General features: G+C 40.6%; 1 long non-coding RNA gene across 1 annotated transcript; it reads left to right on the top strand.

Moving 5' to 3' along the window:
• Window positions 1-21,847: 21,847 nt before the first annotated feature.
• On the top strand, window positions 21,848-69,453 carry LOC140202211 (uncharacterized). Its single transcript, XR_011887037.1, has 3 exons — window positions 21,848-21,944; window positions 58,414-58,543; window positions 69,396-69,453. It is a non-coding gene; the product is annotated as an uncharacterized lncRNA (long non-coding RNA).
• Window positions 69,454-72,089: the final 2,636 nt, after the last annotated feature.

The raw sequence follows: 72,089 nt of genomic DNA, 5'->3' as shown, positions 1-72,089 counted from the left end.
GGAGTATTGTGTGCAGTTTTGGTCCCCTAATCTGAGGAAAGACATCCTTGCCATAGAGGGAGTACAAAGAAGGTTCACCAGATTGATTCCTGGGATGGCAGGACTTTCATATGAAGAAAGACTGGATGAACTGGGCTTGTACTCGTTGGAATTTAGAAGATTGAGGGGGGATCTGATTGAAACGTATAAGATCCTAAAGGGATTGGACAGGCTAAATGCAGGAAGATTGTTCCTGATGTTGGGGAAGTCCAGAACGAGGGGTCACAGTTTGAGGATAGAGGGGAAGCCTTTTAGGACCGAGATTAGGAAAAACTTCTTCACACAGAGAGTGGTGAATCTGTGGAATTCTCTGCCACAGGAAACAGTTGAGGCTAGTTCATTGGCTATATCTAAGAGGGAGTTAGATATGGCCCTTGTGGCTACGGGGGTCAGGGGGTATGGAGGGAAGGCTGGGGCGGTGTTCTGAGTTGGATGATCAGCCATGATCATAATAAATGGCGGTGCAGGCTCGAAGGGCCGAATGGCCTACTCCTGCACCTATTTTCTATGTTTCTATAATAGCAAGAATGTTTCTACAATAGCAAGAATGTCCTTCCTCAAATTTGGAGACCAAAACTGCACACAGTACTCCAGGTGTGGTCTCACCAGGCCCCTGTACAGCTGCAGAAGGACGTCTTTGCTCTTATACTCAATTCCCCTTGTTATGAAGGCCAGCATGCCATTAGCTTTCTTCACAGCCCGCTGTAATTGCATGCTTGCTTTCAGTGACTGATGTACAAGAACACCTAGATCTTGTTGTACTTCCCCTTTTCCTAACTTGACTCCATTTAGATAATAATCTGCCTTCCTGTTCTTACCACCAAAGTGGATAACCTCACATTTATCCACATTAAACTGCATCTGCAATGCATCTGCCCACTCAGCCAGCCTGGCCAAGTCACCCTGCATTCTCATAACATCCTCCTCACATTTCACACTGCCACCCAGCTTTGTGTCATTGGCAAATTTGCTAATGTTACTTTTAATTCCCTCATCTAAATCATTAGTATATATTGTAAACAGATGCGGTCCCAGCACTGAACCCTATGGTACCCCACTGGTCACCGCCTGCCATTCCAAAAGGGACCCGTTAATCGCTACTCTTTGTTTTCTATCAGCCAGCCAATTTTCAATCCATGTCAGTACTCTGCCCCCAATACCATGTGCCCTAATTTTGCCCACTAATCTCCTATGAGGGACTTTATCAAAGGCTTTCTGAAAGTCCAGGTACATTACATCCACTGGCTCTCTTTTGTCCATTTTCATAGTTAAATCCTCAAAAAATTCCAGAAGATTAGTCAAGCACGATTTCCCCTTCGTAAATCCATGCTGACTCGGACCAATCCTGTTACTACTATCCAGATGTGTCGTAATTTCATCTTTTATAATTGACTCCAGTATCTTTCCCACCACCGATGTCAGGCTAACTGGTTTATAATTCCCTGCTTTCTCTCTTCCTCCCTTCTTGAAGAGAGGGACAACATAAGCCACCCTCCAATCCACAGGAACTGATCCTGAATCTATAGAACATTGGAAAATGATTACCAATGCGTCCACGATTTCTAAAGCCACCTCCTTAAGGACCCTGGGATGCAGACCATTAGGTCCCGGGGACTTATCAGCCTTCAGACCCAACAGCCTATCCAACACCATTTCCTGCCTAATATAAATTTCCTTCAATTCATCCATTTCCCCAGGTCCTTTGGCTACTATTACATCTGGGAGATTGTTTGTGTCTTCCCTAGTGAAGACAGTTCCAAAGTACCTGTTCAACTCATCTGCCATTTCCTTGTTCCCCATAATAAATTCACCCCCTTCTGTCTTCAAGGGCCCAATTTTGGTCTTAACTATTTTTTTTCTTTTCACATACCTAAAGAAGCTTTTACTATCCTCCTTTACATTCTTGGCTAGTTTACCCTCGTACCTCATTTTTTTCTCCGTGTATGTCATGGCAGCAGCACTGAAGACTTATCTGCAAAACTGGCAATCTGTTACAGAGCCACATCACCTACGTGAAAATGTAGAATAATTTCAAAGTTCTAAGTAAATTTATTATCAAAGTACATATATGTCACCATATACAACCCTGAGATTTGTTGTGCTGCTGTAATCAGTCTATAATAGAATAATAATCATAATAGAATCAATGAAAGACTGCACCAACTTGGGCGTTCAACCAGTGTGCAAAAGACAACATGAGATGAAGAGTCCTTGAAAGTGAGTCCATCGGTTGTGGGAACATTTCAATGATGGAGCAAAAGAACATGAGTGAAGTTATACCCTTTGATTCAAAAGCCTGATTGTTGAGGGGTAGTGACTGTTCCTGAATCTGGTGGTGTGAGTCCTGCGGCTCCTGTACCACCGGCAACAGCAAGGAGAGAGCATATCCTGGATGGTGGGGATCCCTGATGATGGATGCTGCTTTCCAATGACAATGCTTCATGTAGATGTGCTCAATAGGTGGGGACGGTTTTACCTGTGATGGACTGGGCCGTATGCACTACTTTTGGCAGGATTTTCCATTCAAGGGCATTAGTGTTTTCCTATCAGTCTATGATGCAGCCAGTCAATATACTTTTCATCACATTCTATAGAAGTTTGTCAAAGTTTTAGATGTCATGCCCAATCTTCACAAACCCCTAAGGAAGTAGAGGCATTGCTGTGCTTCCTTTGTAATTGCACTTCTGTGCTGGACCCAGGACAGGTCTTTCAAAGTAATAACATCAAGGAATTTAAAATTGCTGGCACTCTCCACTTCTGATCCTCTGATAAGGACTGGTTCATGGACCTCTGGTTTCCTCCTCCCGAAGTCAATAACCAGCTCCTTGATCTTGCTGACATTGAGAAGAGCTTGTCGCTGTGGCACCACTTAGCTGGATTGTCAATCTCCCTCTTATATGCTGATTCGTCACCACCTTTTTGGCCATCAACGTGGTGTCATCAGCAAACCTGAATACAGCATTGGAGCTGTGCTTAGCCACACAGTTGTAAGTGTAAATCAAATAGAGTAGGCTCGTTGTGCACCTGTGCTGATGGAGAGCATGGAGATGTTGCTGTCATTTCATACTGACTGGGGTCTGCAAGTGAGGAAATTGAGGATTTAATTGAACAAGGAAGTACTGATATTAATAGAATGGACATTGCTGGGAACACCAGCGTTTATCACTAAGCCCTAGTTCCCCTTGGGACTTTGGAGGTGGCACTGCAGTATTTCTGTCGAAGGTGCTCCCACAATGCTATTGGATTGAAAATTTCAATGCCTTAGAATTGAAAACTAATGACAATATATTTCCAACTTAAGATGGTGCATGGGTCAGTGAAAAGCCTTTGTAAAGAAAACCAATTATTGTTAAACAAATCTATCTAAACATTTAATTTTACAAGCATGGAGTATAATTAGAAATTAAAATTTGTTTTTTTCCAGTTCTCTGTGGGGTAGTAGTGAAACAGTGGTTGTAAATTTCTAGCTAATGTCTATTGTTTCTTCTTAATAAAAGCATTAACACTTTTTTTTTTACAAATCCAGCTTGTATCTGCATCAACCCTATTTTTTAGCAAGTTCAAAGGTCTCAAAATTCTAACATTTTGAACTCTCAGCATAATATAGCAAAGAAACAGGTCCCTTGCTCTACCATGTCAAAGCTGATCATAAGGTACCTGTATGCACCAATCCAATATTATAGCACATGGTCCATAGACTTCTACATCTTGGCAACTCAAGTGGTTATCCGTATTCAGCTTAAACACTGCAAGAACTTCTGTATTTAATTGCCCACTTAGCCAGTGCCTTCCAGATTCCAACGACACTTTGGATGGAAAAATTTCTACCTCAGATCCTCGCTAAATGTCATACTCCTAACCTTCAAGCATTACCCTTTGGTTTTAGACACCTCTCTGGCAAAGTAAGTTTTTTTAATTGTCTGTCTAATCTGCATCCTTCATAATTTTCATGCCATCTGTTAGGTTCCTTCTCAATCTCTTCAGCAAGGAAAAAACCCAGACTATTCAGTCTTCTTTCATAACTGAAACCTGGTGAATCGCCTTTGCACACATTCCAATACAAGCATATCCTTCCTAAAGTGTGGGGACCATAACTAAGCGCAGTACTCCAAAAATGACCTAACCAGTGTTTTATACTATTGCACCATAATTTTTCTGCACTTATATTCTACACCTTTGAAAATGAAGGCAAATATTGCATGTGCCGTTATCCACTTGTGCTGCTACCATCAGAGCTGCTTGGGCATGCACCCGGGTCCCATTTTACTTCCTGTTTTAAGTTTAAAAGCAACGTCCAAGGCAACATTATGAAAGTAGTTAATCTATATTACTGCTCTTTTATATCAAGATGGTCAAGCGATATAATGTGAAAGCTATGTGTCTAGCCAAAATGAATATCCTCAACAGTAGCTGTTGATCCAAGGCTCTATGCCAAAAGGTCCTTTTAAAATGCTGTGGTTTATTTAGATACAGAAGTTTAGATTGAAACCCAATATAGATCAGTATATATGGGGTTAGATTCATTTATTTATCAGGTACATTGAAGCGTTCAGTGAAATGTGCCATTTCCATTAACAACCAATATAAAGTAAGGATGTGCTGGGAGCTGCTGGCAGGTGCCATTTATTCTGGCACCATCATAGCACGCCTGCTATATTCAGTAGAACAACAACAGCAGCAATAAAATAAAACAACAGAACAAACCCCTTTTCTCCCTCCCAACATACACATACACATATACACACACACACACACACACACACACACAACACCCCTGGACAGACTGCCTCTGGGCCTCAAACCTCCACACCTTGGCCTAGACTTGCAGACTCGTGGACACTGGGCTGCCGACTTCCACACATGCTGACGCTGGGGCTTTGACCATCAGGCCCCGAGTTCCGGACTTGTCAACTTTGTTCCGTCCCCTTCGGGCTGCAGTATACAGTATCAACCCCTGGACTGATTGATCATGGACTTCTACCATGGAGTTCTCCGACCTACATTCTGGTCCTTGCCCCTTGAACTCCCTTCATCACCAACCTCTCCACTAGTTCCCTGTGCTGCCCCCCAAAACCTACAAACCCCAGAAAAAACAACTATGTCTGAGCCACAACCTCGACAGACGTCATAGCTCAATGCCATCTTGACTGGAATAAGAAATATAAATTGAATTAACATGCAGGCCTGCAGTATAACAGTAGATCCCTTTGGGGAAAGTGATCATAATATGATAGAATTCACCCTGATGGAGAAGCCTAACTCAGATGTAGCAGTATTAGAGTGGAGTAAGGGGAATTACAGAGGCATGACAGAGGAGTTGGCCAAAATTATTGGAAAAGAACACTGACAGGGATGACGGAAGAGCAGCAATGGCTGGAGTTTCTGGAAGCAATTCAAAAGAAATAGGATATACCTATCCCAAGAGGAAGAAGTATTCTAAAGGCAAGATGACACAACCATAGCCAACAAGAGAAGTCAAAGCCAACACAAAAAGCAAAGAGAGGACATATAATAGAGCAAACATTAGTGGGAAGTTGAAAGATTGGGAAGCTTTTAAAAAGCAGCAGAAGGCAACTAAAAAGTTGTTAAGAAGGTAAAGCTGGAATATGAAAATAAACTAGCCAATAATATTAAAGAGGATACCAAAAGTTTCTTCAGAATCATGAAGTGTAAAAGAGAGGTGAGAGTGGTGTCAAGAAAACAACTTCTCCCTCAATGTTGCAATTGAGCTGGTTGTGGACTACAGGAGGAATGGAGACAGGCTAACCCCTATTGACATCAATTGATCCGGGGTTGAGAGGGTGAGCACCTTTAAATTTCTCAGCGTAAACATCACCAAGGATCTCATGTGGTCTGTCCATACTAGCTGTGTGGTGAAAAAGGCACAACAGCGCCTCTTTGATCTCAGATGGTTGAAGAAGTTTGGTATGAGCCACTAAATCCAAAGAACTTTCTACAGGGGCACAGTTGAGAGCATCCTGACTGTCTGCATCACTGCCTGGTATGGGAACTGTAACTCCCTCAATTGCAGGACTCTGCAGAGAGTGGTGCAGACAGAAAACACATCTGTAGATGTGAACTTCCCACAATTCAGGACATTTACAAAGACAGGTATGTAAAAAGGGCCCAAAGGATCATTGGGGACCCAAGTCACCCCAACGACAAACAATTCCAGCTGCTACCATCTGGGAAATGGTACCGCAAAATAAAAGCCAGGACCAACAGGCTCCAGCACATCTTCTTCCACCAGGCCATCAGACTGCTTAGTTCATACTGACGCCTCTATTTCTATGTAATATTGACTATCCTGTTGTACATTATATTTATTATAAATTACAATAAATTATATATTGCACATTTAAACAGAGGCATAATGTAAAGATTTTTTACTCATGTTTATGAAGGATGTAAATAACAAAGTCAATTCTATTTAATACTGGACCACTGGAAAACGTTGCTGGAGAAGTAGTAATGGGGGACAAGGAAATGGCGGATGAACTGAATAAGTATTTTGCTTCAGTCTTCGCTGTAGAAGACGCTAGCAGTACACTGGAAGTTCGAGAGTGTTAGGGGCCAGAAGTGTGTGAACTTGCCATTATTAGGGAGAAGGTTCTTGGGAAGCTGAAAGGTTTGAAGGTAGAAAGTCACCTGGACCAGATGGTCTACACCCCAAGGTTCTGAAAGAGGGAGCTGAACAGAATGTGGAGGCATTAGTAATGATCTTTCCAGAATCACTAGATTCTGGAATGGTTCCAGAAGACTGGAAAATTGCAAATATCACCACACTCTTCAAGAAGGGAGAGAGGCAGAAGAAAGGAAATTATAGGCCAGTTAGTTTGACCTCAGTAGATGAGAACATGTTGGAGTTGATTGTTAAGGAACACATATCAAAGTTGCTGGTGAACGCAGCAGGCCAGGTAGCATTTCCAGGAAGAGGTACAGTCGACGTTTCAGGCCGAGACCCTTCATCAGGACTAACTGAAGGAAGAGTTAATAAGAGATTTGAAAGTGGGAGGGGGAGGGGGAGGGGGAGATCCAAAATGATAGGAGAAGACAGGAGGGGGAGGGATGGAGCCAAGAGCTGGACAGGTGATTGGCAAAGGGGATATGAGAGGATCATGGAACAGGAGGCCCGGGGAGAAAGTCAAGGCGGTGGGGGGGGGGGGGGAACCCAGAGGATGGGCAAGGGGTATATATAGTCAGAGGGACAGAGGGAGAAAAAGGAAAGTGAGAGAAAGAATGTGTGTATAAAAATAAATAATGGATGGGGTACGAGGGGGAGGTGGGGCATTAGCGGAATTTAGAGAAGTCAATGTTCATGCCATCAGGTTGGAGGCTACCCAGACGGAATATAAGGTGTTGTTCCTCCAACCTGAGTGTGGCTTCATCTTTACAGTAGAGGAGGCCGTGGATAGACATACCAGAATGGGAATGGGATGTGAATTAAAATGTGTGGCCACTGGAAGATCCTGCTTTCTCTGGCGGACAGAGCGTAGGTGTTCAGCAAAACAATCTCTCAGTCTGCGTCGGGTCTCGCCAATATATAGAAGGCCACATCGGGAGCACCGGACGCAGTGTATCACCCAGCTGACTCACAGGTGAAGTGTCGCCTCACCTGGAAGGACTTTCAGGGGCCCTGAATGGTGGTGAGGGAGGAAGTGTAAGGGCATGTGTAGTGCTTGTTCCGCTTACAAGGATAAGTGCCAGGAGGGAGATCAGTGGGGAGGGATCGGGGGGACAAATGGATAAGGGAGTCGCGTAGGGAGCGATCCCTGCGGAAAGCAGAGAGAAGGGGGGAGGGAAAGATGTGCTTAAGGGTCTTGGCCTGAAACGTCAACCACTGTAGCTTCTCCCTGGAGATGCTGCCTGGCCTGCTGCGTTCACCAGCAACTTTGATGTGTGTTGCTTGAATTTCCAGCATCTGCAGAATTCCTCGTGTTTACGTTGATTGTTAAGGATGTGGTTTCAGAATACTTGAAGACACATGATAAAATATGCCATAGTCAGTAAGATTTCCTCAAGGGAAAATCCTGCCTGACAAAGCGGTTGGAATTCTTTGAAGAAATTTTAAGCAGGTTAGACAAAAGCAAGTTGGTGGATGTTGTGTACTTGGAATTTCAGAAGACCTTTGACAAGATGCCATAAATGAGGCTGTTTAACAAGCTACGAGCCCATAGTATTACAGGAAATATACCTGCGTGGATAGAGCATTGGCTGATTAGCAGGAGGCAAAGTGTGGGAATAAGGGGAGCCTTTTCTGGTTGGGTGCCAGTGACTAGAGGTGTTCCACAGGGGTCTGCACTGGGATCACTTTTTATGTTATATATCAATGACTTGGATGATGGAATCGACGGCTTTGTTGCAAAGTTTGTGGACAATACGAAGATATGTTGAGGGGCAGGTAGCTTTGAGGAAGTAGAGAAGCTACATAAGGTCTTAGACAGATTAGGAGAATGGGCAAAGAATTGGCAAATGGACTACAGTGTCGGGAAGTTTATGGCCATGCGCTTTGGTGGAAGAAATAAAAATGTAGATTATTTTCGAAATGGCGATAAAATTCAAAATTCCGAGTAGCAAAAGGACGGGAGTCCTTGTGCAGGATTCCCTAAAGATTAATTTGCAGGTTGAGTCAGTGGTGAGGAAGGCAATTTCAATGTTAGCATTCATTTCAAGGAGTCTAGAATATAAAAGCAAGGATGTAGTGTTGAAACTTTATAAAACACTGGGGAGAAGTTTTGGGCGGCTTATTTTAGAAAGGATGTGCTGACACTGGAGAGGGTTCAAAGGAGGTTCACAAAAATGTTTCCAGTGTTGAACAGTTTGTCATATGAAGAATGATTGATGCCTCTGAGCCTATATTCACTGGAATTTAGAAGAATAAGCAGTGACCTAATTGAAACATATCAAATATTGAAAGTCATCGATAGAGTGGATGTGGAGTGGATGTTTCCTGTGGTGGGAGAGTCTACAACCAGAGGATACAGCCTCTTAGAACAGAGATGAGGAGGGATTTCTTTAGCCAGAGAGCAGTGAATCTGTGGAATATGTTGACACAGGCAGCTGTTGAGGCCAAGTCTTTACTGGTTGATAGATTCTTGATTGGTCAGGGCATGAAGGGGTATGGGGAGAAGGCAGGAGATTGGGGTTGAGATGAAAAATGGATCAGCCATGATGAAATAACAGAGCACACTTGATGGGCCAAATAACCTAACCCTGCTCCGATATCTTATGGTTTTATGGTAACCTGGCCCACTCCCCCACAAATACGTAGAAACAGCGAGTTCCAAGTCATGATCTGTAAACTTTTCTATGAAAAGTTATTAAATCACTTGAATTAATAAATTATATGGAGGACATTGGAATGTCAGAACTCAAGTAAATAATGCAGAATATTAGGTTTAATTCATACAATCACAAACAAAAATCTTGTGCCAGGTATTTTATTTTTCTCGGGATTTCAGTTTGGAGCTAACATTAATACTTGTTTTTAAATATTTGTCTTGCACATCAGCTGAAGGTTTTATGTTGCATTAGTGTATGCATTAGTTGCATAAACTCTGTTCAAGCATCCCTTGCAACAGATCAATGCCAGACGGAACACATTGTCTCAATTAGCAGCCTGGAAAACACCACTGAAATAAGGCAGTGTGGCCTGAAGTTGTACAATGCAGCTAGTTCTCCAAGGAGAGCTCACACACTTAACTCTGAGGTGGACTTGGGTCTTTCTTAAAACAATTAAAGGAGGGAACAGGCCTAACGGAGGAAACTCTTTGTGCAGCGGAGTCTGCTGAACCGGATGGTCTACACCCCAAGGTTCTGAAAGAGGCAGCTGGATGAACAGAAGCCTTGCTCCTACGTTCATTGTGGTTTTGTGCAAAAGAGGCCATGTTCCCTATTGCACATTACAGACCAGCTCACCTACTTCTGCTGATGTCATGTGCAGCCTGTGAAGCAAAATTTTCCTGCTATCTACCACAACTACATGTATGAGAAACGGAAGGTGTGTGCAATCAGTCTCGGGAATAAACTTATCCACCAGGTAATTCTGATCATCTTTTATTTTGTCACTTTGTAAGGCATTGCAAACTGCACATTGTAAATTATAGGAAATGAGATCAAAAATGATCTTGGCCTAAGTGTTTATTGCCAAACATAAAAAGTAATTTGAAAAAAATGAAGCAACACAAACAAAATGCTGGAAGAACGCTGCAGGCCAGGCAGCATCTATGGAAAAGAGTAAAGTCGACATTTCGGGCTGAGACCCTTCCACAGGACTGGAGAAAGAAAGATGAGGAAGAGAGTTAAAAGGTGGGGGGAGGGGAGGGAGAAACTCAAGGTGATAGGTGAAACTGGGAGGGGGAGGTGGGGTGAAGTAAAGAGCTGGGAAGTTGATTGGTGAAAGAGATACAGGGCTGGAGAAGGGGGAGTCTGATAGGAGAGGACAAAAAGCCATGGAAGGAATAAACAGGGAGGAGCAAAAGAGAGAGGTGATGGGCAGGCAAGGAGATAAGGTGACAGAGGGAAAAAGGATGGAGAATGAAAGGAGGGGCATTACCAGATGTTCGAGAAATCAATGTTCATGCCATAAGTTTGGAGGCTACCCAGACGGAATATAAGGTGTTGTTCCTCCAACCTGAATGTGACCTCATCGCAACAGTAGAGGAGGCCATGGATAGACATATCGGAATGGGAATGGGAAGTGGAATTAAAATAGGTTCTGTGTGTGTTGCTTGGATTTCTAACATCTGTAAATTTTCTCTTTGTTTGTGATTTGACAGAAATGAAACTTGTACTACAAAACTGCACCTTCAATATCAGACATCTCCCAGATAATTCAGACTTTCTGTTGGGGTGACCTGCCCTACCTGCCTGGTTTTCACAAGTAAGACTAATAGTAGAACAGTCCTGACATTGCTTTAGTGGGAATGGATTTAGTGGGTAAAAAATAAAACTCATCACAGAAATGATGTAGTTGCCTGCCTTAAGCCCTATTCCAAAGGTTTAGAAATGTGCATGTCTTTGGGAGTATGAATCATGGACCCTTTTCCAGACCAATCATTTCAAATGCTTAAAATTTTAGTTAGAACATAGAATAGTACAGCATAGTACAGGCCCTTCAGCCCACAATGTTGTGCCAACCCTTCAACCTACCTGAAGATCAATCAATGTTGGTGAATAATGAAGCTGCATTTTTTTGTGATTTTCAGTTGATCACTGAAATTTTATTTTCAGTGGGCTGTGAATGCATAGTGTACATGTAATCTAGATCAATGGATTTCTTAGCACTAATTTAATTAACAGTAGATCAGAGAAATGGCTAAGAAATAGAAGTAAATCATGATCTCATAGTGGCATGCGTGAGAGAGCGAATGACCATCTCCAGCTCTTCATTCATATAGTTAATTTGTACAGATCTTCAGCTTTAGAGTTTCCTGATAAAAGATCAAAAGAAAAGAAACTTGATGCAGTCATTCTTGCAGTTTTAGCAGGGCTATTAATTATAACTTTTAGGGGAAATCAATACTATGAGATAGCAAATTTTGTCCCATGGTTGATGAGCTAAATGCACAATGAATTAATGTAAGCAGGTTGAACTTTGATTTTGAAATCCAGTTCCAATGAATTGACAAAAAACAAATTTTAAAAGTGGTGTCAACATACATTTGCTACTTTATTGCACATTTATCCCCATTGCAATTGAAGCATTGTGAAGACTGTGATTTTGCAATTGATTAATATGATCAAATAATTGCAGCCTGGAATATGTCTGTGATAATCTATTCAGTGTCAGTGTAATCTGTGAAATTGAATTAAACACTGTTCAGATTACAGAAGCATGCATGCAATGTAACTGAACTACGTTTGTAGATAGGAACTGCTGACATAATATAAAACTGGATGTCATATTTTCAGAAACCATCCACCTACATCTCATTAATCTGATAATTATATATTTAAAAAATCTGCCATTAAAGTTTAGTTGAGGTCTGTTGTAGAAAAAACAGCCCCATTTCTTTGGTGAAAGTTTTAAAAGTACAGTAGTTAGGAAAGCATCTTCCTTGATGCTTTTTCCTACTTTTACTGTTTTTGCTCCCTTGCTGTCTGTGACAGGAATTTCAATCTCCCTTGCTGTTCTGTTGCCCACTGCAGCAAATGGTGCCTCCAGAAGCATGACTTGGCATTCTTCCTCTGTGGCGGAGAATTCCAAGGAGGAAACGTCGCACATCGGTGCAAACAGCCAATCTCCTGAAGCTGACTTGAAAAGGGAAAAATATAGTCACGAAGAGTAACCTCAATAAAAATACCACTGATCCTTCTGTTTAAACACACCTGAAATCCTCATCACACACACACAACAATCAGGTATCTCAAAGGATGCCACATGAAAGGTCCTGTTAGGGGAGGTGTTCCAGGGTTTAAATGCAGCAATGAACAGAACGTATTTCCATGTCTAAATAGGTTATGACTCAGTGGAGAACAGCACCAACATTCTAACTATTGGAAAGATAAATATATTTCAAAATGTACATGAGATAAAAAATAGACTTTCCCATATTTTGTTTATTTAAAAATATTTCCTATTATAATTTATACTTTTTAATATATATCATAACATACTGCCACAAAACAAGATCAAAAACATGTGCCTTTGATATTAAATCTAATTTTGATGTTGTATTTCCTTACAGCAGAGGGAGAGGCCCTTTCCCATCAGATTCATGCTAGCTCTCAGACCATTGTCATCAGTTCTGTTCCTTTGATTAACCAATTCTCTCTCACATGCTCATGAACCTCTCCCAATCAACTACCATCTACCTACACAAGGAAACTGGAGCATTCAGGTAACCTATGTAGTACAGGGAGAACGTGGAAATTCCACACAGACAGCACTGCAGGTCAGAATTGAATTTTAATTACAGGAGATCTGAGACAGCAATACCTCTGCTACACTAACAACACACCCATTTTATTTGATGGGATATTATACGGCAAAGTTTAATTGTGACCATTAACTTTATCATGTACTTTCTTCTTGATGATAGCAATGAGAGAAAGGCATGTTGTGAGTGATGGGGCTTCCTAATGGTGGTTGCAGGCTTTTGAAGATGTTCTCAATGCTGGTGTAGAAATTTGCAAGATTCTTTGATGACGTATCAGGTCTTCTCAAACTCCGAATGAAATTTAGTAGCCTTTGTGCCTCCTCTGTAATTGCATCAATATGTTGGGCTGAGTATAGATCTTCAGAGATACTGACACGAAGGAACTTGAAACTGCTCACCTTTTCCACTGGTAATCCCTCAGTGAGAACTGGCGTGAGTTCCCTCAACCTCCCCTTCCTGAAATCCACAATCAATTCCTCGGTCTTACTGACGTTAAGTGCAAGGTTGAGGTTGTGACACCACTCAACCAGCTGATCAACCATTCCAGTTAGCCCGCAACTACTCTGCACGGTGGACACTTTTAAGCTACTTTCTATAGTTCTGTTTACAGTGTAAATACATGCTGGTATTTATATATTTATGTACATTTTATTCCATATCCCTCTTTTAACCTCTAATTTTATTTTGTTTATATAATTTTTTATTTGCTACACTTGTTGTAAGTGTTGCTTCTATTGCATGTCACGCCCTGACCAACACACCACAGCAAATTCCTAATACAATGTAAATGCACTGTATGTGCTGAATAACGTTGAGACCTTGATGTGATTAAAATAGAGAGAGTGCAGAGAAGATTCAAAAGGATGTTGCTGGGACAGAACAGTTGAGCCACAGGATCGGCTGGATATGGCAAATGTTTTCCCTGGAGCAAAGGAGGCTGAGGGTGGATCTTATAATGTTCATGAAGTCATGACGGGAGGCAGTTGAATGGTGTCACAACAACAACATTGCACTCAGTGTCAGTAAGATGGATTGTCACCATCTGTTTGGTGAGTCTATAAAACTAGACAACATAGGTTTAATGTTAGAGGGAAAAGATTTAAAAGGTATCTGAGAGGCAGGTTTTTCCACACAGATGGTGGTGTAAGGAACAAGTTGCCAGAGGAGGTAGTGGAGATGGGTGCAACTGCAATATTCAAACAGATACATTAAAAAGGAAGTTTAGAGGCATGTTGGCCAAATGCATGGAAATGTGATGAGCTCACCACACATTGTTATGGATGAGTTGTGTTGGAGGGCCTGTGCCTACATTGTACAACTCTGTAACTTTATGGATCTATTGCTGGCAGTATCAGTGGTTACCGGCTGTTGGATATACTCACTGAAGGAGAGCAAAAATGCCATCTCTTTTGTTGGCAACAAAATCAAACTCTGGTGTAGATGTGATGTGTGATGCTGGGAATTTAAACAGAATATGGAATTTGCATCATGACTTAACCTAGTCAGTTTGTCCAAAAAAAACACGGGTCCTTACTCATTCAACGATGCAATAGAGTTCTAAAACATGAAATTCTATTCATTTGAATTGAAACGGTATATAAAAATAACAAGAAACGTAAATAATTCAGCCATTCTCCTTTCTAATACTTAATGTGTTTTCTCAAAAAAATTGCTCTTAATGGAACTGGATTAGTATAATAATACTAATTCGTACACCATCACGATGCATAATTCATTGAGGAAAAGAAGTATTTGAATCTAAAGAATACCTTGCCAAATATAACTTCTATGCAATAAGTAAAGAAAGCTCATTGTAGCAGTGAAAATCTGTATAAAGCTTTTTAAACTTTAATATTATGATCTGCCAGCTGGTTGCAGAAAGCTTTCTGGAGACAGTGGTGAGGTAAGTATCTTTGCTCTCCATGTGTGGGTTTAAAACTAATCCAACAGGAGTCACAACGGTCCTTGCAACAAACATTCTAGCAGTCTGGTAACCTTTGAAAATTCTGGTTTGGTATCGCTTGAAAACTGCTTCTTGAATTAAGTTGTAGTCTCTCCCATCTTCTTTATCCTTGGTGATGCCTCATCCTTGACCCTTTACCTAAGGCTTTCAATGAAAGGGAATCTCAGTGTCATACACAATCCATATAAAGCACTCTGGAATTGGTTTGAAATCTTTAGCCATTCCAGTATGAAGCCCTGTATTGCTTTCACAATACATTTTTCATTACAATATATTAATCGATTGAGATATATAGCCAGCTATATTGCTCATGGCTCCTCCTGGCTATGTAAAATCTCCAGCTAACATCCTCTATTATGGATGCTTTGAGTGTCATCAATTGCTTAACTATGCTTTTCGCCAGAACTGACATTCCTCCATGAAGTAAGGGCCTGGCTTTGGATAAATGTTAGTTGATGTTCTGCACTGCTCCCATCATGTTTTGTAGAGGAAGTTTAATACATTGTTACACAGGCTGAGAAATACGAGCATTCAATGGGATAGGGCAGGATTAATTATGAAAATGGATAATCAAAAACATTTCATATGGGTTTTTATTACACAGTTGCAGGTATGCAAAGCAAACTAAATCAAAAATCAAATGCAAGGAAAAGGGCCTTTTTCTACTAATGGCGGCATCTTCTCTTTGATCTGCAATACACTGCATTCTGTCTTAACATTTGTGTGAATGAATTACTGGGAGGGGAGAGTTACGAGCACCAGGAGTAGCTGACTCTATTGCACTGGTTCAGTACTGGCAACCAAAGAAGAGCTTCTGATCCACAAGTAATACAGATAAGTGGCACTGTACACAAACCCATGTGTAAAGGCACTTCATATTTGTGAAACCTACAGAACTGTTGCCACAAGGAGCAACACTCCTGTGCTTAATCTGATCCCAAGTGCTAAATGCAACTGGGTACATTATTGTGCCGGTAACAGATTTCCAGAATTTTATGTTGTTTGCATTCTTCCAATGTGCTTCTCAAGGCAAGGACACAGCTCTGATGGATGTATTTTGATTCTGCTTTGGCTATGGTAGGCAAGAATTTAGTTTAGTATTTGACCATGTTAGCTGAACAACATAAACGTTCAAATGGCCATAGGGTGAAGGGAATGAATGGTGGGAAATGAGATCAGTGGTTGGGATTGCAGGTTTGGTCAGCACACTGATGTTGTTGCAGGTGCGGTGGTGTTAGGGCTCTGGGGAGTTAGTACCCAGCACTTACAATAGATTCTATTTATCTCAGCAGGGAGGAATATCTGCTAAGGAAATATTAGATAATTTAATCTTTTGAATTTATTGAAATGGAGGGCAAACACATACAGTCAACTTGAAACAACTAAAACCATTTGTTTCAAGTTGTCTAAAAGTGTTTGTCTTCATTTTAAAATTTATTTATGATTTAAAAATTTTAATGTTAATAGCTTGTCAATATCTTTAATGTGTCTAAAAACTAGAGATGTGCCTGGAGATCTGGCTTGGTCAGTTACCAAAATATACTTTTGCCATTCCTATGAGTGAGATTTATTTTGACCTCACCAACTGATTGAATTAATGACCTGTGATGCACAAGTGCTTGTCAACGGACACTGGGATAGATTTGGCATGGAGGTATTCACCAGAGTATCCACACCAGACAGGTGTGGGCTTTGTTGTCTGTCTTTTTGTTCTTTAGGTTGTTGAACACCAGCTACCATATGTTCCCCAGACACACACACCCTCCAAAGATCCTGCCTATTTCTGTTTCCTCAGCAACTCCTCCCATGGGCCCAACCCAGTTTCAGTATGTACTCTGTACAAAGCCTTCAGCCTAACCTAGGCTCTTCCATCAAACCTCAGGAGAACCTTCACCCAACTGCCCAAACTCAGCAGGTCTTGGTCTCCTGATTCACATTGTCTAGATCAATGCATCTCAACAAGTCATTTCCAGGGTGGTTTTTAGGTAGCTGAGGAGCAAACATTGACAGCACAATTCTAGCAACAAATCCTGGGCCATTACTTTGGAGAAAAGCACAGAGGAGTAATATTGTGATATTCATTGAGCTAGTAAAATTTTCTGCATTCGGGTAGAATCCTTTGCATTCTCCGGACTTTCCAAAGCCCTTCAAAGTGGAGGAATTGCTGAAAATTTGAAATAAAAATAGAAAATGCAGAAGATGTTCAACAGGTCAGGCAGCATCAATGGAATGAAAATTCCTAACCAAATGGGTTAAATAAGAGTTCTAACAACTGAGCCAAGTTGTAAAGGGTTCATCGTTTGTCTTACAAATAATAAGTAGCAAAAGTAAATAGATTAGAAAGAGGATATGACCTCACTCCAGAGATGAGACCAAGAGACTGTACAGAAGGTTAATATCCACTGTGGGCTGAAATAGTGACACAGTTAATAGGGATGCAACTAAACAGCTCTGGTGACTTGGGTTCAATCCCGATTTCTGGTGCTGTCTGTGTGGAATTCTTCCTGAGACCTAATGGGTTGCCTCTGGCCTTTCTGGTTTTGTCCCATACTCCAAACAGTGTGAATTGGTAAGTTAATTGGACCCTGTAGATTGCCCCTACTGCATAGATGAGTGGGGGGATGGATTTAAAGAGAGAACATGACAAAATGGGTTCATGTAAAAATAGGCGTAAAGTTGGCACAGAGTTTGTGAGCCAAACAGCCTGTTTCTGTTCTACTGAACTCTTACTGTTGCTTTTGTGCCCGTACTCTTGTTCTCACTCTCACTCGTGTGCTCTCGGTATTACTCTATTGGCTAGAATGGCAAGTGTTCAAACACCATTGTATTAAATCCCACCATGATTATGCAGTACAAATCTGGAACAAAGTGCAAACATCTGCACTTTTTGCCATTTCCTCCTTGGATTGTCCTAGATGCCCCTCTAATTCACAATTTATAGGAAAGAAATCTGTTATCCTTGACCTGCTGGCCTGGATCAGTCCAACCCCCAAACCCACCAATGTGATTTACTATCATCTAAACTCTTAAATCACCAAACTATTCAGGGAGCAATTAAAAATGGACAATAAATACTGATATAACTAGCAACATCAGTGCTGGTTGAATTAGGAAATGTTGATTATTATCATGTGGCTTTCTACAAGAGCTTCCTGTGCAAAAATAGGCTGCCCTGCTTCCCACATTTACCACCAGACTTAACAAAGGAAAACCGATACTACAGACTCTGGAAATCTAATGTTAGAACAGAGATGATTAAAATACTCAATAGGTGAGACAACAGTAGTAAAGCAAAAAAAAACAGACTTGTAACATCAGCACTTTCTCTCTTCAGAAATGCTGTCCAAACTGCTGAGTATTTTCAACATCATGTTTTTATTTCATATCTCAAAAAAAGTTCTCAGCTGTAAAATGCCTCCTGAGATCATACAAGGTGCTTTATTAATGTAATTCTTTCTTCAGCACCACCATCCTCACCTTAAGTAATGTCCTTGTGCTATAGGCAAGCTATGTACTTCCTCGTAAGCAATGGTACAGACTTGGCAGTGTACTGACTCATCTGCTGGAGATCTGTTTCTTCTCTAGCCTTGACCAGGACCTTGACTTGTCATGGTCATAAATTTTAAAAAATGGCAGCAATCAATAAATCAAGGAAGACATTTTTGATCCAGAGACTAGAATGGCCTGCCATCAAGAGCAGTTGACACAAAACCCATGGATATATTTCTAAGAGCAGATTCACTTAGCAACCAAGTAAACCATGATTTGAAAGGTGTGCAGAAAGGGTAGGTTTGAAGTGCTGTAGAAGGTTTATTTGCAGCACTGACAACAACGATGATTAGTTGGACCAACTGTCCTTTTCAAGTACCAGTTAGAATAATTGTTTGTCTGAATTGATTTAGAGTAAGCTTATGTAGCTGCTTAGCTTTTGATGGCTTTGGTTTCTAAATATTCAACCATCTTCTCTTTGAATTGTTGGCCATTTATTCTTCCCTATATTGTATTTCGAGGAGCTGGGGTGAGGTTGACTCATTATCTTACATATTTGTATTTCTCTTGAAAACTTGTACTTTTCTATTATTCAATATGCTGCTCATATCCTCATAATCTTCTAAGCTCTGGTATAGATAATCTTTCTGCTTCTGCTTTTCAATTCAGACTTGAGACAGTGATCTGAAAATATCAGTATTCCAGTGTTAATCTATTGACCCACCTTCTCAAATTGACAACAGCTTGTATTGAAAAGCCATTTAATGTAATGCCAGTCCTGAGAGGCAGGACAAGAAGAGGATATTGTTTTACTATTTTTCACAAAATGTTGATAAATCTTCTATGACTTATCAAAAAATTGATTTAAGAGATTTTTTGAGCAATGTTAACTGGCCCACAACAACTTCACAATGTTCCTTCATGCTGACCACTTCCAAAGAGCATTTAATGACAACAGATTATTTTGCTATGTAGTGTTCTGCAGCGGAAGTCCAGAAATATCCACACGTTCAGAAGGGCACCTTGGAAGTCTCTATTGCATCTTTCTGGACTCTATCTTAAAGTGAAAGGAACTTTTTTAAGCCATATCTGTTAAAGCATGATACTGTATATCTAGTAAATGTCAAAGGACAGCTCAACTAATTGTTTCATGCCTAAATAGGGGAGTATTATAGTGGATAGCCTTATGCAGTGATAACTTTCTGATGGATGTGCTTATGTGTTTGAGGACTGTTTTTATGTGAATGTGAAGTAAGTTTTGGTTATGAGATTCACAAATGTATTTTTAATTTTGGTTTGTAGCACCTGCATTTAATATTTAGAAATCAATAGCATTGTTTTTTCCTTAGTCACTGAATACTGAAAATTTGTCCATTTGCAGCTTTCGATGACTTTCAATTCTAAAAGCATTTCCTAGCTACGTTTAAACATTGACTTGAAAGTAGCACCATTATTTCTTGGTCACTCAATGGAATATATTCTCTAACAGAGTATTTATCTGTTGTAATGTGTGTGCTGGATTGATGGAGGTTTTGATTTGATGGTAAACTGAGGTCCCTTCTCCCATTTTAAATGAATAAGAAGTACCATTGCATTATGTTTTTGTTTGGTTCTTTGATTGGAAGTAAGCAATGCACCTTTCTATTCAATTCAATTCTATTGAAGAATCCACTGTTTCTTTCTGGACTCCATCTTTAAGTGAGTCCAGTAGTTGTTGCATGGCCAATTGTTATTGTCCATCCCTATTGCCCTCTTTTCTGTTGCTTGTTAAGCTGGACTCCCATATAAGCAAATTTCATCCTGCAAAGTGTATCAGCAAAGCAGGTGGGTATTTTAAGCTGGTAGTTTCATGGTAGCCAATGCTATTACTAATCTCTAATACACCAAATTAAGTTAATTTCTTGAATTGAAATTACCCAGCAGTCACAGTGAAATAACTCCTCTCTCCAAGTTTATGTAAGTATGCAAGTCCATTGATTTATAACTGCTGTCTAAAATAAAGAAGGGTAATAATTATACAACTGGTTTATCTTTCATCTGGTAAATAAAATAGATAATCTAATCAATTATCTCACTGCTGTGTGTATGAGATTGCTGTGCAAAATTAAATTAATATTGGGTTACAATTCAAGGGCTTTTAGATACTTTGGAACTTCTTTAATATTGTGAAGGGATCTGTACAAATATATAGAAACATAGAAAACCTACAGCACAATACAGGCCTTCCGGCCCACAAAGTTGTGCCGAACATGTCCCTACCATAGAAATTACTAGGGTTACCAATGGCTCTCTATTTTTCAAAGCTCCATGTACCTATCCAAAAGTCTCTTAAAAGACCCTATCGTATCTGCTTCCACCACCGTTGCCAGCAGCCCATTCCATACATTCAACACTCTCTGCATAAAAAACTTACCCCTGACATTTCCTCTGTACCTACTCCCCAGCACCTTAAACCTATGCCCTCTTGTGGCAGGCATTTCAGCCCTGTGAAAAAGCCTCTGACTATCCGCACGATCAATGCCTCTCATCATATACACCTCTATCAAGTCACCTCTCATCCTCCGTCGCTCCAAGGAGAGAAGGCCAAGTTCACTCAAACTGTTTTCATGAGGCATGCTCCCCAGTCCAGGCAACATCCTTGTAAATCTCCTCTGCACCCTTTCTATGGTTTCCACATCCTTCCTATAGTGAGGCGACCAGAAGTGAGCACAGTACTCCAAGTGGGGTCTGACCAGAGTCCTATATACCTGCAACATTACCTCTCGGCTCCCAAATTCAATTCCACGATTGATGAAGACCAATACACCGTATGCCTCCTTAACCACAGAATCAATCTGTGCAGCTGCTTTGAGCGTCCTATGGATTCGGACCTTAAGATCCCTCTGATCCACCACGCTGCCAAGAATCTTACCATTAATACTATATTGTGCCATCATATTTGACCTACCAAAATGAACCACTTCACAGTTATCTGGGTTGAACTCCATCTGTCACTTCTCAGCCCGGTTTTGCATCCTATCGATGTCCCGCTGTAACCTCTGACAGCCCTCCACACTATCCACAAAACCCCCAACCTTTATGTCATCAGCAAACTTACTAACCCATCCCTCCACTTCCTCATCCAGGTCATTTATAAAAATCACAAAGAGTAAGGGTCCCAGATCAGATCCCTGAGGCACACTAATGGTCACTGACCTCCATGCAGAATATGATCTATCTACAACCAGTAATATATACTTACTCTTGGCATTATATTTGAGTTAGTTATGCAATGAAAATTTATAACAACATTGTGATTGACTTCTTTTATTTCCAAGCATGCAGAAAGCTTTATTTTGATTTTGTGTTTTCTCAGTCCAGGCCATTTGGTGTTTATAATTTCTGCCTTGGATGCACAGCTCATTTTAGCTTCCAGTGCAGTGACTCACCAGTACATTGCAACATCGGTACTTGCCAGCACTTGCAATGCTCCGATATGTGGACACATTTTCTCCTCGCCCAACAGCTGAAAACATTACCAACTGGTTCTCAATGTAGTTCAAGAGGCCAAAAAAAAACAGTCAGTTACAGAGGTATGTAGCAACATGTTGACAAAGTGATTTGTCTCCTCAGTGGAAAATTTACAAGGAAAATATTGTCAAATTCCTCAATCCGAGGGACAAAGAATTTGCCTATGCTTTAAGAAAAGTATTTATTGTGTTTAAACAGTGATGGATCTGATTTTTGGTGCATACATGTTGTGGGTAAGTAGAGCTACTAGGACTTGATGTTTCAATCCCTATGGTAAGTTGGCACTCTCGATGTTGGCAGTGGGTTTGGAGTGGTGACAAGGAGGGAGGGTAGGTACGTCATCGGGGTCATCAGGTGGGCACCCTCCTTCTTTGACGATTCGTTGATAAGCCCACGACGTCTCCAGAGAGCTCAACAGTGCTACTTGGAGTCCTAGATACACCCCCCTCAGTTCCATACCCTCCTGTTTTAGGCAGAAATTACTTGAGCAACAGTAAGAGCCAACAAGTGTTGTTCCAGGAGCTTTCAACTCTGCCTTTCTTTGTCAGCTGCCCGGAACCCGCCAAATTCCCTGTGGTCCCCCAGTTTGTTCACCTGTATATCTCTTGATTGTGGTAAGCAATTTATTACTGAAGACGTTAGTTCTGGAATTCTCTCCCAAAACTATTTTGTTTTTATGTCTTTATCTCCTCAAAAATTTACAAGATTTTACCAAGAGTTCTTTCAGATGTCTTGATATATTGTGTGAGGCTTGGTGTCAAATTTTGTTTGATGATTGCTCCAGGGCAGAATCTTGTGATATTTTGCAACATTAAATTCACCAGATAAATTGTTGCTGTCTAATATTAGCAGTGGTAAGAAATGTAGGTACAGCACATTTAAGTGGACAAAAGTACATCATCATAGCCGGAAGAAAAGGAGGTGTGGTGGCCTCCAAGCCAAACTAAAGTGTTGGGGTATGTAACTTCCTCTACCCAGTGTCTTGTTGGCAAATGTACAGTCATTGGAGAACAAAACTGAGGACCGAAGGGCAAGATTACTGTATTGGAGGGAAATGAGGGATTGCTGCTTTTTATGTTTCACGGAGACATGGCTGAGCTTAGACATAACAGATATGATGATAACACCCAAGGGCTTCTCATTATTCCAGATGGATTGGACTGCTGATTTGGAGAAGGCAAAAGGTGGGGGTTTGTGTTTTATGATAAATTCCTTGTGGTGTTCGGATGCAGTGGTCTTGTCACACACTTGTATCCCCAACCCGGAACATTTAATGATTAAGTGCCGACCATTCTACTCACCAAGAGAGTTCACCTCCATGATCCTGATTGCAGTTTATGCACATACTGCCAAAGGCCATTGTAAAGCAGGTACTCGAGGCATTGAGTACTGTAATGTGCAAACAAGAAGCAGCCTATAGCAATGCCTTTCAAATCATTGTTGGGGACTTCAGTCAGGCTTGTTTGAAGAAATCAATGCCCAGTTATTATCAACATTTCAACTGCAGCACAAGGAGTCCCAGCATATTCGACTACTCTTCTAATACTATTCAGAATGCCTACCAATCCATCCCAAGACTGCATTTTGAGAAATCTTATCACCTGGCTGTCCTCCTGCTACCAGTATACAGGCAGAGGCTAGAGAGCAAGACTCCAGAAGGAAGAACAACAGAGGCAGTTGAGGGAGGCAGAGGAGCAGGTACAAGATTACCTTGAGTGGGTTGGACTAGGTTGTATTCAATGACTCAGTAGAGAACCTGAAGAATACGCCATGGTTATCACAGACATTATAAAAACAGAAATAAACAAAATCATTCAGAGTTTTTCCCAACCAGTAGCCCTGGAGGAACCAGGGCCATATTAATGGTCTGGCAACCAAGTGAAATACAAGAGGTCCAAGTACAACCTCTGGAAAGCTATCTCACATGTGGTGGCATTTGCAAGCCAAACTTGAATTAATGAAGGATGTTGAACAGCTGTGGTTATCACCTCCTACAAAGTAAAACCAAGCGACATAGGTGATAACAAAATTTTGTTCCTAGATGAGCTCAATGCCTTTTATTCTTGTTTTAACCAGAAGAACATGGCGGAATCTCCACAAATTCCGACAGCTCCCGATGACCCTGTGATTTCAGTCTCTGATGCCAATGCAACAGCATCCTCTAGGAGAGTGAACCCATAGAAACTATATGGCCCAGACAGAGTACCTGGCCATGTGTTAAATACCTATCCTGATCAACTGGATGGAGTGTTCACTGAAATCTTTAAACTCTTGCTTCAGCAGTCTGAGGTACCCACCTGCTTCTAGCAGGCTTTAATTGTACCAGTGCCTAAGAAGAACGTGATAACATGTCTCAGTGACTACTGTCCAGTAGCACTTACATCTAATGTGCCGAAGTGTTTTGAGAGCTTGGTGATGAACCATATCAACACTTGCCTGAGAAGTGACTTGGATCCGCTTCAGTTTGCCTACCAACACAACAGGTCAACAGTAGATGCCATTTCATTGGCTCTTTACTAAACCCTGGAATATCTGGACAGTGAAGATGCATGCATCAAGATATTTTTCATTGACTACAGATTAGCATTCAGCTCTATCATTCCCTGAAAATGAACCAGTGAACTCCAAGTCCTAGGCCTCAATAACTTTTTGTGGAACTGGATACTCAATTTCTTCATTTGCAGACCCCAGTCAGTTCAGCTTGGCACAACTTCTCCTCCACAATCATCATTATCACAGGTGCACCACAAGACCGTGTGCTTAGCCCGTTTCATTACTTGCTTTATATTTATTACTGTGAGGGTAAGCACAGTTCCAATGTTTAAGTATGCTGATGACATCACTGTCATTGGCCATTTCAAAGGTGGTGACAATCAGCAATACAAGGGAGATTGAAAATCTGGCTGAGTGGTGCCACAACAACAACCTCTCACTCAATGTCAGAAAGACCAAGAAGCAGATTTTTGATTTCAGGAGAAGGAAATCAGAGATCCATGAGCCAGTCCTCATCAGAGGATTGGAGGTGGAGAGGGACAGCAACTTAAAATTTCTAGGGCCTATCATTTCAGAGAATCTGTCCTGGGATCAGCATGTAAGTGCAATCAGAAAGAAAGCACAGCAGTACCTCTACTTTCTCAGATGTTTGCATAGATTTGGCATGTCACCTACAACTTTCACAAACTTCAATAGATGTTTGGTGGGGTGTATATTGACTGGTTGGATCACTGCCTGGTGTGGAAACACCAGTACCCTTAAACAGAAAAGCCAATAAAAAGTAGTGGATACAGCTCATTCCACCATGGATAAAGCCTACCCACCACTGAGCACATGAAGTGTTTTTGCAAGAAAGCAGCGTCCATCCTCAAGGACCGTCAACCTCCAGGCCACGCTCTCTTCTTGCTGCTGCCATCAGGAAGGAGGTACAAGAGTCTCAGGACTCACACCATGATGTTAACAGTTATTATTTCTCAACCATCAGGCTCTTGAACCAGAGGGGATAAATTCACTCATCCCAACACTGAGCTGTTTCCAAAAGCTATGGATGGACTTTTAAGGACACTCCATCTCATGTTCTTATGTTTATTGCTTATTTTATTATTATTATTATTATTATTGTATTTGCACAGTTTGTGGTCTTTTGCACATTGCTTATTTGGCCAGTGCTCCCAACTCTTCCTCTGGTACGTTGACGAATGTATTGATGCTACTTCGTGCACCATTTCTGAGCTTGTCAACTTCTTCCTCTTCTTGCCTCTAACTTCCACCCTATCCTTAAATTGACTTTTTCCATTTCAGACACCTCCCTCCACTTTCTCAATCTTACTGTCTCTATCGCTGGAGACAAACTGTTGACTGACATCTTTTATAAACCTACCGATTTCCAGGATTACTTTGACAAACAAGAGAAAATCTGCAGATGCCAAAAATCCAAGCTACACACACAAAATGCTGGAGGAATTCAGCAAGCCAGGTAACTATGGAAAAGAGTAAACTGTGACATTTCGAGTCAAGACCCTTCATAGGACTCATGAAGGGTCTTGGTCCGAAACATCGACTATTTACTCTTGTCCATAGATGCTGCCTGGACTGATGGGTTCCTCCAGCATTTTCTGTGTGTTGCCTTATCTTGACTATACCTCTTGTCACCCTATCTCCTGTAAAAAAAAAATGCTATTCTTAGTTTATTCACCTCTGCTGCATCTGATCCCAGGATGCGGCTTTCCTTTCCAGGCCATCAGAGATGTCCTCCTTCTTCAAAGAATGGGGTTTTCTGTCAAGCTGCATCACAGCCTGGAATGCAGGTTCCAATGCACGGAGTCATAAGAAGCTGCAGAGGATTGTAGACCCAGCTAGTTTCATTGTAGACACAACCCTCTGAGCCATTGAGGATACCTTCAAGAGGATCCTCTGCACTAGTGAAGACACCTTCAAGAGGTAATGCCTCAGAGAGGCAGTATCCATCATTAAGGACCATCACCATTCAGGGCATGCTCTCTTATTGTTATTCCCTTCAGGGAGCAGGTACAGAGGTTGAAGTCCTCAAAGTTCAAAGTAAAATTTATTATCAGAGTACATACATGTCACCACATACAACCCTGTGATTCTTTTTCCACTGGGTATACTCAGCAAATCTATAGAATAGTAACTGTAAACAGGATCAATGAACAACAAACTGTGAAAATGCAAATGTAAATAAATAGCAATAAATAACGTGTGCATGAAATAACAAGATAAAGGGTCCTTAAAGTGTAACTATTAGTTGTGGAGACACCAGAAATAGAATGAGTGTAATTATCCTCTTTTGTTTGAGAGTCTCATGGTTAAGGGATAGTAATTGTTCTTGAACCTGGTGGTGCAAGTCCTGAGGTACTTGTACCTTCTACTTGATGGCAACAGCAAGAAAAGAGCGTGGCCTGGGTGGTGAGGATCTTTGATGATGGATGTTGTTTTTCTATGACAATGTTTCACGTAGATGTGCTCAATAGTTGGGAGGGCTTTACTTATGATGTACAGGGCTGAATCCAATAGCTTTTGTAGGACTTTCCACTCAGAGGCATTGGTATTCCCATACCTGGCCACAGTACAGCCAGTCAATACACTTTCCACCACACATCTATAGAAGTTTAAGGTTTTTGATGACAAGCCAAATCTCCACAGACTCCCAAGGAAGTGATTCAGAAACAGCTTCTTCCTCTCCGGCATCAGATTTCTGATTCATCCGTGAACACGATCTCACTATTTTTGTTGCACTTTTTTTCCATAATTTATGGTTACTTTATGGCTTTGCATTTTACGGCTGCTGCAAAATAACAAATTGCATGTCATATAAAACGGAAAATAAACCTGATTCCTATTCTGACTTCCAACAAAATCCAAGGAAAGGAAAAGTGAGGCTACGGTGACAACAAAATTTCCATATTTGTACTCTTACTTAAGAAATACAAACTGTAAAGTGCAGGTGAATACTTCATGCTGACTATCTCACACAATTTGCATATATTGTGTTTCTCAAGATATCTACTCCACTTTTTAAGGGAAGATAATATTCTGGCAAACATGAGAAAACATGTTTAAAAGCTCTGGCCAATTTGGGAGGAGATTAAAAGATGGCAAATTTCCCTGTCAATAGCAATCTCCAGCACTATAAACTTCCAACCCCATTGACTGGGAAATCTAGGGTTAGAACATCAGATCTTAATTCGGGTTCTCTGGAAGTGGACTTTATTGCCATTAGAGCCTCAACCTTTAATTACTGCAGTTGTAGTTATGATTCAGTTTTTTTAATCCCAAATATTCTTCCTAGTGTGGGAATCTTAAACAGCATATTCTGCATTGAACTGAATGGATGCAGCAACTGAGAAAGTCTTTCCCTGGGCAGATGCAGTGCTCACACTTGCCAGCACATGTCCAATTTACATTTAATAAAATACACAAGCTTGCACAGTGAGCACTGCAAGAAAATGACCCCTTTGGAATAAATCCAAAATCTACTTGTCAAACTCCTAAACACATTTATAAGGATTGGGTATTCAACACTATTACATATAACAGAGTAAAGTTTTCCATTGAGGTCAATATCAAACTCAAAAACAATTCAAACAGCATACATGGCAACTATTAGCTTTGTGGAAAATGGGATCTTTTTGACGCATCCTAGTTAGTATCCAGAAGTTTGTACTTTGAGGGAACTGATCTCCACTTCTGCACTATATGGGCTGGGACCCCTGCCATGGGAATTTATACTTATGCAGAATTCTGATCTCTCGTGAGGCAGCACTCAGAAAAAGCAGGGAATTAGTGATGAAAATGGAAATGGAAATGACATAAAAGGAGAGTATCCAGGCTGGAGAGAGATGAAAGATTACCAACATCTGTTGAAGAGAGATGACTGTGGCAATATGGAATTACATTTCATGAAGATTAAATGAGTATGAGTCAATTTCATTGTAAAGCATTCACTTCACTGGATGTGACAACATTGATATTTGGACACTGGAATTTTGACACTGAATGTGGTAAGAGAAGTAAAATTGATATAGATGATATTGATATAGCAATGATCTTATTAAGCAGCACAGCAGACTCAAAGGGTTGTGGGGTCTTCCTGGTTCTTCTTTCTTATATTACTATGAACAAAAGCAGGATTTGGGAGAAGTATCAGCCACGAAAGACAAGGAAAGGAGAGTGTATTAACCAGGAAGGAAGAATATGAGATGTTTATTGTGCATTGAAGATGAAGCAGTGGTACCAGGTTGAAGAAAGGAGGGAGGGAAGTGGGAGAGAGATTTGAAAGAAGGTGGTGAAGACATTTATTGCGAAGTGGGATTCTTGAAGGAATACCTGCTTAAATGAATAGTAATTGAATAGAGTACCGTTGGATAACTATTAAGATCATTATGGGAAATAAATGGACTAGCCTATGAAAATCCAGGTACCATGTTAAATGTAACCCTGTATAGTTTGTGACTTAAACACTCAACACTATTCCTTTGTAGCATATTCCAGAAACAGGGAAATAAACGCCCAATTTGGTTCTTTCAACATTTGGATTTTCCACTTCTGGGTTCTGAGTGAAGGAAGCTTGGATATATTTCCATATTCAAGTATAAATATTGAAAAACTTATAAACTGAAGGAAACTCAAAGCTGCCTTTCTGTTAATTCCATTTTTAATTTGACTTTCCTCTGGTGCTGTCATTTACGAAACGAGAGAATATGTACATTTAATTGATTAAAATGGTTCTAATGTTGGCTGTCTTCAAATTTGAATATAAATTCCACCATTTTGTTCATTAGTTAATCATCCATGAACTGTTGCTTTGCAGAATAGAAGGCATTTTAAAACATCATATAAAACGAAATATCCTGGGGTTTACGCTACAATCATCTTCCTCCCAGTCTCCAGTATGGAAGATCCATCTGTAATCGTCCTTTCCACGTGAAGCAGGTTTGCGGCTTATGAGTCTGTGAGTGCAGGAAATTGATGAAATTCAGAGATATAATCTCTTAGTGATGATTGTGTGAATGTGTTCAGCTGTTGTACCTTCCTCTCAAACCTAGAACGTCTCAAGGTATTTTAGAATGGGGTTGTTCATTATTACAGTCACACAGCAACTGGAAGAACAAACTGTGGGTAGGATTGAATGTTACTACAAGCACCACAGTGATTCTAAAACAGCACACTTTAAATTGCAAACTACTTTGATGGACATCACACTGTTTATCTGAAATAAAACATGTAAAGATGGTCGCAGTGGACTCTGGATGTAAATGAATATTTGTTCAGTGATGAGCAAGGGAGACAATGATAAAGTTGCAGATCTGTTGCCATGCTGGATAAGTATTAGATGACTCTAAGTTTGTATGTTCATAGAATTTTACACAGCATGGAAATGGGCCCTTTGTCACAAATCAACCATGCCAGCTGAGATGCCTAATTACACCAATCTCTATTTTTTCCATAACTATCATGAAAACAATAGAATTATGCTCACTGGTTCCAAAGTACTCCTATTGACACATCAGCCAACTGAACTGCCTCATTTCCTAATAGGAGTTTGAGTGTAATCTTTTTCATAATTGGGCCACCTACATAATGCATGAGAAAATTTTCCTGCTCCTTAGCACTCAGTCAGTTTAAGGGAATGTAAAGCCACTTGTTGCTCTACTTATTCCCTACATATTTGCTCCTTTAATACCCATTGTCTATTGGAGAATGGTAGAGGAGAGGGGTTGCCTGAATTCAATTTCATCAAAGTAATTACTTCTTTTTTATTTCTAGTTTCAACCCAAATGGGCCTCACTAGGTGTTTCCCCTGACCTATCCTTTCCAAGTACTGCTGCGATGATTTGTCATATCAATAATGCAGCTCTCATCCATTCTTCCTACCTCCGCCTATGCACCACGAACTATGAGCTTCCAGCTTTGCTTCAGCCTTGATCCCATAATAACTCTAACATCACCTTCCCTTTCTGGAGTTCATCTGCTTTACTTATCAGGCTTCCTGCATTAAAGTCAATACAATTCAATCCAAAAGACCTTAGTCACTTCCTGGTCTGCCTAATGGATATGCTCCCTTTAACCTCAATATTTGTTTCTTCTTTCTCAACTGATAAGCTGGTTTAGCAGGGAGATGGGTCCATTAGCAGTAGTGTAAACTATCCTGAGTAGCACAAGCAAATTTCACCACTAGGATACCAGACACCTCCGGTTCAGATATAACCCATTCCTCTTGTCCAAGTCACCTCTGCTCCAGGAGAAAGTTAAATGGCCCAAGGAGGTGAAGCCGTCCAGCCTGTACCAACTCTTCATTCACTTGTCCTGTCCTTCTATTCCCAGCGCATAGCGCAGGGAATAATCCAATCATCTAGAGATTACAACTCCAGAATTCAACTTTTTTACCTGCTGTTTAACTCCCTATATTCATTTTGCCGGGCCTCATCTCTTTTTCTACATATGTTGTTAGTCTCAGTGTGTACATGGTCTGTGGCTGCTTGCTACCCGCTTGAGAATGTTCCATCACTGCTGGGAGACCTCCTTGACCTTGTAACCAGGGAAAGCTACATCCTATCCTGGAACCTTGTTCACAGCCAGGGACTCTCCTGTCTGTCCTCTAAACTATGAAGTTTCCTGTTACTGTAGTTCTCCCAGACTCTACCCTCCGCTGGTGTCCATTACAGCCAGATGTGTGCCACAGACTTGGCTGCTGCTGCTCTTCGCTGAAAAGCAATTCCCAAAACTATCAAAAATGACACACATATTACTGAGGGGGATGATCAAAGGGGAATCCCTGACTCTGTCTACCCTTTCCGCCTTTTCTGGTGGCCACCCAACTGCCTGTTGCCTGGGCCTTTACAGTGACCAACTTACTAAAGCTTCTGTCTGTGACGTTCCTCACCTTCAGCCACTCTGTGCAGTCAGTCAGGAGCAGCAGTGGGGCATACTCCCCACTGATGGTCACCAGGGCCATTGGATGTGTCCCTAATCTCCTACATTCCACAGGAGCCAATGCACGTGTCCTAACTGCCATCATTTAGAATAGAGGAAATTAAAGGGTCTTGCTTTACCTTAACATGGCTACAATTCCTCTCCAAACCATCCCTCAAAGCCTCAGCACTTATAGCTCAAGTATAGTATTTCAAGAGAGCTATTCTCACAATGGCCGCTCTTCTATAGCTCGGTTTTTTTAAACAGCTCCTTTCCCTCCTCAGAAGTGGTGCTGGTCTGTGAGTTAAAAGCTCCTTATCTTGCTTCTACAGCTCTTTTTAAGTAGCTCCACATGGATTTGAAGTCAAATTTTTTAGCTTGCAGAGTGTAAAATTCTCATCCTTGTTTCCCAATCTTTTCTTGACCTTGCAACCTCCATATTTCTATAAATTCAGACATAAAAGCTTCCCATGTTCCTGCCTTTCATGCATCCCTAGCTGTGCTTCAGCTCATTGGCATAAACTCTTGGATCCTTTCACGCCTGTCTGTCTCTTTCCTCCAGTTTAGTCTTAAGACCCACCTCTGCCTCAGCTAATGTGTCATGTGCCCCTTACAAAACTATAATACTGTAAATGTCATATCTCTTATATAAAGACTGAAAGTGTTTGAAATACTCAGCAAGTCAGACAGCAGCTGTGGAAAGAAAAGCAGATTTAATATTTTCGGTCAGTGACCTTTCATCAGAACTTTTTTTTTCCAGCCTGAGTGATGAATCATAAGCAGTAATTATTACTGTCATGCTCTTTAACTTAATAATAATTGTTTTACATAAATGACCATTACTGCTGTTATTATAGATTCCAGTGGAAATGCTTGGATGGCAGGTGATATTTTTTGTGTCACATGGTGGTGAAGAATATATTGATCTTGCCCTTGGCACAGATCCCATGAACTGGGGCTGCCATCAGGAATATGGATGGGATTATCCTGCCAAATCCACTGAGCTGCAATCTTGAATTGTCTTTGGAACTGCTTTCATAATTAAACCACAAAATGGCTGGCACTTCCACAGATCACATCTGCAAAGGCTGAGCCTATTTACTTTAAATGGACTTTAATTACTTGACTAAAATAGAAGAGGTGTATGTTAAGTGTGATAGAATTTCAAATCCATGATTCTTAAAAATTAACTTTTAGTTTCAATTAGCTTTCAACTTGTACCAAGCTGAAGCAAGTCCAGGGCTCCATAATCAATTAGGCTCAAAGGTTTGAGCTTAAAACATCTGAGGGTTACTCAGCCTTGACATATAAGTCTTTAAGTACAGCAATGTACAAAATCGTAACAGAGACATACTGCTACCCTCCACTGAAATATTTCTCTGCCTTTTATACTTATGGTAAGTGTGTCATTCCCAAATAAAGGCAATTAAGGTCAACAAATTCTTAAACCTCAGCACCTTCCATCGGTTATTCTGATATTGAATGTAACATTGAATTGTAACCTTTTACAAAGCTCTCAAATTCAATGGGCACACATCTCCATTCTTCTTCTATTGAATTATCCAAAGTTAGCAAGGGATCTGAAGAGGCTTGTGCATCATGCTAGACTCATATGTCAAGATGTTGGATCAGGTTAGAAGAATCTCTGAAGTTCTTCTTGCTCTGACACTGCTAGTTAGCAGAGTTCTCTAACCTTACTTAACCTGCCAAATTTGAGGCACTTCCTGTCTTGCTTGATATCTCTGTTTAAAATGCCATCACATTCATCAGTCTCTGTACAACTGGCTAATGAAATCATATTCTTAATCAGATATTAAAACATAGAATATAGAGCCATACAGCACAGGAACAGACCCGTTAGCCTGTGATGTTGTGCAAAACTAATTAAATAACATTGCACATGATCCATTCTCTGCATGGTGATGTATCTGTCTAAGAGCCTCTTAAATGCCTCTGTCATATCTGCCTCCACCACAACTCATTCCAGGTGCCCATCATTCGGTGTTTCAGAAAGAAATATTGCCTGGCATATTTTTTGAATGGTTTCTCCATGACATTTTAAATACATGCCCTCTAGTGTTAACCATTTCAACCATGGTGTTAAAGATACCAGCAGTCTACTGTATCTATTCCTCTTGTAATGTAATAAGTTTCTATCAGGTCTTCTCCCAGCCTCCACTGCTCCAAAGAAAACAATCGTCATTAGTCCACCCTCTCTTTATGGTACCTGCTCTAATCCTGACAGCATCCAGGTAATTGTCTTGTGCTTCCTCTTCAATGCATCCATATCCCTTAAAGTTTAACATTTGAAGTTCAAAAGTTCAAAGTAAATGTGTTACCCTAGTACATATGTGTCAACATATACAATCCTGAGCTTTGTGTTCTTGCGGGCATACTCAGTAAATTGAAGAACCATAACAGAGTCAATGGAAGATCGCACCCAACAAGGAGCCACTACTTTTTATCCATTACTTTTTGTAGGAATTTCCTAAAATTGGGCAACCAGAAGTAAATGCAATACTTTAGGTAAAGTTACATATAACTCCTGACTTCTCAACTCCTTGCATTGAATAATAAAGGCAAATATGCTACGTGCCTTACTTGCCGTTCAATCGACTCGTGCAGCCACTTTCAGGGAGCTATGGACATGGACCTCAAGATCCCACTATACGTCAATGCTGTAAGGGTTCTGCCATTAACTATGTACCTTCCCTTTACGTCCGATCTCCCAAAGCGCAACACTTCACACTTGTTCCGATTAAATTTCATCTGCCATTTCTCCTCCCATATCTCCAACTGAACTATATCCCACTGTATCTTTTGGCAATCTTCTAATCCAGCATAAAGATAAATATACTGGATTAATATCTGGTGAAAAATTCCATAGACATAAGTCGGAGATAATCTTCGCCATTTCCTGAATTCTCCGCATGCGTCAATACAATGCAAATGATGTTCCACGTTGCATGATCTGCACAAAAGCATGTTTTGACTTTCAGTGGAGTGCTCTTAAGAAGAACAATGAGACACAACTACCTGAGTAAATCTCATACTGAACAATATAACATTCCACAGAAAAACAACGCAATTTCTGACATTGTAATCACCTTGGTATCAAAGAAACTGACTTAAGTGTTTGTAAATAAATTTTTATCTTTTCTAAGAAAAGCATTGGAACACAACAAGAAAATTTTCGGAAATACAGCACTGTAACAGATTCTTCTGGCTATTCGAGTCAGTCCTGTCCAATTAGTTAGCAGGTTAATTGCTAACTAATTAACCTACTAATCCACACGTCTTTGATGTGGGAGGAAACTGGAATACCCAGAGGAAATCCACACGGTCACGGGGAGAATGTACAACCTCCTTACAGAAGTGCCGGAATTGAACTCCAAAATCCACCATGCCCTGAGCTGCAATAGTGTCGCACCGATCGCTATGCTACTGTGGAGTTCTTCTTTGAGGCTGTTGGAAATGTCAAAAAAATTTCCAGCAGGCAAGTGAGACATCCCTGAAGGGGACTAATTTTCAGATTTTGTGGTGGAAGTCTGGTACGTGGAGCTGTATAAGGTATTTCTTTTCAAGAAGAGACGTACACAAAATGATTGAACAACTCACTCAGCATTTGCAGTTTTCAATGATTCTGCCTAGTCTATGTACGGGTTAAAGTTGGGTGGCTTCCAAGGAATGTAGACATGCCTGTCAGTGGAACAGCAGCTTACCTTACCTCCCTGTGCTGGAGATAACTTCAATTAAATGTCATCAATAATTTTCCAGGAAATCTGAGTGTAAATACTTCATGCAAATGTTACCCATTTAAATAACTTTAGAGCATAGTTACAGATTGAGAACTTGTTTTGAGTCTGCAGAAACATTTTTCCGGAGAACTTTGTCTGTACCTTCAAGAGCCATAATTGACCTTGTATAGCAAACTTCATCAGACATTCAATGTTTCTTTGCTTTCCAAATATATTTTCTAATGTTGGTTTTATTCACTGCCAACAATTGAGCCTTTTAAACACCCCTCTCAGGAGCAGGAATTTTTAGTTTTGCTATCTGGAAATGCATTAAGCTGGTTTCTAAGTTACTCCTCGAGAAAATACAATTCAGCATTGGTGAAATTTGTAAGAGCAGAGCCTTTGGTTAGTCAGCCTTGTACGTCCTTTATTGCCAGGGGGATGAAAGAGTCATTGATTTGCAACACCAAGTAACCCAATTTGTTAGGATGGTAGACCTAGATTTAAATATGTCATTTGAGTTCTCATTGTATGGCCTAAATTAGGGCCAGAATAAAATTTGTTAGTAGCAAATGTGAAAATTTAGTGTTATGAGCCTGGCAGTAATTGAACATAAATACCCATTTAGCCACATAGCAGCCTAGAAATTTGTCTGCACTGATCATCTGCTTTAAAAATTACATGAGAAACCTCTTTAATTCAGTATTGAACAGGTCTTTAAAAGAAAACTACCAATATTTTTGGTACCTGTTTGTAGACAGCAGCATTGTGTGGCAACTCTCAGTATCAGGAACAACATTATTAGGTGAATTTCTGGCCTCGAACTTAAAGGTTATGATTTATAATTTAAATTTTTAATACTTACTATCGATTTGTAATCCAGGGAGCGCGAAGCACAGAATCAAATATCACTGTGATGATTGTACGCTCTGGTATCAATTGTTTGGCGACAAAAAAGTAAAGTAAAATGCAAAAAATTTTGCCAGGGAATACATGTAGGAGAATGCATGAGGTGGGTGGAAGAGATTGGTGGCAGAGTCCTCACAGGGAAGCAGGAAATTGCCAGGAATTCAGGAATATCACCGAAGGAACACATGTTCCTTGCTGTCCACTGCTGTATTGTATGGGTCCAAAGTGGTACACATGCAGAAATGGTCTGCTAGGAGCCCAAAATAAAATTTGAGAGTAGTGCAGGAATGCTGCCTATGAATTTGTATGAGATTTTCAGATGGGCAAAGGTAATTAAGGAGCAGGACACAATGTGCCGGAGGAAATCAGCAAGTCACAAGCAGTCATGATGCTGTACGATCCAATCAGATGCCTATCCCTGCGCCAAAAGTCTCTTGTATTGCTACATTGTACAACGACTGTGCTGTGGAGAGGAGCCTGCACAGATATTTTTCCTGCAGGAAGTTGCTCCCTGTGAATTCTGGATGGAGAAGGTTTCTGATGCCACCACTTTCTGTCAGATGTCTTTTTTCCTGTGTTATATTTATTTGTGACTGGTGAATGTGGAACAACCTCTATTCTTGAACGATTTCTGCTGTCAGCTCTGGCTTCTGATTATTGAAGGGCGCCCTGTGGAAATCATTTGTGGCCATGGTGAACTTGATTTGTTGGCTCAACCAGAATCTCATCTTCCATTGTCAAAGCCCTAGCAACATCTAACTGTGTGAAGACTGCTGAGAAGTACTCATTTAGTGCCACAGCCATGATCTGTGTCTCTGGTCAGCCACACCTCTCTTCTAGCAACACATTTGCTGCTTTTATCCTTTCAGAATCTTTATGTTTCATGTGTACTGCCAATCATTTCTCAGGTTCCCTCCTTTTGCTTCCTTCTTCACATCCTCTCTGAACTCAGCATCATCAGCCTGGTTCTCACTTCCATTCACAATCTAGCATCTGTCATAAACACTCCTTTTCTAACCTATTTTCCTCTGTATCTCTTTGGTCACCCAGGGAGCTCTGGTTTCAATTTCTCTACTTTTCTCCCACGTGGGAACGGCCCCTAGACTATACACAGCTGAAACATCTTCACGTCAAAGGCCTCCCATTGTTCTATTACAGCTTTGCTTGCCAAGTCTTAATTCCAATTTACCCAGTTCAGCTATGTTTTCATCCCATTGAAACTGGCCCCACTTGTACCTTAGAGTAGTCTATGTTTTTTTCCAAACTGATTCTAAGCTTTACTGTTTAATGATTATCGAGACCTGTGAAAGAATTTGTCTGAGATGCAGGAGAAATAGTCCTTTGTATATAATTTACTTTGGCCTACAGTACTAGCAAAGGCTGTGAATGAAATTTGTCAGCCTTATTAATATCAGTGTAGTGGAATTCTCATCTGAAATTAAAATTGGGTCTTACACCATCACCACTTATTTTGGGTGTCCTGGATAAAGAGCATGAATGCATATGAAATTCTTGCATCAGAAAGGAATCCTTAGAGAAACAGGTAATGATGCACATACACTTTTGTTGTGTGTATTGTGTAGAAGAATTTCCTTTACATCCAATATTCCAGCAATTTAAGTTTAACTACTTTTCAGGCTAGATGGGCCAAAGGGCCTGTTTCTGTGCTGTAATGTTGTATGACTCTAACTTTTTCTACCCACTTAAGGGGATGTCAGCAGAGATGCAGAGAACTCGAAGCCCGGCAATGTGGGCAGACAAATGTCCACAAGACAAATGATACTGAATAGGCAATAAAGGCCAGTAAAAAGCAAATTTGGGGATCTGTGCAAAAACTCAATGTAGATCCAGGGGAGACAGAATCACAGACAATGACACTGAAAATTGAACTTACATGTATGCTTTGATGCCACGTGATCCGAGAGCAAGTTTTAAAACCTTTGCCATTCTTCAATTTCATCTAATTTGTTAAATCCAATGTAGTAATTCAGCCAGAATTCGGCAAATAAATTTAAATGCACCATTTTATATGTGACATAATCCTCATTGCACGGATGAATACCAGAATGCTAACAGATGGTTAGCAGATGTTGGCATGTAATATTCACCAAATATAGAACAGTGGGTAGGAAAGCTATTGGAGAGGACTCTTAGGGATAGGATTTATGAACATTTGGAAAATCATCGGCTAATTAGGGGCAGTCAGCATAGTTTTGGGAAGGAGATGTCATGTCTTACAGACTTGATTGAGTTTTTTGAGGAGATGACAAAAGTGATCAATGAAGGTAGAGACATGGATTTTAAGTAGGTGTTTGACAAGATCCCTCATGTTATATACAGTATATGTATATGTGGGACGTATATATAATATAGCTTGGATGAAAACGTAGATGGATGGAAGTTCACATGCAATAGAAGGATTGGTGGATAGTGCTTTGTGGATTGTCAAAGGATACAGCAGGATGTAGAGAAGTTGGAGATATAGGCAGAAAAATGGACATGTGTCAAAAATAAAGGGACAGTGCCCAGTTAACGGCAAGAACCTTGACAGTGTTGATATACAGAGGGCTCTAACAGCCCAAGTCCATAGGTCCCCAAGAGTGGCTGCTCAGATTGACAGGATGGATTGATGGCATGCATGCTTTTATTAGTTGCGGCAATGAGTTCAAGGATTAGGTAGTTACAATGCACCTTGGATTTAGATGCACCTGGAGCGCCACGTTCAGTTCTGGTCATCCAGAAGGACGTGGAGGCTTTGGGGAGGGTAGAGATTTACCAGGATGCTGCCTGGATTGGCGTGAATATGCTACAAGGAGAAGCTTCACAAACTTGGGTTGATTTCTTTGGAGAAAAGGAGTTTGATCAAAGTATATAACATTGGGAGAGGCATAGAAAGAGACAGCCAGAATATTTTTCCCAGATCAAAATGTCTATTACTAGAGTTCATACACGTAAGGTGAGATAGGGCAAGTTCAAAGGACTTGTACAGGGCAAGTTTTTAATTTTGACACAGAGACTGATAGGTGCTTGGAATTTGCCAACAAGCTTGGTAGAGGAGGCAAATATGAATGACATATTTAAGAGGCTCTTAGACATATGAATGCATAGACAATGGAGGGATATGGACATTGTGTAAACAGACAGGATTAGTTTAGTTAGGTGATTAATTTCCTGGTTTAATTAGTTAGGTACGACATCATGGGCTGAAGGACCTGTTCCTGTTTTGTATATGCTATGAGTTGAATATAAGAAACAAGTTTTTAATTTACTGTTTCATGAAGTTCGAATGAGCTAAGTGCTGATGTTTGAATTGATTATTAGCTGAGTTAAACTATCTTCTTAGTGACAGGATGCAAAAGCTTCTCGGTAGTTATGTACAGGTAAAGGAAAGGTATGTTGCATCCGGAGTTTCTCCGGTTAGCGGATGATTTCCCTCCATGCCTCTCTGACGTAGTGGGGAACCACGTACCAGGCAAGCTACAGCAGTGGTTTGCCATTGCCTTCTGCCAGGTGAGTTTCCAAAGAGATCACCAGCTCATAACCTAGCGTGGATGGAAAGCGTGCAGGGGAGCCAGCTGGATTCAAACTCGGGACCTTTCATCCCGAAGTCTGGCACTGATACCAGTACAGGTATCACCTTTTAATTCTAATGATATCAAGGGTGATAATTTTGATTTCAGAATGGGGAGAGTATTAATCTTGAGTTAATTCCTGCAAAAGTGTTAAAATATAAAATCTTCTTTGTAATCTTAATAATTTATTTCAGAATCAGGAAAATCAGTCAGCTTTATGATTACCTTTGGCACATATTGTGAAATTTGTTGCTAAAAATTTCTACAGGATATTAATATAAAAAGGAATAACAAGACTGCTGCATGAAGTCCTCTGCTTGTGCCAGCAGGAAGGAGCTGTACCACAGGATATGAGGGATAGTACCCTTTACCCTTTATGACAGATCGTTACCCTCTACAAGATTGTGTTCATGGACTGTTCCAAAATCTGTTGGCAGAAGGCAAGAAGCTGTTCCTGAATTGATGGGTCTCCAGGCTCCAGTAACTCCTTCCTGATGATAGTAACAAGAAAAGTGGACATGTCCTGGATGGTGAGGGTTCTTAATGATGGATGCTGACTTCTTGTGGAACCACCTTTTCAAGATGTCCTTGACGGTGGGGAGGGTTGTGCCCACAATGAAGCTGGTTGAGAGTACAACCCTTGGCAACTTCTTTTGATCTTGTCCTTTGGAAGTTCCATACCAGGTGGTGCTACAACCAGTCAGAATGCTCTCCACGGTATATCTGTAGAAATTTTCAAGGGTCCTTGTTGACAAGCCAAACTCTGAATGAAGTAGGGTTGCTGGCATGCCGCCTTTCTGATTGCATTAGTGTTGGGTCATGGACAGATCCTCAGGGATGTTGACACCCAGGAACTTAACACGCTCACCTTTTGCATCATTGATCCCTCAATGAGGACTGGTGCATGCTCTCCCAGCTTCCCCTTTTACAAACAGAATTATCATCTGAAGATTTATAAATGGCATTTGAGCAGTACTTAGCCACACAGTGATGAGAGTAATGAAAGTAGAGCAGTGAATTAAGCATTCAACCTTGAGGTGTGCCTGCATTAATTGTCAGTGGTAATCCTTGCACTGCTAATAGTGGACAACAATTATTTATATTCTGGTGATTTTAATGTTGTAGAACATTACATTTTTCCCCAGGAGAGCCTGTTTTAATTGTTATTGAGGAGGAGATGTTATTACCAATCTGCACTGTGGTCTCCTAGTAAGGAAGTCAAGGATCCAGTTCCAGCCACCCATGTCTTCAAGTTTGTTGATTAGTATTGAGGGGTTGACTAGTACTAAGAACACTATATTGTTGAATACTGAGCTTTAATCAACTCTCCATATCGTACTATCTTGGATGCCATTGTGTGGAAAATCATTTCTCATAAATCTGATTGAGTTCTTTGAAGTGATGACAAGCAGGATCGGTAGAGGCAAGTGTACATGGACTTTATCAAGGCTTTTGACAAGGTTCCACATGGTAGGCTGGTCCAGAAAGGTAGATCACATGGGATCCAGGTGAGTTGGATAGTTGGATACAAAGTTGGCCTTGTGGTAAGAAAGGAAAAAGTGTTGGCGGCTGGAAGGAGGGTAACTTTTCAGATTGGTGGCCTGTGACAAGTGGTGTGCTGCTGGTTTTACTTGCTTGCCATATACACTCAGTGCCCACTTTATTAGGTAATTCCTGTACCCAATAAAGTGGCCACTGAGTCTATGTTCTAGGTCTTCTGTGGCTGTAGCCCATCCGCTTCAAGGTTCAACATATTGTGTGTTCAGAGATGCTTTTCTGCACACCACTGTTGTAACGTTTGTTTATTTGAGTTACTGTCACCTTCCTGTCAGCTTGAACCAGTCTGGCCATTCTCCTCTAACCTCTCTCATTAATAAGGCATCTTTGCTCACAAAACTGCTGCTCACTGGATGCTTTTTGCTTTTTTGCACTATTCTTTGTGAACTCTAGAGTATGTTGTACATGAAACGATCCGCAGTTTCAGAGATACTCAAATCACCCCATCTGGCACCAACAATCATTCCATGGTTAAAGTCACTTAGGTCACACTTCTTCCCATTCTGATGTTTGGTCTGAACAACTGACCATGCCGGCATGCTTTTATGTATTGAGTTGCTGCCACATGATTGGCCAAGTAGATATTTGCATTAACAAGCAGGTGTACCAAATAAAGTGGCCACCAAGTGTATATTGATAATTCAAATGAGAATGTAAGTGGCAAGATTTGGAAGGTTGTGGATTGCACCAAAATAGGTGGTGTGATGGATAGTGAAGATCCTTCAAGACTACTCTAGAATCTAGATCAATTTGGAAAGTAGGCCAAGGAATGGTAGATGGAATTTAACTTTGACTAATGCAAAGTGATGCATTTTGGGAAGTTTAACCAAGGCTGGAGAGTGTTATGAATCAGGCAGATGTAGGAGTACAAGTACATAATTCCTTGAAAGTGTTGAGACAGGTAAACAGGGTGGTGAGGAAGCCTTCACTGGATGGGACATTGAGAGAAGAGTTGAGACATTATGAAGCAGGATGTGAAAACTGTGGGTGAGACTGTACCTGGAATATTGTGTACAATTTGGTTTGCCATTTCATAGGAAGGATGGTGATTGTAGGGATGACTTCCAGCATATTGAAAAGCTTGAGCATATAGACATTAAGAAAGAGGATCTGCTGGAGGTTTTGGAAAGCATCAAGTTGGATAAGTCTCTGGGACCAGATGAGATGTACCCCAAACTACTGTGGGAGGCAAGGGAGGAGATTGCTGAGCCTCTGGCAATGATCTTTGCATCATCAATGGGGATGGGAGAGGTTCCGGAGGATTGGGGGGTTGTAGATGTTATTCCCTTATTCAGGACACTGATAGGATGCAAAACTAGGCTGAGAAGTGGCAGATGGAGTTCAACCCAGATAAGTGTGAGGTGGTTCATGTTGGTAGGTCAAATATGATGGCAGAATATAGTATTAATGGTAAGACTCTTGGTAGTGTGGAGGATCTGAGGGATCCTGGGGTCCAAGTTCATAGGACACTCAAAACTGCTGTGCAGGTTGGCTCTGTGATGAAGAAAGCATACAGAGCATTGGCCTTTATCAACTGTGGGATTGAGTTCAAGAGCCGGGAGATAATGTTACAGCTATAGAGGACCCTGGTCAGACCCCACTTGGAGTACTGCACTCAGTTCTGGTCACCTCACTACAGGAAGGATGTGGAAACTATAGAAAGGGTGCAGAGGAAATTTACAAGGATGTTGCCTGGATTGGGGAGCATGCCTTGTGAGAAAAGGTTGAGTGAACTTGGCCTTTTCTCCTTGGAGCGTCGGAGGATCAGAGGTGACCTGACAGAGGTGTATAAGATGATGAGAGGCATTGATCAGGTGGATAGTCAGAGGCTTTTTCCCAGGGATGAAATGGCTAACATGAGAGGGCACAGTTTCAAGGTGCTTGGAAGTAGGTACAGAGGAGATGTCAAGGGTAAGTTTTGTTGGGCTGAATGGCTTGTTTACATGCTATATATGACTTAAGAGAAAGAGTTTATCAATATCACATTACTGTTTCTGGAAGGTTGCTGTGCGTAGTTTGGCTCCCACACTTCTTGTGTGTAAAGACCTCAAGAATTTGGCTGATGGTAGCTTTTGTAACCAAAGATGCTAAGGATTGTTGTGCCTCTGTGATGTAGCACACTCAGTTTTAAGTCAGAAAACTGTAGGTTTAATGCCCACTTAAATACATGAGCCATGTTGGGTTCTGCACATTCTTTAAGATGACTCCATTGTCTGTTCAGGTGGATGCCAAAGATCCAAGGGCTGTACTTCAAAATTAGTCAATATTCTTTCCAGAAGTTACTGTCTTGGCTGTAACATGTTCTGGGACTAACTGAGGTGTATCTGTGCAACCTGTAATTTATTCTGAATAAATTGAGACACAGCAGATTCAGCTCCAGAGATGGTGGTGTATTTGCAAGATTGCACACTATTTGCATGTTATAACTTTAATGCAAGCTGAAATGTCCCAGACTGCATGTGGAGCTATTACATTGCTAAGGAGCATGACTGTGCTGTGCAATACATTCATATACTCACATAGAGGGAAGATGGCATCTTACATGCAAGGTTTTTGCACCAAAACTGAATTTCTAACTAACAACTGGCATCAGTTCACTCAGAAATATTTAGATACTTTGGGTCTTGAACAAATGAATTTCTAGACTGGGGCTTGTGATAGTCTGAAAGCGGAGGGTGTATTTTCAAATAACTGAAAAAAACTTCAGCTAAGAATGTTGTTTGTCAGACAAACATATGGCAACTTGGATGCAGTGGAGAGGCCAAGATCAGTTTAATTGCCTGTTGCCCTGTTTATCCTAAACTGGCTTCATTGTTACAATTTGTATATCCTATCCTTGTTGCTCAGAGCAGAAATTCTTTCACACAGCACAATGCTTTTTACACTGTGAAAAACAATTAATCTAAAACCTGATTACCTAATACATTTAGGCAAATCGTTCATTGTTTACACATTTTAGAAAATCTGTTCCAGGTTCTCACACATATTTGGTTCAAATCAAACCTTAAATGGAAAGCTGAGATCAACATAAGCATTATTAAAAGGAGACAGCTTCACCTGGTCCATTGTCGTGGAGACCAAGGCACTGGATCTTCTTCTCAGTAGTTCTCACCTCTCCTTATTGTCCCCATCAATCACTGATGGTGTAAAGGCTACAGATCACAATACCAAAACCTGCAAACAACCTCTTGACCACAGCTCAATATTGTGTTCCACCTCCACCAAGGAACTCCGGCAGATCATATGCTTGATTTCAACCCAAAGCAGCCACTGGTATATATGACCATCGTCCACATGTGATGGTTCTTGTTCGGACATGGCATCAAAGGTTACGGAGAGAAGGCCGGGAACTGAGGTTGAGGAGGAGATTTAAAAAAAAGGATCAGCCATGATTGAATAGCAGAGCAGACTCGATGGGCCAGATGGCTTAATTCTGCTTCTATGTCTATGGTCTCATGATGTCAAACCTTTCTTTCGTGTCTCAAATTCTCACACTCTTGGGCTGTTTCTCCTCCAAACATGATCCTACATCATTTCCTCTGCTAGATCAGCAAAGGTAAAACTCATGGAAGTAAACACTTTGCCTACATTTTCACCTGTAAAGGATTGGATCTCATTGTATAATGCCTTCAGCAAGTTAATAAATCAAGGAGGACCCACACAGAAATGACATAGTCTCCAATGCAATGCTCTTTTAATGTCAATTTCCATGTCCTTATGTTCTTCTAGTTCAGAGATACCTCACCAATCTGAATTAATTAATCATTTATCTCTCTATAGTTGTAGCCCAAGCTGCTGAATGATTTTGATATTTTCAGCTTTCATTTCAGGGTATTTTCATGGCCTGTAGTGAATCAGATTAAGGGAAACCACAAGGGCATTAGGCAAGGCAGTTAGTCAAATTATGTTTGTATATTTAAGCAGAGAATGTTGGCTTAATCTACATGCATTCTTCAGTTTCAGTTTATTTAATTTCCAACATTAATATTTTAAATTGTTAATCATCAGAAAGTTTATTTTAACAAGAATATTAGCAAATTCTTCTTTCAGAATTCATCTGTTGTCACCTAAACAAATTAAAGTTTGGTAGAATTAATAGTTTCCAATTTTCCTTATTCTTTAAATCTAAATTTCCTGATATCTTATGAGGGATCACTAACATGAAATTTTGTTGCTCTCACCCCAGATGCTATCTCCTTTGCTGTATTCTCTATTTTTATTTTAGTTTTCCAGTGACTGTGTATATTGCTTTGAGTACAGCAAGCAACATGCTACGACAAGATGGTGCCCAAGATATGAACCTGGAAATGAAGATGAAAAAGGAAAAGGGGAGAAATATGGTTTAGAAGCTGAAGGTGAAGGAGGTGTCAGGATACAAGGCCATGGAAGAATGTAAACAATTTTGCACAGTGGCATAACTGCCTTAGAATTTCAATCGCCCGGTCTCAAGCCCATTCTTGTTGTCTATGCAGAGGAAGCATGTTCTTCCTTTGACTATAAGGATTTCACCAGGTGCCTTGCCATCCACGTTAATTGACCACTATATTTTGCCCTATTTTGTACAGACAGCGCATGCATTGATGTGAATGTAGGGAGAATGAAATAGTATTAATGTAGTTGGGTGAATGGGATGGTCAGCATATACCAAGAGGGCTGAGGGGCCAGTTTTCATGCTTATAACTCTACAAAACGAAAAGTGTTAAAATGTAGTCCAAGCAGAGGTCATTATCAATTGGTCCAATCTATTCACTAGTCCACGGCAAATGTAATTTATAATGTGCCATTGTTATTAAATACTTGTTTAAATTCTTCTGTAATGACAGCAAGAAAGTGGTTGATGCATGGTACATGAGACAGTGTTCAAAGTTATGGGGATAATCATCTCAATGAACAATCACCAAACAAAATATCAGAAAAAAGTACATATGGCCTACGCAAAGAACTGATCTATATCAACAATCTCTAACATGTGATGTTGGCCATGCAGAGATAGTAAATAAAGCCTATAATGAAGGGTTGCATAGAAGAGAAGTTGTCCAATTTATAACAGTGTATGCATATATTGGTAAGTATATAACTAACTGTATAATATAATGTCAGTAAATGGTTAAACAGTTCCAAGGGTTTTGTTTTCCTTTTCAAAGGGGACAAAATAATATAGATGTTGCGAACTTGAAATATTATAGCTCCAGACGGATACAAGACCATAATAAGTTCATTAGATCTAGGAGCAGAGTGAGGCCATTTGGCCCATCAAGTCTGCTCTGCTATTTCATCATGGCTGATCCATTTTCCCTCTAGCCCCAGTCTCCCTATACCTTCATGCCCTGACCAATCAAGAATCTATCAACCTCTGTCTTAAATATACATAAAGACTTGGCCTCCACAGCCGACTGTGGCAACAAATTCCACAGATTCACCACTCTCTGGCTAAAGAAATTCCTCCTCATCTCCATTCTAAAAGGACGCCCCTCTATTCTGAGCCTGTGCCCTCTGGTCTTAGACTCCCCCACAATAGGAAACATCCTCTCCACATCCACTTTATCAAGGCCTTTCACCACTTGATAGGTTTCAATAACGTCACCCGTCATTCTTCTGAATTCCAGTGAGTACTTGCCCAGAGCCACCAGATGCTCATCAAATGTCAAGCCTTTAAATACTGGAATCATTTTTGTGAACCTCCTTTGAACCCTTTCCAATGTCAGCACATCCTTTCTAAGATACGGGGCCCAAAACTGCTCACGATACTCCAAGTGAGGCCTCACCAGTGCTTTATAAAGCTTCAACATTATATCCCTGCTTTTATATTCTAGTTCTCTTGAAATGGATGCTAACATCGCACTTGCATTCCTTAGCACTGACACAACCTTTGCCCATTCTCAAATCTATCTTCATATCATCTGCAAACTTTTCAACAAAACCATCAATTCCAGCAACCAAGTCATTGACATATAACATAAGAAGAAGCGGTCCAAACACAGTCTCCTATGGAAAACCACTAGTCACCAGCAGCCAACCAGAAAAGGGTCCCTTTTTTTCACATTTTGCCTCCTGCCAGTCAGCCATTACTTTATCCATGTTAGTGTCTTTCCTGTAATACCATGAACTTGTAAAGCAGCCTCATGTGTGGCATCTTATCAAAGGCCTTCTGAAAATCAAAGTACCCAACATCATCCAACTCTCCCTTGTCTATTCTCTTTGTTATTTCTTCAAATAACTCCCGTAGACTTATCAGGCAAGATTTTCCCTTATCAGCATGGAAACCCTGCTGACTACAGGCTATTTTATTATATGCCTCCAAGCACCCTGAAACCATATCTTTAACAATTGACTCCAACAGCTTTCCAACCACTGAGGTCAGACTAACTGTCCTATAATTTCCTTTCTTCTGACTCTCCCCCTTCTTGAAGAATGGAGTGACATTTGCAATTTTCCTGTGTTCTAGAACCATTCCAGAATCTGGTGATTCTTCAAAGATCATTAGTAATGCCACCACAATCTCTTCAGCCACCTCTTTCAGCATCATTTTCCAGTGGTTTGGTAATCCTCTTTCACCTCACTTTTACACTTTATGTATCTGAAGAATATTGCTGTGTATTTTGCGCTTAGTTGTCCACAATAACATTTATGGTCATGTACTTTGGTAGGAGGAATAAAAGCACAGACTATTTTCTAAATGGGGAGCAAATTTCAAAATCAAAAGTGCAAAGAGACTTGGGAATGCTCATACAGGGTATCCTAAAGGTTAACTTGCAGCCTGAGTCGGTGGTAAGGAAGTCAAATGCAATGTTAGCATTCATTTTGAGAGGATTGGAATGTAAAAGCATGGAGGTAATGCTTTATAAACCATTCATCAGACTGCACTTGGAGTATCGTGAGCAGTTTGAGGCCCCTTATCTGAGAAAGGATGTGCTTGCATTGGAGAGAGGGTCCAGAGGACATTCACGAGAATGATCCTGTGAATGAAAGGGTCAATGTATCAGGAGCTCTGGAGCTGTACTCACTGGAGTTTAGATGAATGAGCGGGGACCTCACTGAAATCAATTAAATATTGAAAGGCCTAGATAGAGTGGATGTGGAGAGGATGTTTTCTATAGTGGTGGACTCCAGCACCAGAGGGCACTGCCTCAAAATTGAAGGAAGTATCTTTAGAATAGAGATGCCAAGCATTTTCTTTAGCCAGCGGGTAGTGAATCCGTGGAATTCGTTGCCACAGACAGCTGTGGAGGCCAAGTCATTGGTGATATTTAAAGCAGAGGTTGATAGGTTCTTGGTTAGTAAGGGTATCAAAAGTTACAGGGAGAAGGCAGAAGAATGTGTTGAGAGGGATAATCAGCCATTATGGAATGGTGGAGCAGACCCAATGGGCCAAGTGTCATAATTCTGCATCCATGTCTATGGTCTTATAATTGGCACTCTTAGCTCCATCTTTCTGAGTGAAAGTACTTGTAGGAGGTACTAAAGATACCACTTCCATCAATTGTGATTTTCTGTCACCTGATGTCCGTGCTGCAACATTCTACTGCAAATATAAGACACGATAAAGGCTCATTTTCAGTGAAAGTTTCTAATGCTTAACCAGGAGATGAATGATCATTGCCTTGGGCTCTCTTTACAATCCACGACTGAAGAGCAGGCATGTGATGGAAGGTTTCCTTCCAAAGCTTGTTCTTCACTTGTGCCTTTTGTAATTAACAAGTATTTTCTGCACTTAATGGTCTCTAAACAGACATTAAAAAAAACAATCTTTTTTATGTGTCAGTTACGTACTGAAGCTGTGCTACTGCATCAGACTTACTGTCATATGAAGGCCATCTCTACACATTATGGTGGGGATTTTATGAGAACGAGCTGAAGTAATCCCTGGTCCTCTGTCCACTACTTATCCAAAAGTCAACAACACTAAAACAGATGGTCTTTATTGTGGAAACTTGCGACATACAAATTGACTAATTCATGTCCTGTCTTAAAACAGATATGAACTTTACCGGATATAAAATATTCTGTGATAATGCAAGTCCATGAAAAATTCTATATTAAAACCACATCTTCTTTCTGATGCTGAAATGTGAACTGCACTCTCTGAATAAAAAGACTTGCCCTAAAGCTTCTACATAGATATATCAGTTTTCTAACCAAAAAACAAAATCAGATTTAGCAGAGAAACGAAATCACCAGAGTAATGTCTTTATATACACCCCCTTTTCAGCAAACTGCCATCAAATTCCTATTATGATGAAGGCATGTTTACTGGCTCCAACAACAATCACGTCCACAATGCTGTTCCAATCTACTTGTATTTACAGGCAGTTCCAAGCATACTCTGGGGCTCCATTCCCAGGCACTATCAGTAGGCTGATATTTTTGGTAGTTAGAAATGCTATTTTCTATACCCACATCATATTGGTCTACGTAGACTTGCTTTAATTCTTTCATTTCATTGAAAGCACCCTAAAAGTGCCCAGAATTAAAATAATGTAATATATGCTACATCAAGTCATTCATAAAGACCAATAAATACTTTATTATTATTAATAAAATGTTTAAAAATATGTAAGTAGTTGCATCAAGTCAAATTTCTGTAAGTGAGGTCCTTTGTAACCTGTAGAGGTAAGTATTTGGTAAGTGACCTGAATGCAAGTGCTAATCAACAATGGCCTTGTTTCAGGAGATTAGCAGAAATGAGTCAAAAACACCAGCTTTACTGAATCAGAACCTAATAAGTTCAGAATAGAGTTTTCTTTCCTACATGGCAAAATGGAAAGTTGGAGCTGAGCCAAAACCCTACTTCACTGTTGTACTGAAGGGAGGAATGACAGTTTTAGTGACTTGAATTTGGCTGCTTTTGGGTTTTAACTTGGCACCTAGTCATTCATCCTCATTGCCTGCGATGCAAAGTGATTTGTTTATTTAAAAGGTAATTTATGACAAAGCCACAACTGTGAACGCCTAGAGTTCTGGAGGAAACCACTGTTATAAAAGAGAGTTAGATCTTGTTTTCTCTCCTCCTCTGGATTCACTTTTAGAATAGGTAAATTCTATATAGTCTTAATCTAAACACCATTGAAAAAATTGAATTTTAATCCAAAATGGTCTAGGATCCAATTTGTAAAAATGGTCATATTCTCCCTCTGCTTTACCCCCTGCCAAAATAAAGAAACCATTTCCATAGCTGCAAAAGCCCTAAAAATGTTTTTTGGCTGGCAGCCATGGTGGAATTGGTTCCACTCTCCTCTCAATACGTACTGTAGGTTTAAGTTCCTCTCTGGTGATTTGAACATAAAACACTGTAGTGCTGTACTGGGGGAACCAATGACCTGCAGGAGATCCCCTCTTTCAGATGAGGCCCTGTTAGCTCTCTCAAGTGCTTGCAAAATTCTCTATAACAAAACTTTCAAGAGCAGATAATTTTTCCTCATTCCCTTGGACCACATTTTATTCCTGAACTAAAATAAAAACCCAAAGTATAGTAGATGCTGGAAATTTAAAACAAGCACACAAAATGCTGGAAATCTTCAAAAGGCCAGGTAATTTGTAGGGGTGGGATTAGAATTCATGATTCAGGCTAGTGATCTTTCTTTGGAATTAAATAAGCTATAAATAAAGTAAATTTTTAAGTTGCAGATAAAACAGCAACAGGAGAGAATACAAATGTGACCAACAAGGATAGACTCTCTTGAGGAAAAGTAGCTGAACTTCTGACTTGGCACATTTCTGTCTTTGAGCCTCAACATTTAAATCACTATTTTTGAAAAGTTAGCTATTTCATTCTTTTATCTTGCTTTAGTGTCCATCATATAGCCCCCCCAACCCTATGCTTGCATAAATGAGTTTTACAGCTGGGGATTTTGATCAATTTAACTGACATTATTTTATTTGTACATCACATTCTAAAAGCTGAACCACCTCTCGCAGCTATAACTGCCGGTAGTTTTTTTGGATACGTCTCTATTAGTTTTGCACAACGTGATGGAGCAAGGTTTGTCCATTCCTCCTTGTAAAATTGCTCAAGCTGTGCCAGGTTGGTTGGGGAATGGCAGTGAACCAATCTTCTCTGGCTACTAAGTTTAGAGGGCAGCCCGACCTAGGCAGCATGGCTATGGCTTCATGTTTTTTGTGGCTCCACTTTTTCATGATAGACTGCGCTGAGTTCCAAAGTATGTTCAGTGCCTTTGAGATTGTCTTGTTCCCTTCCTCAGATTTGTGTTTCTCTAATATAAATTCCCTGACTTGCCTTGAATGCTCTTTTATCTTCATTTCAGTTTGGTCTTTTGAAATCCTACCAGACTATTGGACCTTACCGAGATAAGGAGATTCACCTATGGGTATTTATTCAGGTGAACCTCCAATTTTCTACATCAACAAATTGGATGAGTTGGTAAGGTAATATACAGTATTGCACCTGAGGAAAGTTAACATAGTAATCACAAAGGGGGTAAATACTTTTTTTTCAGCCTCACAATTATGGTTTTTAATTTTTAGTACACTATTGACGAGCTTTGGAACTTTTCTTATAACTTGACATGATGCACAATGTTTTGTAGATTAGCTCAAAAATCCTACTTTAATATATTTCAAATTTAGAAAATGAGACAGTAAAATATGAAAATAGTTGTGCAGACTGAATACTTTTTCAAGGCACTGTATTTACTCCTCTCTCCTATGCTCAAATTTTATGTTTTATATTCACACCTCCTCCAAACCTGCTTTTCCTCAGAGCAACCTTAGGCTCTGTTGGTCAGCTTCTCCTGGTCTCTTTGTCTCCAACCTTCTCAGAATTGCTTCATTTATAATTTTCATCAGAATTAGGAAAAGGTCAACAATCTGAAACATGAACTCTTTTTTTTCTCCAGAGATGCTGCCAGTTCTGCCCAATATTCCCAGTGTTCCCAGCAACACATCACCTTGAAACCAGGATCCCAGAACCTCAAAGACCCAAATACGTGGTGGGATTGGGATTACAGAGGAGATACAGTAGTGTTGCAGATAGTGCAGCTGTCTTACAGCTCCAACAACCTGGCGTGCTGGTTGTTCGGCTAACCAACTGTTATAAATTGTGTCAGGATTGAACATCGAGGAGTGTTAAAGGACATGCATCGAAGAATGGGTTGGAGGGAGATGAGTGGGAGGATGAAACTGCAAGACCCCGATTACAATGTGAGCCCCCTCCTCATGCGCTTGATAACTTGAAAGCATAAGAAGTAGGAGCAGGCCGCTGAATCCTGTTCCAGCATTCATCAAGATAGTCTTTCATCTTTTACCTCAATACCATTTTCCAAGTGTTCCAATATCCCTTAATACTCACACATCTATCAATCTCTCTTCTGAATGAAACAAGGACTGCGCATTCAGTGTAGAGAATTCCAAGAGTTCACCATGCTCTGATTGAAAACATTTCTCTACACTTCCATCCTAAACAACCTACCCTTATATTGTAAAATTGTTCTGACAGTTCCTAGATACATCAGCCAGAGGAAATATTCTCTCTACTTTGAACTTGTAGATCCACGAGATCCCCCTTCATTCTCCTAAATTCCCAAAGAATGCAGCCCCAGTTGACATCACCTCTCCCTAGAACCAGTCTAGTAAACTTCTATTACACTGTCTCTGCAGCAAATACTTCCTTCTTTGGGCAAGGAGAGAAATATTTTACAGAATTCCTCTAGGTGCTGACTCTCCAGGGCCCTACGTAATTGCAATGAGGCTTCATTATTTCTAAGAGGATTTATCATGGGTCTTCCCAATCCTTTGCTTGTCCTGTGAGCTGGCTTTCAATGACTTGTGTACAAGCACACCCAAATCCCTTGGATCATCAGCACTATCCACATCTCTCACCGCTTCAATCAAAATCTCTGCTTTTCCATTACTTTCACCAAATTGGATGACCTCATATTTTTCCACCACCTACTTTTCCATCTGCCAGGTCTCTCCCACTCACTTAGCCTGTCCCTTTCCGCCTGAAGCCTCTTTATACATTGCCAACAAAGGAAGTGTTTTCTTTTTAGCTATCAAGTCTGTCAGCTAAGCAATTCTATCCCCCCACTCATCTCCCTCTAACCCATTCTTTGATGCATGTCCTTCAACACTCCTCGATGTTTAATCCCGGCACAATTTATAGCAGTTGGTTAGCCTAACAACCAGCACACCAGGTTGTTGGAGCTGTAAGACAGCTGCACTATCTGCAACATTACTGTGTCTCCTCTGTAATCCCAATCCCACCTAGTTTATCATCAACAAATTTAGAAATTTGACATTTCATCTCCTTGGCCAAATTGATGATTCAGTAGCTGGGCCCCCAAGCAGCAATCCCTCCAACACTCCATCTGTCAGACCTAAGGGTTGGTTTATTCCCATTCTGCTTTCTGCCAGTAATGAATTCTTAATCCATGTCAGTACTTTACCCCTAATTCTTTGTTTTAGTCAACCTATTGTGCAGGACATTATAGGAAGTTTCAAAATACATCACACCCACTGATTCCTTCATATATATTCTACTCATCACATCCTCAAGAAACTCCAACAAGTTAGTGAAATAAAGTTTATTTTCCCTTCATGTATCCACGTTGACTCTGTTCAATCTTGTTCTTTAGTTCGAAGGTGCTCTGGTATCACATTTCTCATTGTAGGTCCCAGCAATTTTCCCACCACTAATATCGGATTGACAGGTAAGTGGTTCCCTGTTTCCTTTCTTAAATATCTTACATTTACTACCATCCAATCCACAGGAATAATTAAGAACATTTGGCACTTGGGATTTATCAACTTTCAAGATCACCAATTTTTCTAGTACAACTTTTTTTTCAGTTCCTCATTCTAACCAGGCCCTGCAGTCTCAGTGATATGAGTAACGTGTATTTTCCATGAAGGCAGGCACACAGTAATATAATCGTTCCATTCCTTTGCCATTTCTTTATTCACTAAGACAAGTTTTCCTGTCTCTGTTGGTAAGGGCCATTTGCCTTTTATAATCCTTTCCATCCTATGTAACAAATGAGTCTCTGGCTATTAGCTGACACTCTTTCCCAGCTTCCCAGATCTGGTTCCAGTCCCAGATCCACAGTATACCCATTTGTGCATTCCGCAATTCACAAAGTGCACAGACAGGAAATAATAGTACCCAGTGCCCTCTGCTCAGTTACAAATTAATTTTACTCTGTTGGTCCATGAGGACATTGTTATTGATGCATTGATAAATTTCTTGGCCGTTATCTGGTTTCTTTTCCAATGCGGTTTGTCAAAACTTGCCTTGCTTAGATGCACTTATTTTCTCTGCTTTAAAACAGTGAATGCACTTCATATATACTTGATGGGCCGTAAAGCACAGCAGAACATCTGGATTATGAAAAATCCTGTAAAATGCAACATTATTTTTGCTCTACTTTATATGGGTTGATAACAATCAATCCTGAAGGCAAGTTTTCTGTAAATTACCTCATTTCATTTAATCCAGTGCTGACCATGACTCAAATAATACTACTGAACTTGCAATTTCCAAATCTGTCTCTTGGCACAGAGGTTACTACCTTGAAATGGTGTCCCACTGTTCTGAGCACATAGGCTGGCTGTTTATCAGCATGCACGTGAAGAATTAGCAATATGATTTCACACTGTAAGCAGGCTAGGCAAAATAAAATTAGCCAAATGTAAATAAAATCGTTAAGTCCTTAAGTGCTAAACTACTTCAATCTGAGAGCAGGATGAAACTGTAAATTTTTCAAAATGTTATGCTTTAATCGTCAAGGACTAGGATGTTTAGTTTAATATGGAATTCACCTTCAAAGTGTGGCCCCATGGAATCATGTTCTTTTTTCTTTTAGTAATTTTCTCTGGTTTTAACCCCGTAGATCTATTCTACTTTACTCTTCCATTTCCAGTTCCTACATATTCCTGGTTTTCTTTCATAAGTCCATAAGATATATGAGCAGAATTAGGTCATTTGGCCCATCGAGGCTGCTCTACCATTTCATCATGGCTGATCCATTTCCTTCTCAGCCGCAATCACCTGCCTTCTCCTATAACCCTTCATGCCCTGAGTAATTAATAATCTATCAACCTCTGCCTTAAATCTACTGAGTGACTTGGCCTCCTCAGCCGCCTGTGGCAACAAGTTCCATGGATTCACCATAGATGTCCCTCTATTCTGAAGCCATGTCCTCTGGTCCTAGATTCCCACACCATAAAAAGCATCCTCTCTGCATTTACTCATCAAGGCCTTTCAATATTCGATAGGTTTCAATGAGATCCTGCCTCATTCTTATGAATTCCAGTGAGTACAGGCCAGGCCCAGAGCCATCAATCAGTTCTAATGTGGTAAACCTTTCCTCCTAGAATCACTCCCATGAACCTCCTCTGCACCTACTCCAATGTCAGCACATTCCATCTTATAGAAGGGGCCCAAAACTGCTCACAATACTCCATGAGGCCTTACCAGTGCCTTATAAAGCCTCAGCATTACATCTTTGCTTTTGCAGAATATTCTAGTCTTTTTGAAATGAATATTAACATTGCATTGGCCTTCCTCACCAGTGACTCAACCTGCAAATTAACCAATAGGGTTAATCCTGCACGAGGACTCCCAAGTCCCTTTGCACGTCAGATTTTCTTCATTCTAACAGTGGACCGCTGTGGCTGTTCCAAGCTCTTCACTCTCCTTTCTCTCTCTGACTTTAACATACTCCTCAAGGTATATTCCCGCAGCCAAGCATTTGGCTATAAACCTTGTTATTTGCCAATATTGCTTGGTGTCAAAATTGTTTTCTTTCAATGTATTAGAGGTACTATATAAATACAAGCCCTTGTCATAAACGCAGAGAGGAATTGAAGTGACATTTTTACATACAGACAGTGCAAAGGCTTAAAATGTTCTTGCTTATCCTTGGGAACTGGACTGACACTAGCAATGAGTCTTGCTATACTTCAATCCAAGAATCAGGGAAGGGGAAAGGGAGTAAAGGCAATCACTCTAAGGTTAGATCAGAGCACAGTTTAATTAGTTGCCTTTCCATATATTTACATAAAATCATGTACATGGTCACATTTTCAATTCAATAGTGTTTTTTAAAATCACTTGTTTGTGGAAGGGCCCACTTCAAACTCGCTGGGATCTGTGGATCTTTTAACCCCTGTATGAATACACTCTGTATAAGTGGCTTCCATTGTGCTTTAAAGCATCACCAGGCATTGCTGACATCACTTCCATGTCAACCAGATATAGTGACAATAGCTCGTTCTGGAAAATCAAGTGTTTAATAGGCACCCAGCCATGTGGAGGATCTATTGATGTAGCTGACAACAATGCTGTGTGCGTAAAGGTCCCATCTGCTTTAAATATTATCCCAACATTTGTAACACGCTGTAATTGGATTTATCAAATACCTGTGTTTGATTTACTGAGAAGCCACATGTGGGCTGCACTTCAGATTCATCAATGATGATTCAAGCCTTAGTCTTTTACATGGGGAAAATCAAGACTTCATTTGCTTGCAGCACTACGAAAGCCAACACAGTGATTAACTCTACATGTTAGTCATTATCCAAAGGCATCCCTACTGTGCAAAGTATAAAAAGAGACATAACACAGTAATTGGTATCAGTTTGCCAACTGAGAAATTCTCCATAATTACTAGTTAAGACGAGGGTGCACGGCTCGGAATGTTCCATTGTTTATCTGTCTTCACAAAGCTTCTTTAACCCTTTTTCTACCCAATTTTCCATCACACTTGTTACAACTCTTTTTTCATTGCTGAAGGAATGAGAGTAGCAATTAATAATTTACTAATTCCGAAGCTTGGAATTGAGGTTAATGTGCTTTGGACTGAAAACAACAACTGCTGGAATGCGATCACTTGCCAGTACATGCATCATTTGTAGAAGGTGAGTGACAAAAGCATGAGTATATTCCTTTAACGGTGTAACATGCTATCAGCTGCATTATCACAATTCCAATGTGATCTCTTCAAACTGGTGCCTTTATAAAGAAGATGGCATGAAATGTTTTCAAAATATTTTTGAAGAAATAAAGTTGTCCCTTTAAAAGTTATTTAATATTGATTTATTCTCCCGATTAACTCCAAGCAATTCTCCACTTACTCGCACAAATACATTTTTCTCCAAGAATGGCAGGGTTGTTTGGCATTAAAAAATCTACCTTGCATCCCATTAATCTAACTCAGTATCAGCAGTGATTTGTTCTGATTCCTCTCCAGTTCTAAGCCTGACCCTTTAATTTTGGGTGCAGCTGGGAGGTGTAAAAAGTAATTGGTTATTTAATAGAAGCATTGAACTATCATTGTGTTCTATAGTTCCAATGTGCTTTGTTGTGAATTTGCCTATGGTGAACACCTACAAATTTTACTGTACTGTATATGTTTAGTTCTTGGATAAATGCCAGTTCTTTATGGTTTTGCTACTTGGTATCTTTTGCAACAAAGATATTCTTAACACTTATGAAATTTGATTAACATCAGCAGCCAAGGTAGGTTCCAAAGACTTTACAAGGTTTTAAACAAATGGTTTTCACAATTGCTATTGGCTAAGTATAGAGAATATACTGGAAATCTTCAGTAGCCAGGACTGCGGAGAGAGAGAAAAACCCTTCAGATCATTAATACCCATCAGAACACCAAGGAAAAGGTGTTTACACGTTCTCCCCGTGACCAAGTGGGTTCCTCTGGCTGCTCCGGTTTCCTCCCATGGACCAAAGATGCACTAGCTGGGAGGTCAATTGATCATTGTAATTTGTCCTGTGATTAGTTTAAGGTTAAATTTGGGGATTACTGGGTAGAGTGGCTCAAAGGGCTGGAAGGGCCTATTGCGCACTGTATCTCAATAAAATAAAAATAAAAGTTATTGATTTGAAGTACTAACTTTGTTTCTCCCTTCTCATCTGCTGAATGAATTGCTGAGTATATTGAAGATTTCTGTTTAGACTACTAAGATTGGGAGTCTTTGGAGAAACCCTAGCTTTACGGGTCGCTTTCTTTGCTCATGCAAAAATGATATGGAATCTGGTTCCAGGCATTTGGACACGTGATTCAGGCATAATGCTAAAAGAGCATTCTTATCGGTGGTACTAGTTTTAGGAAAAGATTTTGAACTCTAGTTAATCCTTTGAAGTGGGTATAAAAAAAATCCATGGCATGATTTAGAAGAAGTGCAACTGTGATATCTGCAATGTAATGAGTGACATTTCTCTCTCATTCAACATCACTAAAACAATTGTAAGGAAACTAATTCATGTGTGAGGTGTGAGTACTTCAAAAGTACTTAAATTAAATATTGGACGTGGTGAGAATGTGGAAGATGCAATATTGTGTTTTTCTTTAATGCAGAGACCCTGATAACTCTTGCCAATTACTTTTGGCAAAAAAACGATGGGAGTCATGAAAAGAACTGGAGGCACAGCAGGTACATTGGTAATGCTTCACGCTACCAGGTTACAGCGTCTGCTTTATCCACCAGGTATATCATTTTATTTTCTTCTATTGATCTACTGATTTAAGTTTCATTGCCTAGATTTTCCAGGAATCCTGTGAATGTTTCATGTGGCTTTGAACCTTTTAGTCAGTGAAAGCCTGACTGGTGGACAGATACATGAAGGGTGAGAGTGGGAGTTGCCATGCACAGTGATCATTAACTCTGAAGCCTGGGATTGGGACAAGTTAGCAATTAGGCAAGCAGTTGCAGTACCTGGGTCTGGCCAATGAGGTTGTTGAGGTCAGTAACCAGCGTCTGGGTCATTGATCCATTGATGGGTCAATCGGATTCAAGGCCTGTCTGGAGTTTAGTTTGGAACTGTGTTCAGAGCAGAAGCCTGGCAGTGGTGGGTGAGAGAGGTTGCAGAAACTGGCCTTTCAGTCAAGTGAATCCATGCTGACCTATCTTAACTAATCCTGTGTTCATCTCATTTTATTCTCCCATGCAGTCTCATAATTCTGCCTATGCTCTACCCATGGGGAAAGTTACAGCGGCCATCTTACCCATCAACCTGCTCTTCTTGGAGATGCGGGGAAAAAACTGGGGCAGCAGGAGGAAATCCACGTGGCCATAGGGAGAATGTGCACACTCTGGACAGGCAGCACCTGACATCAGGGTTGAACGCAGATCTCTGGTGATTGAAGGCAGCAGCCCTACCACATGTGCCAACCTGATGTCAGCGGTCAAACTCAGGGCCTTGTTTCGAGTCAGTTTGGGGGCCGGGAGGGGTGCTGAATGGGGGAAGAGATTGGAATTTTCATCAGGACTGAGGAGGTTCAGTGGGTCAGGGGCCTGAAGTTATTGGTGGTGAGAAAAACCGAGTGGTGTGTTGGGGAGAGTCCTGAGTAGGTTCAGCTCTGGAGCAGCCGTCACTTAAATGGGTCCAATCCAGCACTGTGATCAAAGCATCCAGTTTTTCTGTTTACACAATGGTCACTCGCAGGGAAACAGTCTCTAGGAACCATGAATAGTAAATTAAATAACCTGGCGTGCATCTGATTCAGAAATCACATCAGACTTTCAAGAATGGCTGAGGTCAGGAAATAGCTCAAAGTCAGCATGACGTGAAACAATCCAGAAATATCATCGTGTTTCGTTCCTGGTTAGTATGTTTTTAATCAGACAACACTGAGACAAAGAGCGCTATGTGATCTAATGTCTGGGCCCATTTATTTCCACTGTGCTAGAATACCATCAACACTTTCAGTTAATGTCGTCCTGTCACTCAAAACCACAGCCTACTTTTAACAGCATTAATAACCTCATTTCATCCACCCAAGAAAAATAAAACAGTAACTCTCCCTGCACTTGAGTTAAAAACGTAGTTAAGAATCCTGAAGTAAAGAGAACTTCTGCCTGTTGCAATAGATGATCTGAGCTGGGGAAGTTGCAGTTTGACCCACGAATGTGACTGTACCAGTTCAAAAGACAAGTTGCTTCTATATTGAATACATGAGAATGCTTGTAACATAATGGCCTGCTCCAAGGAAGTATATTAGCACCCCTGATGCTTAACAGTTAAATGACCAATCAACTCAGTTTACACTGGAAACCTTCCCATGGACTTAAGACGTGTCAGAATAACTAGGATCCTAGTAAATGTTGGATCAGTCACTCACTATTATGGGTCATGAACAGATGGAGCTCCACTAACCTGAGAACAATTCATTTATTCTCTCTTTGCTTTCTGCCTGAGGTTCAGATTCTTATTCCATGTTGATACATTACCCCAAGTACATGCCTTCTAAAATTGGTAGCCAATGTCCTCATCATTGGCCTCATCCTCATCAAAAGCCTATTGAAAACCCACATCTATTGGTTCCACATACACTCAACTAGTCATCCACAAAGAACTCCAGAAAATTAGCCAACTATCATTTCCCTTCTGTTTTTTCCAGAGTTGCTGCCTGACCTGCTGAGTTCCTCCAGCATTTTGTGTGTGTTGCTCAAGATTTCCAGTATCTGCAGAATCTTTTGTGTTGATGAAATTTGTCATTGTTATTCATTAACTTTAGTGTAAAATGCCGAAACTCAGTAAAAGCGGGAGGAACTACACTTCATGAATGGCACATTAAACACTTTTGGCCTCTGAATTCAACTATCTCCGATCATAACCACTGTACCAAGTTTTTGTTAAACAATGTAGATTTACATAATGTTCTTGCAAACACCTGATGAATCTGTCTTTACATTTTGTTCTTCCCATTACAATCATTTAACCTTGGCTGCTTTCCACCACCACCGTTTGTTCTTTCCTCAACCATCCACAAGCTATTCCCTCCCTTGGTATCACCTGACAGCTTCTCTCTACTCTAGAAGAAATTGTTCCCTTCACATTTTATCTACAGCCTTTTTAAATAATGTTTTTAGTTGTATGGCCCCAGACATTCTGCAAATAGTCGGTACTTCTCTTCTAAAAAGCTGTTTCCCAAAAGCCCTGAAAGTGTAGTTATTAAGCCTCTTTTAAAAAGAAGAATGACCTAGATGACTCAGTAATTAATAACTACAAGCCTCTATCAAACTTGCCATGCTTAAGTAAAATTATTGAAAAAGTTGCTTATCAGCGACTCAGTAGCTTTTGGTCCTAAGTGACTGTATGGATGTTTTCCGGTCTGGATTTCGACAACACCACAACGCTGAGACTGCTTTGGGCAAGGTTTTAAATGGCATCCGTTTAAGCATCATGATGAGAAAACTTCACTTTTGGTTTCACCGGATCTCAGTGCTGCTTTTGACTCAGTTGACCATGGCATATTACTAGACAGACCGGAAAACTGGGTGGGACCTTCCAGTACAGTCCTAAGGTGGTTTAAATCATATTTACAGGACAAGGATTATTTTGTATCGATTGGTAGCTACATTTCTGACTGAACAAAGATGACATGCGGTGTGCCTCAAGGGTCCATACCAGGGCTTCTTCTGTTTAACAATATACATGCTCCCTCTAGTTCGAATCATGGTAAGCAACAAAATATCTTACCTTAGTTATGTGGATGACACTCAGATTTATATAACTGCGTCATCAAGTGACTATGCTCCCCTACAATCACTAAAAGCTATATTGCACAGATCACTGATTGGATGAGCCCAAATTTCCTCCAGTTAAACACAGACAAAACCGCTGCCAAAAAAGAATGGAACGATTAGAAGTCAGTGCTTAATTAAAATCCCCGTTGTTACAGACCACAAACCAAGCCTGAAACCTTGGTGTTGTGATGGACTCCGACTGAAATTTTAACTGCCATATTAAGACATTTACAAAGTCAGCCAACTATCTTCTTTAAAATTTAGTGAGAGTTGAAGGGCTTATGTCTCAGCAAGATCTAGAAAAACTCATCCATGCATTTATTTTTGGTAGGGTTGGCTACTGTAATGGCATTTTCACAGATCTCTGTAAAAAATCCCTCAGACAGCTGCAGCTCATTCAGAACACTGCTGCTAGAGTCCTCACTGAGACCAAGAGGTAGAACACATCACCCCCATTCTCAGATCACTACACTAGCTTCCTGTCCATCAGAGGATTGACTTTAAAATATTATTACTGGTTTATAAAGCACAGAATGGTCTAGGGCCAAAAGATATCACCGATCTCTTTCTGCATTATGAGCATTCCTGAGCTCTCAGGTCATCTGGGGTAGGCCTGCTTACCGTTCCCAGGGTCAAAATACTGAACTAAACATGGTGAAGCAGCTTTTAGTTACTATGCTCCACATGTCTGGAATAACCTGCCAGGGGATCTGAAGTCTGCCCTAACTTTAAGCTCTTTTAAATTAAAGCTTAAAACTTTTCTTCTCACTGTAGCTTTTAATTAGAATTCTCTGCACTGTAACTTTTATTCCTTTTTAATCTATTTGTCATATCTATTTTTGTGTGATTGTATTCCTTTTTATATTGACTGAAATTTGATGTTTGATTTTTATATCTCGTTTTATGTAAAGCATTTTGAACTGCCTTGTGTTTGAAAAGTCCTATACAAATAACTTCAACACGAGGAGTTCTGCAGATGCTGGAAATTCAAGCAACACACATCAAAGTTTCTGGTGAACGCAGCAGGCCAGGCAGCATCTCTAGGAAGAGGTACAGTCGATGTGTCGGGCCGAGACCCTTCGTCAGGACTAACTGAAGGAAGAGTTAGTAAGAGATTTGAAAGTGTGGGGGGGGGGGGGGGGAGATCCAAAATGATAGGAGAAGACAGGAGGGGGAGGGATGGAGCCAAGAGCTGGACAGGTGATTGGCAAAAGGGATATGAGAGGATCATGGGACAGGAGGCCCAGGGAGAAGGAAAAGTGGGGAAGTGGCGGTGGGGGGGAACCCAGAGGATGGCCAAGGGGTACAGTCAAAGGGACAGAGGGAGAAAAAGGAGAGAGAGAGAAAGAATGTATGTATATAAATAACGGATGGGGTACGAGGGGGAGGTGGGGGACTAGCGGAAGTTAGAGAAGTCAATGTTCATGCCATCAGGTTGGAGGCTACCCAGACGGAATATAAAGTGTTGTTCCTCCAACCTGAATGTGCCATCCCACCAGCCTCCGGGTCCAACATATTATTCTCCGTAACTTCCGCCACCTCCAACGGGATCCCACCACTAAGCACATCTTTCCCTCCCCCCCTCTGCTTTCCACAGGGATCGCTCCCTACGCGACTCCCTTGTCCATTCGTCCCCCCCATCCCTCCCCACTGATCTCCCTCCGGGCACTTATCCGTGTAAGCGGAACAAGTGCGACACATGCCCTTACACTTCCTCCCTTACCACCATTCAGGGCTCCAGACAGTCCAACCAGGTGAGGCGACAGTTCACATGTGAGTCGGCTGGGGTGATATACTGCGTCCGGTGCTCCCGATGTGGCCTTCTATATATTGGCGAGACCCGACGCAGACTGGGAGATCATTTTGCTGAACACCTACGCTGTGTCCGCCAGAGAAAGCAGGATCTCCCAGTGACCACACATTTTAATTCCACATCCCATTCCCATTCTGATATGTCTATCCACAGCCTCCTCTACTGTAAAGATGAAGCCACAATCAGGTTGGAGGAACAACACCTTATATTCTATCTGGGTAGCCTCCAACCAGATGGCATGAACATTGACTTCTCTAACTTCCGCTAATGCCCCACCTCCCCCTCGTACCCCATTCGTTATTTATTTATATACACACATTCTTTTTCTCTCTCTCCTTTTTCTCCTTCTGTCCCTCTCACTATACCCCTTGCCCATCCTCTGGGTTTTCACCCCCTCCCCCTTTTTCTTCTCCCTGGGCCTCCTGTCCCATGATCCTCTCATATCCCTTTTGCCAATCACCTGTCCAGCTCTTGGCTCCATCCCTCCCCCTCCTGTCTTCTCCTATCATTTTGGATCTCCCCCTCCCCCTCCCCCTCCCACTTTCAAATCTCTTACTAGCTCTTCCTTCAGTTAGGCCTGACGAGGGGTCTTGGCCCGAAATGTCGACTGTGCCTCTTCCTGGAGATGCTGCCTGGCCTTCTGCGTTCACCAGCAACTTTGATGTGTCTTGGTTGTAAACAAATAACTTGCCTTGTCTTGCCTTACTCTTTATACCTCACCTTTTTTTTAATATCTTCACTATCTTCTGATTTTCCTTAATGTCAGCAAAGCCAAGGACCCCGATCATTGACTTCAGGAGAAGGAAACCAGAGGTCCATGAGCCAGTCCACATCGAAGGATCAGAGGTGGAGAGGGTCAGCAATTTTAAATTCCTCTGTGTTATTATTTCAGAGGATCTGTCCTGGCCCCAACACACAAGTGCAATTATGAAGAAAGCATGTTAGTGCCTCTACTTCCTTAAGTTTTGGCGAAAATTCAACATGACATCCAAAACTTTGATAAACATCTATAGATGTGCAGAGGATAGTATATTGACTGGCGACATTACAGCCTGGTTTGGAAAAAAATAGTGTCCTTGAACAGAAAATCCTACAAAAAATAGGTTACAGCCCAGTCCATCATGGGTAAAGCCTTCCCCACCATAGAGCACATCTACATGAAGTGCTGTCGCAGGAAAGCAGCATCCATTATTAGTGACCCCCACCACCCAGGACTTGCTCTCTTCTCACTGCTGCCATCTGGAAATAGATACAGGAGCCTCAGGACTCACACCACCAGGTTCAGGAACAGTTATTACCCCTCAACCATCAGGCTCTTGAACCAAAGGGGATCACTTCACTCAACCTTATTTGCCTCATCATTGACATGCTCCCACAACCTATGGACTCACTTTCAAGGACACTTCATCTCATGCTCGATATTTATGTATCATTTATTTATTTTTGTCTTTGCACATTTGTTGACCTTTGCATACAGGTTGAAGGCCCAAGTTAGTGTGGTCTTTCATTGATTCTATTATGGTTATTATTCTATTATGGATTTATTGAATACACCCACAAAAATAACCTCAGAGTTGTATTTGGTGACATATACGTACTCTGATAATAAATTTACTTCAAATTTTAATTTTATTGCAGATTCCTACCATCTGCAGGATTTTGAACTTCTTGTACTGTACTAATGTTGAACAAGTTTAGATCTGATCATGAAGCATTTCAAAGCTGATTAATAATAGACATCCATGCTTTCTTGATTTCCTTCTTTTGAAACAAAAGTTTACAAAACCAAAGAATGATTACAGCCCACCAAATCTGTATCACCTCCGCATGTCTATAGGTTTATAGTCACACAGTATGGGAAAAGGACTCTTGCATACTGAGTCCATATCAACCAGAGTGCCGATTTACCCCAAACCTACCTTCTCTATTCTTGCTAAATTCTCATCAATTTCCACTGGTTTCTAGCACTCAGCTACATATTGGAGTCAATTTACTGTGGGAAACCAGCCTACAAACCTGTACCGAGGACCGCCATTCTGTGCAAACTCCTCACTGAAGATCAGGAGTGAAGCCAGATGTTTGGCACTGTGGATTGCTCTAGCAGCTGTGATAAATCCAACTAGTTGAATTTCCCGCATTTCCCTCAGTGTTATAAATTCACCCCTTTTGAATATTACAATTAATAATTGAACTAACCTGCTACAAATCAGAACATGCAGACAGGCAGGTGTTCTGTGGAAAATGAAACAGATTTGTGAAAAATGGTTTCAACCTGTTTCCTAATTCTGTGCAAGGATGGAGTAAGCTGGAAAAGTTCAGTAGAATTATTTTCCTAAACACCTGAACATTTTAACTACATGGCTTCTTTGAGTGGGGCTCCCAAACATTGACAGCCTGACAGACAGACTGGAATTCTTACTGGCAAGAAGAACTTATTCACAAGGTCAAAGACTAAGAGAGGAGACAGGTGTACTTAAGGAGGAATGAGAGATATTAAGGACAAAGTAATGGTAGTCACATACAAGATATAGCAGCCACTTTTGCACAGCAGGTTTTCGCAAAACACCTATGCAATAATGACTAAATTCCATCTTTCAATGCCATTAACAATCAATCAATATTGTTTAGGGTGTCATGGCTTCTACTCTCAACTTTGGTATCTTACATATTCAGCTGAGACAACACTATTCTGTGTAATTTCCTAACTGCCTTCAGACCTACAAGACAACCTGATCTCAATTGAAAGCTAACACCTTTGGTAATCCAGCACTTCATCAGGAAAACACCAGAGTATCTGTCTGAGGAATACAACTTAAAACCATACTTTCCATTCAGGGACTAGAGACTGAGACACAGCAGACTCCAGAACTGTAGCCAGATATATCCTATCTGCAGTGACAAAAATATATAAATGACACCGGGATTAAGGAACAGAAACCCACTCATGGAATTCTTTGTCTTAGGGTTAAAGTGTACCTGTTCAGTATTCTCAAATTTAAAAAAATATGTATTAGATTAAATTCCTATTATTCAAAATTGAGTTAGAAAATGCCTTGAAAGATGCGCCTTACACTATTTGATGCATTTCTCCATCAGTACTTGATGGAGAAATGCATCAAATAGTGTAAGACAGTGAACAGTGAAGCAGGTTCTGCAGTTCAGTAGATCAGCTGGCAAAAGTACAGGATTAAGTAACGCAATTCAAGTTACTGAACTCTCAGAGAGGATCAATGGCTTCTGTCAATCTGTCATACAGAAAATGAGGGAGGTATTCTTGACCTGCTTGTGGTGTCAATTCAATGCTGGAAATATTTGACAATTCACTTAACCACTCTTTCATCTACCTAGTTAGTGTGTTATATGTGTAACACAGTTGGGAGGTGTTGAAAGTTCCATGCTGTCTGGAACTAACAGAATGTTCCCACATTAATACAGCTGCCCAGCAGAACAGTAACCATTGGCTGATTCTCACAACTCTCAGCACTCCTATAACAAATGGTTCTATCGTCTGTAATACACAGATTATACTATATTCACTGGCCAAAAGCAAAGCATCAACTTTTCAGTCTGCTTGGTAAAACAAGACTCCCTCTTGTATTGTGTTATAGAATAATACTGCACAGAGAAAGGCAATTCAGTCCAGCATCTGCAATGCGTCTTTTGAAGAACACCAACAAATTATTGTGTTATTTTTCTGATTGATATTTAATTTTTAAGCAGGTGTTCCATTTCTAAACCCACAATGACCATTCATTCTTGTTACCTTATTGACTCAAGATTTCACATCAGCATTTATTGTTAATGTGTGAGCAGAAATTGGGAAGGAATCTCTACAAATACTCTCCATTTTTTTTTACAAAGGGTATCTTATGTATTGTAATGGACAGACATGATATGCTCATATAGGAAATGTTTTTATGGAGCAACAGAATTCTCCAAACTGAAATGGGAATAGTCCATTGGTGCTTTGACACACATGCTATCTTTTGCACATCTCTGTGAAACAAAGTTGGTGCATTCTTTGGATTCAAAAATATGCTCAAACTGATGCTTGTCATTCTCCTTACTTTGGGACAACTAAAATAAAACTGCTATTATTATTTTTATTCCCTCTCTGATCTCTCATCCCCATCTTTCCCAACCACAAAGGAAAGAACATATTGGCCACTGTTGACACAACTCTTAATGTGAAGAAGTTGAAGTCACAGCCTTCTCCCACTCACATGTTCAAATGAGCTAGTTACAGAGAGGTCAAAACAGCTGTGCTTTAACCTATCTCAGATATTTCACATAAAAGCTCTCCACCTGAAAGAAATTTTCAAAAACTAAGTTGTGGAATGTTGAGGACTTTGCTGTTTGAAATAACTGCCAAATAGATTTATGTACCAATCCTCATTGAGAAAAAAAAGCCACTGTTTCACTGATTGAGAGCACACTGAATGGAGGAAGAATTGTCTCCGAGATTTCCTCAAAACGTAGGAAAATGTGTAGCCAGACACACCTAGGCATGGTCAGTATTGAACAAAGCAGTATGACAAAACATGCATATCTCCATCATTGGGTCCAATTTACAATGAAATGTTTCTGGGCACACACCCAGGGAAGAAATCCCTGTGTAGTTTCAATATAATTTTTATCTACCCTATGAGAATTTATTGGCTGATTGCCATTGAAAATGGTAATGACTCCCCACCTCTGATTTTGTTATTATTACCTGACCAGTAACTCCAGGTTAAGTATCAGTCACGTGAGCAAATTACAAAGGAAAGAGAATATTTCTAACTAGAATGCATAAATCAAACCAAAGAACAAAATATTGTAAAAAATATCCATTTTAGAAAGTGCTATAGCCCCAAGTTAGCTATACCAGGACAGAAACTTTGTTAGCGGTAAGAATGAACTGATAACAATTTGCTCTATTTGCAACATAATATTCAGAGTGCAAGTTACAATTAAAAGTCCATGCCAGTGTTGAAGACTGGTGAAAAAGGATCAATAGTGTGAGGGACAAAAGGATGTATGTCTTACAGTTAAAGGATAAAAGGGATCGAGAAAAGGTGGGATAAACAAAACATTCTTAAACAGCTTAAGTTGCAGACTGGTTAGCTATCCTCGGTAGGACTTCTTTTTGTCCTGAAACCAATTGCAGGCCTAACAGAAAAAAAATAATTAGGGTATGCTAAGTGTCATAGAATATAGAATAGTACATAGAATATAGGGCTTATTTAAACATATAGCCTCAATGTGGTATGAAAGGACACATGAAGTCATTTAAAAAAAATTTACAGAGATGATATGAGAGATTACTCTTGTTATTGGTCCATTTCTTTGTCAATAGATGCTGCTTGACCAGCTGACAATTTCTACAGCATTCAGTTTTTCTATAACATAGTGAATGCATTGAGCGGAGTAGATAAGACACAGAGAAAAGGTTCCTCTCTTGGGTGAATCCAAAGCTTCCTGAGCACAAGTATAAGATTTTAATTGAGTACAATAAAAAGAAATGTCTTTAACTGGGGGAGTGATTAAAAGTTTGTAATCACTATCACAGGATGCAGTTGACAAATTAAAAAGCCGAAAATACTTAACCTCCAATAATGATCACCACACTCTGAATAATTTCATTACCTTCCTCTGATCTACCTGAGCAATGTAAGAGGGCCATCATAAAGGAGAATGGTAAATATACTGTCAGCAATTTCACGTTTATTCATTCTCCACAGTCTGATGCAATGAGAACTTAACATTGCTCCCCACCTTCAAATTAAAGCCTGTACTCTCATTTAACCACGATGAAATGTTCAGTTTGTGTTAGGGTTGCTGAAGTTTCAAAGGTCAGGCTGAGTTTTACTCCAGGAAGGTCAGTCTTAGATGGGGAGGGATTGTATTTATTTAGCAATACAGCACAGAGAGGCTCTTCCCTGCAATCCCTGATAATCCGATTAAGCTAACCTAATCACAGGACAATTTACAATGACCAATTAACCTTCCCTGCAGGTCTTTGGACTATTGGCAGAAACTGGAAGACCCGGAGAAAACCTACGCATTCCACAGGGAAAACATACGGAGACTTCTTACAGAATGGTGTCGGAATTGAACTCTGAACTCTGGAACACCCTCGGCTGTAATAGTAAACAAGGGAAAGTCTGCAGTGGCTGGAAAACCGAGCAACACACACAAAATGCTGGATGAGCTCAGCAGGTCAGGCAGCATCTATGGAAAAGAGTACAGTCAACGCTTCGGGCCGAGACCCTTCAGCAGGACTGGAGAAAAGAAGATGAGTCAGAGTTAGAAGGTAGGGGGAGGGGTCTAACTGCTATGTGACCGTTAGCAACCAGCTATAAGCTTTGGAAACAGTTCCGTATTTCCAAAGCCCAGAAACACTAGCACGATGAAGGAAACCCTGAAAACCACCAAGACCAAGACCAAAGATGTCCAAGGATAAACAGAGACGACCATCATTACTGTCCTAACCACCAGCAGGGGTAATGGGCAGTAAATAAAAACACAATTTTATATTTATATTTGATTGGGCCTACTCAGATAAATCAGCAGTGGAGCTAAGCCAAAGGTACATGGCAGATCACAAGCAATTTCCATTAAAACATGGCAGAGAGTGCCATATCTCCTCATTTCTATTAAGAAGAGACACTGTTCCTGAATCAGATAGGGCAACAGGGCACAGGGCCCAAAGCTGAGCCCAGTTTTAATGGAGCAGTAGACCTCAATTCCTAGCACTAGCATGGAAGAGTATGGTGAAGTGCTCTCAGAGTTCTGGGCTAGCACCAAAAGAACAGTAAATGTGGTCTTTGCAGATGTTAATTTAAGTAGAGGGATATGTGTGATACTGAAATATATGACCACAAGACCATAAAAAAGTGGAACAGAATTTGGCCATTTAGCCATCAAGTCGGCTCCACCATTTCATCATGGCTGATCCATTTTCCCTCTCAGCCCCAATCCCCCCATATCCCTTCATGCCCTGACTTATCAAGAATCTATCGACTTCTGCCTTAAATATACCCAGTGACTTGGCCTCTGTAGCTGCCTGTGGCAACGAAGTCCACAGATTCACCACTCTCTCACTAGAGAAATTCCTCCTCAGCTCCATTCTAAAAGGATGCTTCTCTACTGAGACCGTGTCCTCTGGTCTTAGACTCATCCACCATAAGGAACATCCTCTCCACATCCACTCTATCAAGGCCTTTCAACATTCAATAAATTTCGATGAGGACACCCCACATTCTTCTGAATTCCAGTGAATACAGGTCCAGAGCCATCAAACCCATTTCATATGACAAGCCCTTCACACCCAGAATCATTTTCCCTTCCTTTGAAATTCCTTTGAACCCCCTCTAATGTTAGTCCATCCTTTCTGAGATAAGGGGCAAAATTGCTCACAATATTCTAAGTGAGGCCTCACTAGTGCTTTATAAAGCCTCAACATGACATCCTTGCTTTTATATTCTAGTCCTCTCGGAATGAATGGTAACATTGCATTTGCCTTCCTCACCACCAACTTAACCTGCAAACTAACCTTTATGGAATCCTGCACAAGGACTTCCAAGTCCCTTTGCACCTCTGATATTTGAATTTTTTTCTCCATTTAATAGATTATTAGATTATGAGGACACACAGTCCTCTTTTATTGTCATTTAGTAATGCATGCATTAAGAAATGATACAATATTCCTCTGGTGTGATATCACAGAAATACAGGACAGACTAAGACTGAAAAACTAAAAAAAACCACATGATTATAACATATAGTTACAACAGTGCAACAATACCATAACTTGATGAAGAACAGGCCATGGCACAGTAAAAAAGTTCAAAGTCTCTTGAAAGTCCCACATCTCACGCAGATGGGAGAAGGAAGAAAACTCTCCCTGCCATGCCCGGCCACAGTCCGACACAGTTAGAAAAGAGTCTACCCTTTTATTTCTTCTACCAAAGTGCATGACTATACACTTCCTGATACTGTATTCCATCTGCCATATCTTTGTCCATTCTTCTAAACTAAGTCCTTCTGTAGCTTTTATATTTCCTCAAAATTACCTGCCTGTCCACCTGTTTTAGTATCATCCACAAACTTGGCCACAAAGCTAACAATTTCTTCACCCAAGTCATTGATATATAACATAAAAAGTAGTCCCAACACAGAGCCCTATGGAATAGCACTAGTCAGTGGCAGCCAAATAGCCTCCCTTTATTTCTATTCTTTGCCTCCTGCCAATCAGCCACTGTTTTATCCATGCTAGTTTCTTTCCTGTAAGACCATGAGCTTTTAACTTGTTAAGCAGCCTTATGCGTGACACCTTCTCAAAAGCCTTCTGAAAATGCAAGTACAGAACATTCAGTGGCTGTCTTTTGTCTGTCCTCCTTGTTAGTTCTTCAAAGAATTCCACGGATTTATCAGACAAGATTTTCCCTTCAGGAAACCATGCTGACTACGGCTTATTTTATCATGTGCCTTCAAATACCCTGAGACCACATCCTTAACAGTGGACTCCAATATCTTCCTAACTACTGCAGTCAGATTAACTGGCCTATAATTTTCTTTCTTCTGCCTCTCTCCCTTCTTGAAGTGTGGAGTGGCGTTTACAATTTTCAATTCCTCCAGGATCATGCCAGAATCAATTGATTCTTGAAAGACCAATACTAATGCCATTACAATCTCTTGAGCCACCTC

This window comes from Mobula birostris, chromosome 8 (genome assembly GCF_030028105.1).
Source record: "Mobula birostris isolate sMobBir1 chromosome 8, sMobBir1.hap1, whole genome shotgun sequence".
Taxonomy (NCBI): domain Eukaryota; kingdom Metazoa; phylum Chordata; class Chondrichthyes; order Myliobatiformes; family Myliobatidae; genus Mobula; species Mobula birostris.
The sequence above is the reverse complement of the archived record's forward strand: the minus strand, read 5'-3'. Positions and strand labels throughout refer to the sequence as shown.